The sequence below is a fragment of the Micrasema longulum genome, unplaced genomic scaffold, assembly GCF_059751315.1.
Source record: "Micrasema longulum isolate JH-2025_06_02 unplaced genomic scaffold, ASM5975131v1 h1tg000378l, whole genome shotgun sequence".
NCBI classification, from domain to species: Eukaryota; Metazoa; Arthropoda; class Insecta; order Trichoptera; family Brachycentridae; genus Micrasema; species Micrasema longulum.
In genome coordinates, this window is record NW_028277579.1 from 168,241 (window position 1) to 222,955 (window position 54,715).

At 33.6% G+C, this 54,715-nt stretch overlaps 1 protein-coding gene across 2 annotated transcripts; it reads right to left on the reverse strand.

The window, feature by feature from the left end:
• Positions 1 to 17,136: 17,136 nt before the first annotated feature.
• Positions 17,137 to 51,420, reverse strand: LOC148282076 (uncharacterized). Of its 2 annotated transcripts, none has more exons than XM_088225658.1 (17): positions 50,776 to 51,420; positions 43,212 to 43,371; positions 40,705 to 40,886; positions 38,721 to 38,821; positions 36,469 to 36,540; positions 35,089 to 35,248; positions 33,940 to 34,031; positions 33,206 to 33,381; positions 32,325 to 32,382; positions 29,816 to 29,971; positions 27,966 to 28,075; positions 25,734 to 25,892; positions 24,254 to 24,416; positions 23,118 to 23,287; positions 22,336 to 22,484; positions 22,082 to 22,166; positions 17,137 to 17,171 (listed from the first exon to the last, which is right to left on the reverse strand). In XM_088225658.1, the coding sequence occupies exons 2-17, from the start codon at positions 43,353 to 43,355 to the stop codon at positions 17,169 to 17,171; spliced, it is 1,980 nt and encodes a 659-aa protein (XP_088081784.1). In that variant the 5' UTR covers positions 43,356 to 43,371; positions 50,776 to 51,420; the 3' UTR covers positions 17,137 to 17,168. The 2 variants fall into 2 exon arrangements, with proteins under 2 accessions (XP_088081784.1, XP_088081785.1); XM_088225659.1 differs by having other exon boundaries at positions 50,572 to 50,889.
• Between the last annotated feature and the right edge of the window lie 3,295 nt (positions 51,421 to 54,715).

The following is a 54,715-nucleotide window of genomic DNA, read 5'->3' on the forward strand; positions in this document are numbered from 1 at the left end:
TTTTTTCATACAAATAAGTATAATATATTTTGAATGTATTAACCCCAGTGCGGGATTTTTCTTCTAGATTAAACTTGCAGATTACACAAATTATTTGAAGATTCTTGATTTGGAAAACAGTATTTCAGACATCGTTTCATAAGGACTATTTTTATTTGAGATGGTACTTTTGACATAAGACCATAATTACTTTCATGCGTCATATTGCAGGACATATAGCTCTCCACGCGGCTGTTTTTAGCACTATTAATTACTAGAACAATTCGGCCAGTTGACATTTCATTTAAATACCTAATATCGACTGAATTCATAGTGGTATTTTTTTATTTTTTTTTAATGAATTATCTATATAATATAATATATCACGAAGTTACATCGTTTCAGTTGATTTCATGGATAAGAGTTGTTGTATCATACAGAACCACAGAAAATATCAATGTATAGTATATATTACTTACATGATATTATGTACCTTCTATGTAGGTAGAAATATTTGATATTTTTTATAGCTTATATATATATATATATTTGGATATTTTATATAGCGCCGTTTTTGTGAAAATCACCTCAAGGTAAATAAAATCACCATTCTTCACTGGTTATACAAGCTGAACGAGTACGAGAGTGCAAACGTTAAAAATTGCAAGAATGAAAAAGTTTTTAAAATTAACAAAATATATGTACCCAATACAGGTTAAAAAAATATCAAAAGCGCTTTAAAATTACATGAATTTTTTATTTAATTTTATTAGGTAATTCAACAAATACACATACTAGAAACATACAATTTGAAAGCATTCGTCGATACAAGTTTACATGCATATATATCTTCAATTATAGAGTTACACAAAATAGATTTATATATTAAGTTATAATACATATTTTTTTAATACAGGATACAATGCAATAAAAAATAAGTTGTACGTGTGTACTTATTGAATAAGATTTATTCCTAAGAGATTATTCGCAAAAGCTGAGAGAGTATCATAAAAAATGACAATTTTATTGTTTCGGCAGTATATATAATATTCCCGACCCATGCGGGCCATGGGTGTGTGGTATGTAGCATTATTTGAAAACAAAGGCAGTTTAAATATTTAGCGATGTCTGAGTGTTCTCAATCCCACATTTATTTGTATTTTATTAAGAGGTTAGTATCTACTTTGTAGTTCAATATTTTATACAGAAATTATATACTGAAAACAACGCGGCGTTTTATCAGAGAATTAAAATAAAAAAGAGTTAGAAGTTGCTCGTAATTTGAATTTGAACGTGGGTTAGAAATTTGGAACTTATACAAAAGGTACTTTAAGAACTTTTTTTGAACAGATTCTATTGAATTTATATGGTTTTGATATTGCGGACTCCATACGCATGAGGCATACTCAAGATTACTGAAAATCAAACTCATATAAACTCATATATACACATATGACAGTTTCCGGTTTTTTAAAGGGTTTGGTTACTCTCTTTAGGAACCCCATACATATACATAATACAAGCTAAAAAAGCATAAAAAATATTTCAATAGTATTGAAAATTACAAACGCAAACATTGTTAGAAGTAGAATATTACAACCTATTTAATGTTTCTGTGATTACAACCAAAATCATCCTCTTAAAAAAATACTATTCTATAAAAAAATATTTTTCAATAACTAAATTTTTTTAAAGTAGTACTGAAGGCATAAATTTACGTAGAAAAAAAGGAAAATTTCACAAGTATTTATGTGTTTTACAATGCTTGTATTTCTTTTCAAAAACAAATAAATAAGATTTTGTTTCAGCCATTTTAATCTTCAAATCATTTTAGAAAAACTAGTTCAATACTTAGTCTTTATATGAGAATCGTGATACCAAAGTTGAAAATAAATTTGAAATAGCGTAATCTGCCGGTCGAAAAGTAATTATATCATACTTTAGTTACATAAAACTTTCAAAACATTTAAGTAAAATTCTTGATTATATAATAATCTTAACTTTATTTAATTTAATAAGATAAATATAACTTTATTTAATTTACTTACATATAACTTTGAATTATCCATCCTTACCTCTGTTTTGTATAAATACATTTAACTCTTTAATAAAGATACCAGTCTCGAAGATGTCGCGAAAGCGATGAAACCGGTCACTGGATATTCCAAATTTGTGGATTAAAGTATCACTCGTTTTTTATTTATATAATAAAAATAATAAAAAAAACTTTCAAGTTTACATTTTAATGGAAATAAATACCTTTATAAAATATTTTTTTTTACATAAGTTTTTTTATATTTTTTACTGCGCAATTAAAAAAAAAAGTTCGTTTTAAAATGGCAAAATCGTATGATTTCCTCATTTTTCGAGCGTTTTACTCGACTACAGCCTTATCTCTTCTCCGGCTATTATTATGCAAAAAAGTATGTCAATCGGTCGAAGAAAAAACAAAAGAACACATTTTTCCATTTATAATATTAATACTGACAGTTCGATTGTAGAATAATCTATGGACTGATGTCAGAGACTCCTTTATTAACATACGATGCACTCTAGTCCAGCCGAACGTAATCCGACACTTCCCGACCGAATGTTTCGGCTCGTTTTTTAGGGAAACTGAAACTGCAACCGTAACGCGTTTTATCAGCCGAAACTGTGTTGTGCTGGTTGCCTAGGCATGGGCGTTTACAATATTTCGTGTGCGACCAAATATTTGTAGACAGGTATTAAATAGTCTGCCTTGTGGTCTAGTGGACAGTGTATTAGCGTACTTTGCACTATGTACGTCAAGATTACGATATTCAACGAGTTGACATGAAATATTTATTCATAAATGATTAAAAATGGTGGGATTTTAACAGATGGAAGAGCTGAGGAAATGTGGATGTTTAAACACAGGCAGAGTGGTAAATATTACACAAACCAGTCAATGACAGATAATAAGCCCGTTAAGAGGAAAGGCGTTCTCCCTTTTTTTCATATTTATTTATTTATTATATATACGGCCTAAGCCAATTACAACAGTTACATGAAGAAACATAAATGCAAGAAACTGAACAAAAAGAACATAAAACTATTTGGCAAAGACAAACAAGGGCAAAACAATAATTGTATACAATTTATTCAAAAAAACGAAAGACCCAAAACTTTGAGCTAAACCATGCCAATCCAACTTCATCCCACACTGTTTAGTCGCGAAGAGATCGACGAAAAGCCGGAAAATCTATCCCAAAGAATTCCAAGTCGTGTGATGAATTGACTAATCTACACATTCTGGACATTGGGGCATAAAAACCAAAGTAGCTCTTAGAAGATTTTATAAATAGCAGATTTTGACTTCTGGTGACACAGTTGGGAAAACATGAAAAGAAATTGATTGCAACAGAGATGGGACATCACTTAAAGCATTAAGTATTTTGAAAATGCATATAAGGTCCATCTCAGTTCTACGTCTCTCCAATGAAGACAGATTAAGAGATTGCTCTATTTCAAAATAGGAAAAATTACCCCTTTGTAATCCAAACAACCAAGCCACTTTTCTTAGAAAACGGTGTTGGACAGACTCGATATGGTCAATATGAGTCCTGTAGAATGGATACCAAATAGGAGAAGCGTATTCTAGATGGGGTCGAACTAGTGAGCAATAAAGAGTTTTGATGGTATTAATATTTTTGAAGTCTGCCGGACTCTATTGATAAAACCGAGAAGTTTGAGAGATTTGTTTACAATATTATCAATATGTTCACGATAGGAGAGTTTACTATCTAAAGTAATGCCGAGATCCTTTATTGACGAAACCATTGAAAGGGAAGTATTTTTTAGTTTGTAGTTGAATTGTATAGGTTTATAAACGTATTCTCGTAATTTCTCCCTGAATCATGGCACTAGAGCAGTGATTTCTTACAAATTAAATACGATTACCATTGGCATTCATTTTGTTTTTTTAATAAATTATTTCTAATTTCTTTTTTTTTTACATTTTTTCAGTTTTGAGGTGCGGAAAACGGGATGAAGAAACCTCGATTTTGTCGATTTCGTTACATTTTATTTTGTCGGCCTCGTAGTGTACTAATCAGCGCGTTAGCTTAACATGCAAGAGGTCTCGGGTTCGATTCGCGACATGGATGATATGAAACATTTATTCAAAAAGGTGTTTTTTTTACACTAGAATATTTCATAGTCCCTTGACTGGTACCTAAAGCGTAAGACCGATCACCTAACCTTCATGTAACAAAAAATGATCAAGATACGCTGAGATTGGTGTACTAATGCACTGCCCTATGCATCATTGGGTGCAGAAAGGGAATGATCATGATGATGATGTAATTAGGTATAATTAGTCCACCGTGCAGTGGCCTTTTTCGCAGAATATCGGACGCAGCAAACTCTTTTGTCAAAAATAAATAAAATCGTTTCCAACAAATATAACAGTCTTGATTTCTTTGATAACAAGTTGTCTTCTTTCAAACGATCACTGAATCAAATTAATTAATAAACACCCCTCTCCCACTTCCACTCCCACCAAGTCTACTATATACCATTGTGTCTTCCACTTTCCTTTATAATAATTTTCTATGTATTCAATTTTTTCAATTTCAATTTAATTTATTCATATATATGTACATAACAAAATGGAATATCTTAATTCATACATATGGAAATAATTAAGATGATAAGGTAAAATTATAGGTATATATAAAAATAACACATAAGTATACATAATATCCAGAGAATATATCCACACACCTATGGCCCGCATGTGTCGGGAATATAATATATACTGCCGAAACAATAAAATTAACATTTTTCATGATACTCTCTCAGCTTTTGCGAATAATCTTTTGGGAATAAATCTTATTTAATAAGTATACACGTATAACTTATTTTGCATTGTATCCTGCATAAAAAAATATTCTAAAATATATAGTACATCTAAATCTATAAATCTATTTTGTATACAATATTTGAATTTGTCCAAATGTTCGTAGACAAAAGACTGGATTTCACCCCCTCAGGAGTCATTAAGATTAACAAATTACAACAGGGATGGAGAATACCTAAAATAAGGGAATATGGTAGTCTGGGCATTTACAGGGCTTATGACCTGTCATTGGCTGGTTTAAGTGGCCACTTTACACACTGAGTAACATTCACCATTCTGCCTATTTTTGAACATCCACATTTCTTCAATTCTTCCATTTGTTGATTTTAGTGAAGTTAAAGAGCTGAAAACTTTATTGTTGTGAAGAGATTCATCTGAATGAATTCTTTCACATACAAGGCAACGCCTGAAAACAATTTTTCAAACCCCACTCTACCCCAACTTGATTTCCATTTTCTAATAGTGAGTTATTTACAACTCGTTGAAAATGGCCACCAAAATTGAAATATTTGTGTAAATTATTAGAACGCCAATATTTCTTTTTAGTAAAAAAAAAAAGATTTTAAGACTTATTTAAATTTGTTGCAAAAGAGAGGGAAAGCATTTTTGAGAAGGGAATATGGGAGTCTGTAAATGCTTAGACTCCCATATTCCTTCTCACAAATGTTTTCACTCTCTGTTGCAACATATTTAAATATGAACAACTCCCTAGGGAGAAAATCCAGCCAGTCTGAAAGCATTTGGATATACTCAAAACATTGTTGAATTAACTACCTGGTAAAAGAAGAAGTATAAAAAATTCGAAAATAGTTTTCAATGCGTTGCCTAGTGGGTGAATTGGCTCAGCCGGATGAATCTCACCCACATGATAAACGTTTCAGCTCATTTACTTCACAAAAGTCAACAGATGGTAGAGTTGAGGAAATGCGGATGTTCAAACATAGGCAGAATGGTGAACGTTACACAATGTGTATATTGGCCACTTAAACATGCACTATCCTGGATTCAAACTAAAGATATGAACCCTTTTTTTCTATGATTTATTTTGTTGCCCTTTAATTATAAGGAATATTTTTGTGTTTTTTTAAAATATTTTTTTAAACTTTTTTAATTACTATGAAAAAAAATGCCATATTATCATTCACATAATATTTTACATTTTCTTTCTTTTGTTACACAAAAATTATAACTGTCCATTATTTATTATAGGAGAAAAAATTCATTAACATTTTCTTACATTGTGTACCCACAAACAGGCCATGCCTTTGTGGGATTTTTTTGTTTACTATATTTACTATTAATATGTATTTTATTGTAATGTGATTAAGTTAAGTTACTTTTTGAATACTCTGTTTAATCAATTATGTTTATTGTAAAAAAACAAAAAAAAAAAACTTTTTTGAAAAACCATCCATGTAAATGCCTAGACTCCCATATTCCCTTCTCAAAAATGTTTTCTCTCTCTGTTGCAACAAATTTGAATATAAACAAATCCCTAGGGAGAAAATCCAGCCAGTCTGCAAGCATTTGGACATACTCAAAACATTGTTCGATTTTAAGACTGTTTAGATTAAGTGTTAAATATACTAATTAATGCCAATCTGTTAGGGCTTACATAAGCCATTGGCTTTAAAATAAATATTTAAAAAATTAAAAACTCAGGAGCGGACACGGAAAATTGCTAGTTAAATTATTTTTTTAAGTATGCACAAATTTTGCTTTTAACCAGTCTTTTTTTGTTTGACTGGAAAATATTGCTTTTAGCAATAAGACCGACAAAGTAGACATTTTTATATTTTTTATATCTTATGTTTTAAATAAATAAACTCTAAGCTCAGTCATATCACTCCACTACTTCGGGAATTGCACTGGGTACGTTTTCCACAGAAGGTGGAATACAAACTCTGTTGGCTTATGTATAAGTCACTGGACAACTCCGCTCGAGAATTAAGTGAACTCTGCATTCCAGATGAACTATCTGACAGACGTCTTACGCTTAGATCAGCTACATCTACTTCGAAAGGAAAAGTTATCATACCTCTATGCAAACAGCGCACTTAATTCGGCGAACATGCATTTGCGGTCTGAATGGAATGGAACTGGAATGCTCTCCCAGCAGAAGTCCGAAACTGTGAGAGTGAAGTGATGTTTCGGAAGAAACTTAAAACCCACTTGTTCACGAAATCATTTGAATAAATTCTTAGCATGTGGTGACAAATTACATTATTTTTCTTAAATTAAAAAGTTAAAATTAAATTTATATCTCTATATAATTACTTTGTAAAGCGCCCTTGAGGTATTATATTACGAAAATAGCGCTATATAAGTTATCCATATTTATTATTATTAAAAGGGTGCGAACAACCCACGGCATAGTAACCCAAGTAATAACGTTGTGTAATCCAAGTACGGTGGCCTTCTTTCAGAATAAAGTATATTTGAAGCAGTCGTACAGAGCATATTTTTCAAATATTGTGTAATAATTGCGCAATCGATGACACGTGTAGAATTCAACAATAAACTTCTTAAAATAATGTAATAATTCATTAAATTAACTTACATGAATCAAAATACTCGTATTTTGTGTAAAAATATCATTTAAATAGCGCATTACACTTGAAATTTGACGTTCGGAAAATATGCAGGAACTCCATCGCGAAAAACGATGAAAAATGTCTAAAAACGTGGCGTATTTGCGAATTTCACATCGTCATTTCGTAATCAGTTACATAAAATATCGAATTATTTATAATGAGATGTATGAAAATGCAACCTCTGACATTTACGCAAGGAGATGGCAGCAAACGATTCATATCTAAACGAGAATATTTCTACGGATTCACAGGTCAAAATTACAGAATTAAAATGGATAAATTGTACAGATTGAAAGCCATTTTTATAAGTGTGTTCTTACCTCATTATCCGCATGTTATTTCCAGAATTCAGGCACACAATTACACTCTGTTTGAACTCGCGAATGACAGATGAAACGGGGACTCGATTTTAAGGTTACACGTTGATGGGTTTAAAATGCGACTGCGCGGAAAATGCAGGGGTTGGTTTTCATTTGTTTTCGTGGCTGTTTAATTTTCGAGTCGTCTCTACCCACGCCGCAGCTGGGCAAGAACTTTTATTTGTGAATTTAATTAATAATTTATTAATTTACAATATTACCGACATTAACTTAATAGTTATAACCTCAGAGTAATAATACGCCAAGCTATAGAGGAGCCCAAACGTATGAAAACCATTATTTAACTATTGCGTAATAAGTTAGCTACAGTTCGCAGCAAAACAATAGGCCGTACTCAAGTCGAGAATTTCCAAATGAACCAAAGTCCTGTGTTGAGTTTGTTTGTTTGTCCGTCACATCTCCAAAACGGCGAGTCGTAGCGGCCTAAAATTTGGACACGTCATTTTAGATGCGATTTCAAGGTTAACATTGCCATTTTCGAATAAAATTTTAATCGACCTCTACTCAATATTAACTCAAACTTTATATGAATGCCTAGTGCGGCCCTGACATATTGCCCATAATCAACTGTCATTATATACAGTTAACATACTTTAATTCACAAATTTAATTAAAAATAGTATGAAGTAAATATGTTGATATAAGGAAAGTTTTTGAGCAACAAAATACACGTGTCGGGACAATAAATGCCAAAAATTAATGTAAATCTTGGGAAAATATTCGAAATCAATTACCTGTGAAAACTGACTCCTTCAACACTTTTGACGCTCTACTGCTGCAACCAAACATACTGCAATTCACCATAGTCGATTTTTATTTATTACATCGTAAATATCCAAGTTATTTACAAACAAAGCCAAGCACAGCAACAAAAGCATCCGGTCGAACCGTTGTGTTTATGTTGTCAAACAAAACAAAATGGCCACCCATTGGTTGGCAATAGGACTTCTCTATAGGTTCACGCTTTATTACTCTGAGAGTATAACACTATATTAACAACGAAAATGAAAACAATGTTTGAGTATGTTCAAATGCTTGCAGACTGGCTGGATTTTCTCCCTAGGGAGTTATTCATATTTGAATTCATTTTAACAAAGAGGGAAAACATTTTTAAGAAAGGGAATATGGAAGTCTAGGCATTTACAGGGCTTATAATCTGTCATTGACTGGTTTAAGTGGCCACGTGATAAAGGTTTCAGCTCTTTTACTTCACAAAAGTCAAAAGATGAAAGAGTTGAGGAAATGTGGATGTTTAAACATGGGCAGAATGGTGAATGTTACACAGTGTGAAAAGTGGTCACTTAAACTAGCCGATGACAGATCATAAGCCCTGTAAATGCCTAGACTTTCATATTCCCTTCTCAAAAATGTTTTCCCTCTCTGTTGAAATAAATTTAAACCAATATGAATTATTTATCCAAAACTAGCGGATCCAACAGACGTTGTCAGCTGGTTCAGCAAACGGTTATTCGATATTTCATTTTTTTTTAACTATATAGCATAATAGTCCAGAAACCGTGTACCTACATCAAACGGAAGCCGACAAAACTACTCATAAATGAATAATTTTACGTTTTGGCCATTAGTTACTCTGTGACGTCGCTTAGTACGCTACTGCCGATTTAAATTCAGTTACGTCGCGTTGTGTCGTTTTTAAGTATCAAAATACTGCTGGGATTGAAAAGGGATAGGGTGGGATCACATTTCGCATAAAAGTAGTGAATTCACAAATAATTTGATTTTTACATTCGATTATTTTACCGTCTGTCAGATTGTCAAATAAAACAAGGCGGACATTTTGTCAGTATTACTAGAGTAATAAAAAATTTTACCTGGTTTTTATAAAAAATGCCTTAGTATAATATTAAACTGTTTGAATTTGACTTAATTACTAAATTATTAATCATCATCATCATTTCCTTTCCGCACCTAATGGCGCAAAGGCTTACAAAATACTTCTGCAAAAAATAATAATAACGTATCCCTAACTCTATGAGGTCAAGAGCCCTGTGTTGAGTTGGGATACAGCATAATGAAATGTGGAAGCATGCATATTAGAGCAATCTCATAATCTCTCTTCATTGGAGAGACGTAGAACTGAGATGGACCTCATATGCATTTTCAAAATACTTCATGCTTTAGATGTCCCATCTCTGTTGCAATCAATTTATTTTCATGTTCCCAACCGTGTCACCAGAAGTCAAAATCTGCTATTTATAAAATCTTCTAAGAGCAACTTTGGTTTTTATGCCCCAATGTCCAGAATGTGTAGATTAGTCAATTCATCACACGACTTGAATTCTTTGTGATAGATCTTCCGGCTTTTCGTAGATCTCTTTGCGACTAAACAGTGTGGGATGAAGTGGGTTTGGCATGGTTTAGCTCAAAGTTTTAGGTCTTTCGTTTTTTTGAATATATCGTGTACAATTATTGTTTTGCCCTTCTTTGTCTTTGCTAAATAGTTTAATCGTAAATGTCATAAACTATGACATTATTCAAAAATAATTATTCATAAATAAGGTTGCTGGATCCAGATCTTATTTGTAAACGATTTTGAAAAAAATGTAAATGGGCTAAGTTTCATACCGTCCACGCGCTCTGTAGCGGCAAGACATGCTGTAATATAGCTATCTGTTATCAAATTAAATAATAATTGAAAACGGGGAGCTAGAACTTCAGCCGTCCATGCGCTATGTACTGCAAGACGTGTTAGAATATTTATTATGCGGTGCCCTTGATGTAATGGCGCTATATAAATTATCCACAACAATAACAATAACATGAATTAGATATAATATGTTAATATAACCCCAGATACACAAATTCCTCTATATTTACTGGGGATGAAATGACTGAGAAAGATATTGAAAGGAGGGTGAGTGCTGGGAACAGAGTGAACGGTGCACTGGCTAATAAATGTTTGTCGCAAGAGGAAAAATTAGTAGTTCACAGTGGAGTCCTGGTCCTGACCCTGATGTATGGGAGCGAAGTATAGACATAGAAAAGCAGCGATTAAAGTAGGCTGAATGTTGTCGAAATGCGTTATCTCGGGCAAATGTGTGGTAAAACTATGTACGATAGATGCACAAATGTCGAGATCCGTACATTATGTAAGGCTGAGATAAGCATTATCGACAAAATCAAGAAAGGAGCTCTGCGCTGGTTCGGACATGTGGAGCGGATGGCCAGCGAAAGAACGGCTAAGAATATTTACACTGCGAACGTTGATGGATGCAGGAAACGAGGAAGACCGAGAAAGACGGGGAATTACCAAATCCAAGAAATACTTAAAGATGGAAAAGTCGGAATAATCGGCGCGCGTGCATGAGAAGACGTGTAAATGTAAAGGAAACGAGATCTGTATGCAAATATAGACAAATGTGGCGTTCTATCCTATCTGCCTAACCTTACGGGGAAACGGCGTGACGGTTTGTTATAATATAACCCCAACGGGTTTTAATAAAATTACAAAAGATTTTTTAAATTTACAAATTGTGGATGTAACATAGTATTCAAAATGGTCACTTACATACGCTAGTGACTTCCATATTTCCGTATCTAAAATTCTCTCCATCACTGTTGTAACATGACGATTTTTCACACTTACTCTTTGACAGATTATTGCCTACTTTAAGGTGTTTGAGATATTAGAACTTTGCCTATATCCAGGAGTGATTTTGTTGAGCATATTGCCTACTCTTTGGAGTCTCTCGAATTCACTGCAAAACTTTTGAACGATGACGTCATTGAAGTGTTTCAGGACAATCACCTTGACAAACGCATGCTCAATTGGCCTGACTAATTCATGCAATTACTTATTGCAACTTTAAGATATTTAATATAGAATTAAGAATAGTCCAGAAACCGCATACGCGCATCAAACAGAAGGCGACTAAACTATTCTTAAATAAGTAGTTTTACGTTTTGACCCATTAGTTTCTTTGTAGACTTCTTCAACGAATTCAACTATGCTGTGTTGAGTCGTTTTAAAGTGTAGAAATACTGCTGGGATCAAAAAGAAACAGGACGGGATCACATTTCATGTGGAAGTGGCAAATGCATGTGTAAGTAGCAAATGTATTACTTAAAAATTTAATTATTTTTCCATCTGTCAGATTGTCAAAGAAAGCAAAATAAAATTTTTTTTTAGTGTTGCCAGGGGAGTCAAATTTTTTACGCCCTTTTATTCATATTATATTATTTAACATGACATAAAAATATCCGCTTTGGGTAAAATAAAATTTATTACATTTTTAAAGTTCAAAGATCATTAATTAAATTACTCTTACTAAATGACCCTTTACTTATCTACTCTGTTGTGTCATCAATGTTACAAAATTTTATATTAGTTATAATTATATGTTTTGCGATCTGGCAACATTACGCGGTGACTTCACGCATGCGCGCGGTGAAAGGGGGGGATTTTCGGACACAGTCTGATGTATTCAAATATGATTCTACGCTCCTTCTGGACTATTCTTAATTCTATGAGTTTGTGTACCTTGGAAGCAGGATCATCTGGGATGGTACAACTAAAAAACGAAGTTTACTGCTACATACATTAAGCGAGGCTTACTTTCGAGTCATCAACATTAACCTAAACTCCACAAGCAACTTGCCAAGACTTCTATGGAGCATATTCATGTACGGTTGTGAGACACGGTGCCTTACCGAAGGAGATAAAAAAAGACTAGAGGCCTTTGAGGTGTGGTGGTACAGAAAAAAATTAGGAATTTCCTGGAGAGCATCAATAATGAAGACGTTCTCAGTAGAATCGAAGAAGGGAGGCACCTAATCAAAACCATCTCAGAGAGGCGAGCCGAACGGATCAGCCGCGTTATGCGCCATAAGAGTCTTCTGCCTGACATAATAGGGGGAATAGTTAAGGGGACAATTCACTGAGGGCGCCCCCGAGGGGAGGATTTGAACGGCACCTCATATGTTGAGCTGAAGAGGGCTGCAGAAAATAGAGAGTAGTGGAGTACGAGATGCAGGACTTTGCTGCAAACAAATCCTTAGGATTCAGACTGCGAAGACGAAGGTACGTTAAAAATATATATTTTTTTTACTTCAAATATAATTAATTTAAGCAATTGCCTATGAATGTTCCATTTTTCAGATTTTAAATCCCTTATTTTTGTATGCGGCCTCGCGGTGTAGTGGTCAGCGCATTTGCCTACCACGCAAGAGGTCTCGGGTTCGATTCCCGACATGTTTGACTTGAAATATTTATTTAAAAAGGTGTCTTTGCACTAGAATATTTCATAGTCTCTGTACTGGCCTGGATTGGACTGGATCATCTTTACCTAATTCTTAACTTTTAATTACTTTTACAAATTTTCACTATACTCACTACAAACTACAAACTTTAAAATAACTTTTTTTTTACTCAAATTTAAATTTTTAAACATCTTCTAAGAAACTTTACTGGTCCATTAGAGTTAAGTCTAACTGTGTAAAATATTGAACTTTGTAACTGTACTGTATGTTTCTCAAATAAAAGAAAATAAAAAAATATAAAAAAATAACAAAAATGATTAAGATATGCTGCGATTTACCAATGCAATACCCTATGCACCATTAGGTGCGGAAAAGGAATGATAATGATATTTTTGTATACATATGTATGTACTACACAGTCCCGGAACACAGTAAGGGAAAGGATAAATAAATAAAAAAGGACTTTCACATCTTAAATCAACTTTATTTACTTGCTATTGTAAAACATAAAATTACAGTTGATAATATATAATATACAAAACACCAAATTCATATAGTTCAAAATAAAAATATGACAACATAATATTAGAAAATTTTGCAACATCATAAAATATAACAAAAACACTTTGATTAACAATTATTTCATAATTATAAAATTACTTGATACACATTATTCATCTTCAAACGCAGTAATGTTTAAATTTTGCAGTAGAGTAAATTCGAAGATTTTTAAAAATAAACAATGACATGACAATGTAGGTAAGAAAGGTGTCATGTGAAACTATTGACTATGCTGGATAAATAAGTTCAGTCGAAATCGAATGAGGTATCACTAGATTGAATAAACACCCTGCTAGAATGAACCTTTCTGAAAGTTCTAGATGTAGGTTCCGCAGTGCAGACGATGAAAGACCTATAGACATTATATGTGAATGTGATGCTTTATATCCCAAAAGAAGCCGCATCCTCGGTGCACCACCGGACCCCTACCTAATAGCTTGATCCTTGATGGATCTGGGCTTGAGGGGGGAGATTGAGCAAAATGAGAACTCTCGCCTTCCACACATCAGCCAGGCTCCTTAAAGACTCGGGCTCGAAGGGCGAGAATTAATTCTCTGGGGTCCGTCACAATAGATCTTCACAGGACACAGTGACATCTGGAGCTTATTTAGAACTAATCCGCATTTCAAAGACAAAAAATGTAGGATTAATCTAGTCCAATTGTATGGGATATAAATCAATTGATTTTATGAATGTCAAACAAGAAGGTCTTTGATGTAAATCCAAAATTTATGTCTGGTATTCATGAGTGTTGGCTCATACGATGCAGCTTGAAATTCAGAAAAAATAAATTTGATTTCGACTATAGCAGTTCATTAGTCTCTTAGTTTTTTTACCGTAAATATGAATATAAAACGCAATACATTTTTTTTTACCATACAACTAGTTAGAAATAAATCTTCCCATTATATAACTGGAAACGTAATGTTCCTCTCCAAGCAAATTCAAGTATGATTCCTTGTCCGGGCAGACGGAGAATACAGTTAATCTGCGTGTGAAATAGAACCCGAATCCTGAACGAGTGCTTTCGACTCGATGAGTACTCTCGGGTTAAGCTTAAAAAATTAAATCGAGGAGAAAAGTCTGCCTCATAGAGTAGTTGATGGCGCGTTTGTCCAACATGTTTTGAGTCCTGGGTCTAATTGCCGGCAAGGTGAATTAAACTCAAAATAGTTATGATAATAATCTAATCATTATTTAAAATGCATTTCATAAAATTATTAAAAATGCTTGAAAAAGAAATTTAAAAAAAATCTTAATTCAATTTCTACATAAATATATATTTTCGGCCTTGTGGTGTAATGGCCAGCGCGTTTGCCTACATTGCAAGAGGTCTCGGGTTCGATTCCCGACATGGTTGATATGAAATATTTATTTAAAAGGGTGTTTTTACACTAGAATATTTCATAGTCCCTGGACTGGTTCCTGAAGCGTAAGACTGATCACCTTGCCTTCATGTAACAAAATTGATCGAGATATGCTGAGATTGGTGTACCAATCCAGTCCCCTATGCACTATTAGGTGCGGAAAGGGAATAATGATGATGATAAATGAAAAAAATAACTAAAATCGTATTTTGAAATTCAAATTATATTCTAGAACTATAAAAACTTTATTGACATTTAAAACATTTTTTAAATACCTGTCGAAATTGTGAAAGTTAGAATTTTCTTTTAAAATGTACATATTAAAGATACAATGGTACCTGGACCGCGATTACAAACGGTTCATCGGTACATATCGAGACAGTACAAAGTAAAATCGATATTAATGTACAAAAATGTGTATATTTGCATGAAAATATTTTTGTCGATTACCTGTAATTGAACATGTTTAGAAAAAAAATTATATTCAAAGCAAACTTATAAATCTCCATTGAAGGAGTTTACTGAGATCTTTGCAAAAAACTTTAAAAAAAGAATTGTGAGATTTGTAATTATGCTTCACCAACTCAATGGAGAATGCTTAGTTTGCGTTGTCAAGTAGTATATTTGAAATCTGTTTGCAAGATTTAGAGACGGGTTTGAATTACGCTATAATTTAAGTAGGTAGGTATAGTTTGTTTTGGCATCAATGACTAATTTTCCGTTTTTGGTGAAGATTTCTAAATTTGCTGCTAATTCCCTCATATATTATATTTTTCATACAGAAAACTTGATTTTACTTTGTAGATAAAATTGAAGGTAAATTTTAACCCGTACGACAAAGGGGTGTTAACAGAGTTATCTTCGACTGTCTATATAGAAAAACCGATAATTGTGTACGAAAATGAGTATATTTGCATGAAAATTTAAAGTATCTTCGTCTGTAACCTATAATTGAACATAAAGAAGAAAAAAAATGTAAACATATTCTGCTTTTCATACAGAAAACTTAATTTGAAGAAAAATGATAACTTTATTGTAACCCTGGTTCATTGTTCCAATATTTTTATTAACTTTATTTATCCAACAAAACTATTTATATTTTCTTAAATTTTATATAGCATTTAGAACATATCTTTTTTTTGTTGACCCAAATTAGAATAGACTAGATACAAATCTTTGGTAAAAATTTATACATATTTAAAAAAATGCTTCATGCATATTTATTTGAACTCAATTTAATAACATCGTTCATAACAATTATTGAAACAACCTCATTACTTAAGATTACAATCTTGTAATTAAATTTTTTTATACGTAAATGAAAATTTTATATGCTGTAAACAGGTCGTTGAATTTTAAAAAAATCACTATTGATTAGTTTTGCAAAACAGTGATAAAAAACAAGTTGAAAAAAACAATAAAAAATGCTTTTCAACTTTGGGACAGGAGAGCAAAAAGAAAAGTCAACTATCGCATACACCAAGCAAGGCTTGCGTTTAGCAAAAAATCAAAGATTTTTGAGTCAAATGCTATATTTATTTATTTTATGTTTGAAGCACTTACTTTGTGGAATATTATTATTTAATATATTGAAATAAAAATGAATTAAATGAAATCTTCTCCACCTTGGAGAAGATTTTCATACATGAACAATAAATTATTCAAATAAAATTTTAAAAGATTTACCAGATGACATAAAACCAGCATTTTACACAACCAATAATATAGGAAGTATACTAAAAAACACTAAACAAAGAACTGATAAATTAGATCGATCAGGCATTTACAAGTTGATGTGCCATGACAGCAAGTCATTTTATACAAGAAAAACATCAAGTACTTTTAAAACTAGAGTTAAAGAACATATGGGAACACAAGACCACAGACGAGCCATGCCTGGAATCAGGCGTAATCACCATCTTCAGACATGAGGCAAAGATTGAAGAGAGAGTCTCTCAAAAAACAGGCTATAATTTGATACGATTCTGGTTAGGTGACCATCTCAAAACAAAGCTATTAATTGGTTATGCGCATCGCTAAATATATACATATTATATAAGATTGAAAAACTGATCCGTTTTCTAGGCTTAGTATTAATAAGGAGTATAAAAGGTTTATTAAGTATAATTTTGTGTTTCTTTTCAGACTTTTCGTTTATTGACTGGTGCTGAAGATCTTTGCATGGTTACTGAAAAAAAAGTAAATAAATAAATTAGTTAACATTATTAGATTTAGGAGTTGTTTTGGACTACAAACTGACGTACAACGAGCATATAGATTACACAGTAAATAAATCACTGAAATTACTTGGCTTCATTAACAGAATATCCTCTGATTTTACTAATGTCCGTACAATCAAAACTCTTTATTGCTCAACTGTTCGCCCTCTTCTTGAATATGCCTCAGTGGTCTGGTCTCCATTCTATGTCAATCGCATAAATCACATTGAATCAGTCCAACATCGCTTGCTTCGAAAAATAGCGTCGATGCTTGGACTAAAGAGAGGTAATTATTCTTATGCTGATATAGAGTCAATGTTCAATATTTCTAGTCTACAAAAACGTAGAACTGATATTGATTCCATAGATATGTTTGGCATACTAAATGGTATAATCGATGTTCCATCATTACTGGGACAAGTGAAATTCCATATTCCGACTCGTAGGTTGATAAATAATGAAGTACTGTTCATCGATCAGAATAAAACAAACTATGGCCTTAATTCTCCAATGATCCGTCTTTGTCATATTGTTAACCCAAGACAAGATCTGGACTTTTTTGGTTTAAGTTTACAGCGATTTAAACGAGCACCAAATAAATAGTCCAGATCTTGTCTCGATGTCCCTTATGTTTGTCAATGCTTCTTTTTTTTTTTTTTTTAATAGTTTTAACTATTCTTTTGTTGTAATATTAAAACCCTATAAATGGACAGTGTCCGTTAATAAATAAATAAATAACAATTACTCAGGCAACTCTAAAAGCCTTGAGGTCAGCTGAGATTGATTCTAAATTAACCTTCAGTCGCTTAATTGTGTCGGTGAGTGTAACAGTATCAAATAGATTTAGATACCTGGACACTGGATATACAAACATTGACGGTAACGAGGTAGCTGATGAATTGGCAAGGCTGGAAGCTAAGACATATTGATAAGACCCAAAGCCTTACTGTGGCTTGCCCCAAATGTGCTCTTCATAGTAAAATTAGGTCACAAGCCCGGAAGTAGAGCATAATGCTCTGTCCAGCAGCTTGCGAAGGTTATTACTAGAACCTTTACAAGGCACTGCACATTAAATAAACACTTTGCTAGAATTAATCTTTCCGAAACATCTAGATGTAGGGTTCTACAGTGCAAATGATGAAATACATATACAAATTCTATGTGAATGTGATGCTTTATGATCAAACAAATAATCATTGCACAAAAAGGTTTGGTAAAAATTATCTTAAGAGTCCCAATCAGAACTAGCTCCCTCGGTATATTCGTAAATCTTAATGTAACATCTGTAAAACAACTTTATGTAAAAGCTCTGTTACTTTAGGCACACAAACATTATTCTCTACCTTCCATAACTCATGACACAATTACAAGCGTTACTAGATATTCCGCCCAGATGCTGCAAAATCAACTTACTACTACTTCTATTGTCCATAAGGACAATTAGTAAGTACTCTCAGTATAAAATAGCTATTTGGAAATGGATAGTGGCAGTGGATTGCGCACGGATCGATGAGCTGATCAACCCAAATAGGTAAAAATTGTTTCCTGATTATGAAATTTTGTCTGCAAGTTTATATGAATTTATTATGTTTTTTATGATTGTTTTAGTTTATTTTGCTTATTATGTTTACGATGATAATTAGTTGAGTTTTTCTACTGACATTTCTTGGTGGAACTGCATTTTAATTATAATTATAAAAATACTTTGTAGTTTTATTCCACTTTTATTTATAATTGTAAATAAAAGTGGAATAAAACTATAAAGTATTTTTATTATTATGATGATAATTAGGTTAATTAGTGTTATGTTAAATAACTAATGTAAGGTGTGTTTCATTCTACTTATTGTAAAATGTTTCCCTCGACACGGGACACCCCAGTGAGGGAACATTATTCTGTTTAAAAAATAACGATACAAAATTGTAGAAGTATAAATAAATATCGCGAAAGAAGCCGCATCCTTAGGGGACCACTGGTTAAACCTGAGGATGTGAGATCACTCGCCCCCTACCTGACTCGCCCATTACTTTAAGAACTTGGGCTTGGAGGAGGAGATTTAACAATATGAGAGCACTCGCCGTCCACTCAACAAGGCCAAGACGGCTCCCGTGATGTTCTGAGTTCGATTGCCGATGAGAACACAAAAATTTAAGGAATTTTTTCTCAAGCATGGGTGTTTTGGGCTGTAATTCACCACGGTAATTGGGCCTCCTGGCCTGTTGTGGTGCTAGAAGACCTAAACTTGGAGAACGAGCACAAACTTATGGGGACTCTTCACATGAACATGCGTAGCAGTGACATCAGGAGCTTATTTTGCACTGATCATCATAAACAAGAATAAAAATGTGTCTGTTTAATTTTATGTCATTAATGATAATATTTTTTTAAAAAGCTATGAAAAGAAAACAGGTCATATTTTTCTCATTCCATAAACACAGATTTCTTATTTTAGAAATTATGAATGCAGCAAAGCAAAATAAACGTTCATTAATAAATAATAATCATTAATTGATTGATTGGTGGTGTGACTTAATCAATAAAATGATAGAATCTTGATAATTTTGACTGACGATTTTGTTTAAAATGTCACAAAGGTATTTTTATTTGTGTCACTGAAGTTTTGACTCACAAAGCAATTGAAAAAGACAACAAAAATGACCTGTATAAATATTTCGCCATAAACAAACATCGAACAAAATAAAAGGTCTGATTTTTTAATTCAACAGCAGTGTCTTCCCTGGAATCAAACCTAAATCCTCCGTGTATGCTCTATTTCAGACGATTGGCGTTTTCTCTTAGGTGTGGGTGGGGAGGATAGAACGCCAAATCACTCTTTGTCTTGGATACGGTCCTGGCTTCCTTTAAAGTGATCTTTCATTTAGTCATACTTTCATTGCTTCTAGAAACCATCGATTTTCATCAGCAAATGGCTCCCTTTGCATACATTGTAGACTTTTGTTACCAAGAATTGCAGTTCCTCTTTGTTGCTAGCAAGAACCACGACATCCAAGCATACAAGAGGCAATTGATAGTCAAATCATTCATTTTTGCTCCCATTTTTAAACCCTTTTAAGACATTTATTACCACAGTTGATGTGTCAATGAGGAAATTCAGTGGTCATAAGCCCTGTAGATGCCTAGACATCTATATTGCCTTCTTTAAAATGTTCTTCATCTCTGTTGTAACATGTTAATTAACAATAATAACAACAGAGATGAAGAACATTTAAGAGAAGGTAATATAAAAGTCTAGGCATCTACAGGGCTTATGGCCACTTTACACACTGTGTAACATTCACCATTCTGCCCATATTTGAACATCTATATTACTTCAACTCTTTCATCTGTTGATGTTTGTGAAGTTAAAGAGCTGAAACCTTTATTTATGCGGGTGAGATTCATCTAATTAAATTATTTCACCTACATACTAGGCAACACCTGAAATTTATATTTTTTCAATTTCTATACTTCTTCATGGACCAGGTGGATTTATCAACAAATATTTTGAGTTAGTCCAAATTTTTGTAGACAAGGACTGGATTCAACTCCCTGGGGAGCTGATAACATTAACTTATTACAACAGAGATGAAGAACATTTTAAAGAAGGCAATATAGATGTCTAGGCATTTACAGGGCTTATGACTTGTCATTGGCTGGTTTAAGTGGCCACTTTACACACTGTGTAACATTCTGTGTAACTGTGTAACTTTACACACTGTGTAACTGTGTAATATTGGTCATAAGCCCTGTAGATGCCTAGACATCTATTTTGCCTTCTTCAAAATGTTCTTCATCTCTGTTGTAATATATGAATGTAAACAGCTTCCCAAGGAGTTGAATCCAGTCCTTGTCTACAAAATTTGGACAAACTCAAAATATTGTTAAAAAAACGACTACTCGAAAACCGGAAATCGGAACTTGTGACGTGTTTCAAAGTACATAGTTCATTTTTATTAATTTTTTCATAAATTTTAAAAAAACTTGGTAATACATAGTATTAAGAATAGTCCAGAAGGAGCGCAGAATCATATTTGAATACGAAAATTACCCCACTTAGACACACTTTCGCCGGGCGCATACGTTAAGTCGCCAGATAATGTTGCTTGATGGAAAAAAATATTCATAACACAAATGTATGGTAAAAAAAAGCAATCTGTTAATTTCTCTACATTTTATTGTGCACGCGGAAACATTGATTGACACAACAGAGTAGATAAATAAAGAGTCATTTAATAAGACTAATTGAATTTATGAACTTTGAACTTAAAATATAAAACAAATTTTATTTTACATTTTTATATCATGCTAAATAGTATTTGATGTTTTAAAAATAATGTGGTTCAAATGTCCCCCACGGCGTTGTTTAATCCGAGGTCTAATTTTCATTAGTTATTTTATTGAATGAGCAAAGTAGGGTAAAAAACCATTTTACCCTGGCAACGCTAGCGAAATTTCCATTTTGTTTCTTCGACAATCTGACAGATGGAAAAATAATTCAATTTTTAAGTAATTCATTTGCTATTTAAACATCGTTTGTGAAATGTGATTGCATCCTGTTTCTTTAAGATCCTAGCAGTATTTCTACACTTTAAAAGGACACAACACGGCATAGTTGAATTCAAATCAGGAGTTGCGTACTGACTAACGTCTACAAAGAAACTAATGGGGCAAAACGTAAACCTACTAATTTATGAGTAGTGAGTCGCCTTTTGTTTGATGTGCGTATGCGGTTTCTGGACTATTCTTAATTCTATGTGGTAATACAATTAAATGCTTTAATTTTTGCCGCATATAAGAAAATATTGTTTAAATCCATTAGCCACAGCATTAAACTTTCTTATTGGGTACCTTAGAATATTTATTGGGTAAATTTACTTACAACAAATCGATTGACTTTAGCTTGTGTGAGGTTTTTGACAACGTTGCTGGTTGTCGAACGCATCGATTCAAACTTGTTCCGAAGGCTGGAATATAAAACATAAGTTGATTAATAATATTTCAATTTATTGCAACAGAGAGGGAAAACATTTTCGATTATATAACTGACTGCACTGTATTACATCAAATATTTTCAATCTAATTTAAGTAGGATTGATCTTCATTGCTCAAACTGCTTAGCGAATGAATGTTTACCTCTTAGCAGATTCAATTTGTGACTGATCATCCTGCCCGTTGGACTGGTGTTCAAAGATCACGGAAGAAGACTGGCTGACTTTGGGCTCGTGGTCCGCCCAGTTCTCGAATCTGCCGCGAAGGTTTTTGGCTCTGGCTGCTGCATGAGCCTGGAAACAGAAAAAATATCCAATAATTCATTATTTGTTAATGCCACACAGAAAATCATCGTAGTTTTTAAAAAATATATATAATTGGACCCCTGTATTTAGTAGCCTTACGTGTCATGTACAAGGCTAAGGTACTCGGAAAAAATCGTTATTGTTTATCTTGGAAATGGGATGTTTGATCACTGATTTTGGTTTATTATCCTTGTAGGGTCCGTAGTCTATAGTCGATGACACACACGTGTTAAATTAGTTCACCTAAAATAGACTAATGACCGACGATGCAATGTCGTCAGTGCCACGACCCACAACCTGCATAGAACGTGAAGGCGACTATGTGGAAAAATAAGTAATATAATATATGCAAACAATGTACTGTAAATTCTGTTTAAATTGTTTTTTTTTTTTTAATACAAAAATTTAGTACTCCTACTTTCTGGATATGCCTCGTACATAGCCATGTATAAAAAATGAGCCTCGTCGCCGAAGACGATTTTCTGTCCGAAACGTACCTCGAACTGAGCACTCATTTTGATAGTAAAGTTTAATGATTTACACGTGTTGTTCAACACTGTAAGTTTCCATGTTAATAAATAAATACAATAATGAGTAAAAATATTGATGATAAATTATTACCTGCTTCAACACTTCATCCTCAGTGCTGTACCTTCTCGGCTGTTCTTCTTCTTCTTCCTCATCAGAGTACTCCTCGCCGCTGGTGTAGTCCTGTTCTCCCTCGGATGATGATGGAGCGTGATAGTCTGCTCCCGGCGGTGGCGGTGTGAAGCATTTGAGAGGCTTGGGGCCTAATGAAATACAAAATAAAAATTGATTTAGTATGACTCGTGCTTATATTACTAGGTATGTTCAGGAACTAAGTTTGTTGTTGACACTTGTTGATATTTATCCACATAATCGCCATCCCGTTTAATGCAAGTGGTGAGCCGTGGCAAAAGCTCTTTAGTGACCTCCTCAAAGAACTCTCCTGCCAGCTTCCTTTCCTACTTCAAAACCTCTATCTGCACCTGCTCGCCACCTTCAGGGAGGTGAAAAGATGACAAAATGAATGACCAGAATCTGATACGAACATCGAATGTTAAGGATCTGCGCGTTAGATTTGTGAGCACTCTAACATTTCATGAACACACAGAGACAACCAGTGGTAATGCATTGAAGATGTTAGGATTTGTTCTGCGTTCTGCCAGGGTTTTTGAAAATACCCGCGTACTGAGAACTCTTTACAACTCCTCGGTGCGAAGTAGACTCGAGAGTGGCTTGATGATTTGGGGGCCACATGAACTGAAGTACTCTCTTATGATAGAGAAAATTCAAAAGAAATTTCTGAGATATCTCTACATGAGAGTGTGCGGGTATTATCCTTGGCTTTATCCGACCGAGTTTTTCCATGATATGCTTGGCTACAACAGTTAAGAGACTAGAAGGAATGTGTATTTAACTACACATTTTTATCGATTATAGCGCGGTGTGGTCGATAATCCTGAGATTATGATGAGCATTGGTGTGTATGTTCCTGATAATTACCTAAGACAGCGTCAGCATAGATTGTTTCATATTCTGATGTACAGCACCAACCTGCCTGTTGGAAGGGCTATCGCTATGCTGAACAACATCGATCTGGATGTTGATCTGTTCGGACTCTTATAGCAGAAGTCCATAGATCGAACCTCACTCTACTACAACAGAGAGGGAAAATATTTTTGAATAGGGAACATGGAAGATCTGTCTCTCTTTCTTTAAAAAAATGAGCTAACCTTGGTTATGTTCTTTCTGCGACTCTTCTTCCATCTGCTTGAAGACGGAGATCATACGCGAGGCCGTGTGGCGGTCCCGGGCTACGGTAGCATCCAGCCCGGTATCGTCTTCCTCCCGCACGATGGTCGGGTCGCGGTACACCTCCAACTCTGGCGAATCTCGCTGTTAACAAACACACACGTGAATTTGATAAGGCCGACCGGTTTAAGAATATCACTGTTACTTTATATCACTAAATATTTTTAATATTACCAAAGCTAACACCAAATAACAAATAGATCCCTCAAATACATCTGCTAACAATATGTGTTCGTTGTTTTACATCCAAGCTAAAGATTCTGAGAAATAGAATGAGGTAGGAGGTATTTATTTATTGAATCACAGAATAATTTAGTCGATAGAGTATTATGATTAAAATAAAATAGACCCGAAAAAATTCAAGCTAGGTCAAAAAAAATAACGACTTCAAGACAAAATCTTCACCGAGAATTGCACTAGCTACGTTTTCCACAGAGGGTAAAATACAAACTCTGTTGGCTTATGTATAAGTCACTGCACAACTCTGCTCCAGAATATCTAAAAGAACTCTGCATTCCAGATGAACTAGCTGACAGACGTCTTACGTTTAGATCAGCTACATCTACGTCGAAAAGAAAAGTTATTATACCTCTAAGCAAACAGCGCACTAAATTCAGCGAACGTGCATTTGCGGTCGCAGGCCCTACGGCATGGAATGCTCTCCCAGCAGAAGTCTGAAACTGTGAGAGTGAAGTGATGTTTCGGAAGAAAAGTAAAACCCACTTGTTCTCTAATTCATTTGAATAAATTCTTAGCATGTGGTGACAAAGTACATTATTTTTCTTAAATTAAAAGTTAAAAAATCACTTTGTAAAGCGCCCTTGAGGTATTATATTAGGAAAATGGCGCTATATAAGTTATCCATATTTATTATTATTAAAAGAGTGCGAACAACCCACGACATATTAACCCAAGTAATAGCATTGTGTCATCCAAGTACGGTGGCCTTCTTTCAGAATAAAATATATTTGAAGCAGTCGTACAGAGCATATTTTTCAAATATTGTGTAATAATTGCGCAATCGATGACACATGTAGAATTCAACGATAAACTTCTTAAAATAATGTAATAATTTATAATATATATTAACTTACATGAATCAAAATACTCACTATGTGGTGACAAAGTACATTATTTTTCTTAAATTAAAAGTTAAAATTAAATTTATATCTTTATATAATCACTTTGTTAAGCGCCCCTGAGGTATTATATTACGAAAATGGCGCTATATAAGTTATCCATAATAATTATTATTATTATTATCTGGTCTATTTTACTTATGGTTTAAATCTAGAAAGATTTGAAAACTTATCTAAGCATATTAAATTTGTTTCAGTAATTGTACTAAGAGACCTTGGAAATGATTGCCAACAGATTTTTGAACAGGATAAACATTGTTACCTTATCGGTGGAGCGCGGTGGAGTCATGCGGAACTGCTTCTTCTCTTCCTTGGGCTTGTAAGTCTCGAAGAACTTAAACTTGTTGGAAATATCGTTGGTCTCAATCTTTACATCGTCAACCCGATCTGCTGAGCGGACAATATCCTTAGGAACAAACGGCTGAAACAAATAATAGCTTATTTATTGTGTATGCAGACAATTGGAAGAATTCCATATTTAATTTGGTAATGAATCCAAAATAAAACAAGTTTATTGGATTAAAATTCTACTTTATTTTTTATAAAATATACAAAGGGTATATTACACATAGAAAATAAAGGCTACAGATTCAATTTGTTAAAACAGCTAGAAATAATAAAAAATGACAATAACCCAGCTTATATACTTATAAATGAACAGTTAAACCTAGTTAATTCACATTTACTTAATATTTTCAAAAAATAAAAACAATTTTTTAAATAATTGTAATCTTGTAATTGTAAATTTGTTATTCCATATTATGTACGAGCATAATAGACTTTTTATTGTATACCTACTAAATATATAAAAACTTTTCATGTTCCCAATAAATTAAATTAAAATGAAATGATATTATAAATGTGAATGTATTTTTACCTTAGTTGACACTAATCATTGATAAAACCTGTGTAAAACACCAATGCAGAGTTACAACAATAATTTTCAAAACAAACCTGCATGAATGAAATCAATATTTTGTAATTATTATATTAATTTTAAAGTCATACCCTTACAAATATTTTTTTATAATGGAAGGTTTTTCCCCAATATAACCAAAATATTCCTCTAATATACTCAGCATATCCTAATTGAATTTTAATTATGTCTAAATGCTTGCAGGCTGGCTGGATTTCCTCCCTAGGGAGTTGTTCATATTTAAATTTATTTCAACAGAGAATGTTACACAGTGTGTAAAGTGGCCACTTAAACCAGCCAACGACAGGTCATAAGCCCTGTAAATGCCTAGTCTTCCATATTCCATTCTCAAAAATGTTTTCCCTCTCTGTTGAAATAAATTTTAATTTTAATTACTCTACTTATTTTGGCTTGTATAGAAATCCACAAACATAAAATAGCAATTATTTTTAGTATATAAGGAAACTTTGTAAATATTTAAGTTAGTTTGTTTGAAATGTCCTAACAAGACGAAACGCGTCACAATATACCCTTTGTATATTTTATAAAAAATAAAGTAGAATTATAATCCAATGAACTTGTTTTATTTTGGATGCACTATCAAAAAAACAAATAATAGCATTTAAATATACATAAATGAAATTATTTGGGTAAATTATTTAGTAATCAAATTGGGCACATCCTCCATTCAATTCAGAACTATTCTAAACACTTATTATTTAAAACGCTTTTTTTTACAGAACATGACACTTTCTTTTTGTATAAGTCTAAATGCCAAACATGCAATATTTTTTGAGTTATTCAATCATTTCTGTTTATCCTAAACGCTAGACACTAGAAATAATCCATCCAAACTATCCTAAGCCCCTAGGATAACTCTTGAAAGGCAGATTCTTCGCAGGGTTTTATCGCTTTCACACAACTATAACAATATTCTGGAACGTACTGTTTGCAAAGTCGAAAAAACCACTATCCTGCACATTATGTTTCGACATTTAGAATAGTTTGGATAGTAGGAAATTTTAGAACTAACGTATGATTCTTTGCTAAGGATCCTCAGAACGATTAGCGAAATCACTTTAAATACCACTGTCGATGTGTTCCTACAGCAAAGGCAAGCATACAAGAAGCAAGCGGCGTTATCGCTCCTAGATTGAAGATGACAAATTTAGCATGTCTGCTTAGATCATTTTTTTTTTTTTTTGTAAAAAAGAAATATTTGCGTTTTTATGATTTACCCAAATATTTAATTTTGAGGGCCATTTTCAACTAGTTGTAAATAACTCACTATTAGAAAATGGAATCAAGTTAGGGTAGAGTGGGATTCGAACCACGGACCTTTGGTCCGTGAGTCCGAGACACTAGCCACGGGACCACAACCCGACCAAAATGCTATTACAATAGCTCCTTTAAATTTAATTAGTTTCTGAGGTTGTTTAGGATAAGTCCAGACAATTTACATATGTAAATCTTTAATGCCAATCCATACGGCGATTTGTAGCTTGTCAATTGGGCATACCAGCTGACAGGTGCCTGCCCATCAGTCAATAATAATAATATAAAATAAATTAATCTCACCTTTTCTTTGCGTTTCGGTTCAATGTTTTTGGGTGGTGCAGATTGCGTTCCAGCATTCATAATGTTGGCGTCGATCTCCTCAAATATAGATCGAGACTGTTTGCTTATTCCTGCCAACGAATTGAATCAAACCATTAATAATACTTTTATTATATTCAAATTATTTTTTTATCTAAAACTAGCGGACTCGACAGACGTTGTCCTGCCCGAACGTTGGCTTTCCTGCTATAAGCTGGTTGAACAAACATTTTTTCGTAAATAAGGACACACATTATTAATTTATTTTGGACTGAGCTATTTATATATATTCGTAAGAAGGGTTAATTTTTAGTTTTATCTCCTCATATGATTGGCTAAAAGTCTTCGTCATGCTCAAATCAAAATTGTGCAAAAATCACTACTCTAGTGCCACAATCCACGGAGAAAATACTGGAATACGTGTGAAAATAACGTGAATACATATGAAAACAGTGAATATATGAAGAAAAGCCAGATTTACCCAGAGCCCTCTAAAATTATGACACTCAAACCATGCCAAATGCGAATTTAGTCATTCTTTAATCACCAGCCGTGTTTTGACATGAACTTGACATTTAATTCTAAATCAAAATAAATGAAAAGTAAAATGCCTGATTATGTCGTAAAAGTGTGCAAACACTGTTTGGATAAAAGGAAAGAGACTTTTCATTGATTAGTATGTACCTAGGTACATGTTTATGATTGACTCCCAAAACTATTTTTTTTTAATATTCCTAAACGATGGCTTGCATGCTATAAGCTGTTTCAGCAAACGTTTTTTCGTAAATAAGGACACATGTTATTTACATTTGCTTATTTTGAGCTATTTATAAATTCGTAATAAGGGTTAGTTTTTTCTTTTATCTCGTGTGATTGGCTAAGAGGCCTCGTCGCGCTTAAATCAAAATCGTGCAATCCATGGAGAAAATACGGGAATGCGTGGTAATGAAGAAAAGTCAGAGCGCGTTTCACCCTGAGCATTCTAAAATTATGACACTGAAGTCATGCTCAACGTGAATTTAGTCATTTTTTAACCGCCAGTCGGGTTTTGGCGTGACCTTGACATTTAATTTTAAACCAAAAGAAAAGAAAAATGACTGTCGTGAAAGCGTGCAAAAACTGTCTAGATAAACGGAAAAAGACTTTTCATTGATGAGTAAATAATTAAAAAACAGAAAATAATTGAAATTTCAAATATATAATTATTTTTGCAAATGTCAAACCATGCGCTACTTACTAACAGTGGTATCAGGTTTTGGTGGGTTTTTCTGTTAGTGCTTATTTCAATTTATGTTGAAATTTTTGTTTGTTTATGTTTATTTTTACAATTAATATTTTGATGTTATTCTTGTACTTATATTTTTGTTGTCTATAGTTTGTATCTATATTGTTATTCCTTTGTGTTTATGTTGTTCTTTTGTTTATTATAAATTAATGTAACTTGTTTTTGGCCCTAATAAAGGAAAAAACAAAAAAACAGGGATGCATTTTGTGTAAGAATCCGTTTTTCAAAAATGTATCAAATGCCAGTTAAAATAATTTAAGCATTACTAAAACCCATTAAAAATAAGTTAATATGTAGAAATTAAGAAATTGTAAGGAAATTAGTAAATTCCGTATCCACTGAAAATAATTGATGTTTGTAAACATTCAAATACATTTTTTTTCCCACTAATTGTTTTTCGCTCTCCAAGCCCAGGACTAATAAATAAATCAATCAGATCACGGTTTCTTTTTCCTGTAGCGGTTGCACATTCCTTAAGATTGGATCCCGTCATATCGTCTGTCAGGGGATCGCGATGATTTGGGGTATATTGTTGAGCGCTGCGTACCTGCATTAAACAAAGACTCATCGTGTATGTCCCTGGATTTCTGAGTTCCATCGTCTTCTCTGAAGATCTTCCCGTTCTCAAACTTCTCCTTGATAGAGCTGGCCTTCTCGCTATCCGTCTGCACCTCTTTGGCAATCTTCTCTGCAGAAGTAACACCTATAAAGACAATTCAGACTGTGACAAATATGTAAGAATAACATATACGTTGAACTTGGTTATTACGAGTAACACGGGACCGACTAAATTGGCTCGTTATAAGCATTGCTTATTATTATTATTATTTTTTATTTTTATTTATTTTATTTTACAATACGCCCACGGGGCATTTACAAATATTAAACAGGTAAGTACAAACATAGTAATTAATCATTTAAAAAATAAATAACACTTTTTGTATACATGTAGAAACAATAAAAATCATACTAAATCATATTCAAAATTGTAAATTCAATATGGGATTGCCCTGAACTATTATCTCTCATCAACTTCAGGGTGCCTGGAAGAATGACTAGACAGGTGCCACCGTTTTGTAGCAACGATTCACGGACAGTGTATACTTGTAATGCCGTATTAAACAGACATCATGAACTCGGCAATAGTTATTTCCACGTATCTGATATATTTAGTGTAGGGTATTGTTCCTATAGAACAAACCTTTTGAACATTTTCAAAGATGGTGAATGGTAATTATATTTATTTATTCATGCATTTCATATTATATATATTTACAGTTTTTTGTTCACTGTACCTAGCTGTGTGAAACAGTACTTATGATTTTCTTGTTGTTTTACTGTAGAATGTTTTATTATTTAAACTTTCTACTGAATATGCTTTATAATTATTAGGTTAATTTTTTTAATATAAATCTTGTATAATTTATGGTTTAATTTTTTTTTTTAATCTTGGGTATAATAAGGTAATTCATGTTTAAAAAAAATATATATATTAAGCCAAATATGTTAATATTACAAATGTTTGTAAAAGGCAGATTTGCCGTTTATGTTTATAAAATAAATAAATACTGAAATGCAAAATAAAAAGGGAAACTTTGGATAGTAAAAAATAAAAAAATATGGATATAAGAAAAAATGTTAGAATCAAAAGTGAATTGTAAAGAATTTAAACAAAAAAATATGCATGTATACGTATAAAAAAATGGTATTAACAAATTAATGTTACAAACAAATAGTCCTCCTAGCTGACAGCGAAGAGGAACTGCAATCCTTGGTTACAAAGGTTTACGAAGTGTGCAAGGAGAGTGATTTGCTAATGAATGTGCAAAAGTCGAACGTCATGGTCTTTGAAAGAAATGTAACTATGACTGAATGTAAGATTGTAGTAAATGGAGATAGTTTGAAACAGGTCGAAGAATTTGTATATCTGGGTAGTATGTTTACTAGAGATGGAAATATGGACAAGGATATTGAAAGGAGGGTTAGTGCCGGTAACAGAGTTAATGGTGCCTTAAAGTCTGTCGTAGCAAATAAGTGTCTATCGCAAGAGGCTAAATTAGCAGTTCATAATGGAGTTCTGGTACCAACCCTAATGTATGGAAGCGAAGCATGGAGTTGGAAAAAAAGGGACGAAAGTAGACTGAATGCTGTTGAAATGCGATCCCTCAGGCGAATGTGCGGAAAAACAATGTATGATAGGTGCCCTAATGTCGAAATTAGAGCAGAATGCAAGGCTGAGTTAAGCATTATCGACAAAATTAAGAAAGGTCTTTTGCGATGGTTCGGTCATGTGGAGCGAATGAATGATGAAAGAACGGCTAAAAAGATTTATGATGCGAATGTGTCTGGTTGTAGAAGTCGAGGAAGGCCGAGAAAGACATGGCATGATCAAGTACAACAAATTCTTGAAAGTGGTCATGTGAAAAGTCGGAATAATCGACGTGCGTGCATGAGAAGATGTATGAGTGTGAAGGAAGCAAAGGAAGTGTGCCAGGACAGAGTGGTGTGGCGTTCTATCCTCTCTGCCTACCCCTCTGGGGAAATGGCGTGATGGTTAGTTAGTTAGTTAGTTAACAAATAATAAAAATTAGTTAACAGTAAGTACAATCATTTCGGGTAACATTGGACCATTTTTATCATACTTTGTCAATGCTGTCAGCAAAAACAGCAGTATAATGATACTATAAAAATAAAAATAAATTTTAAAAAAGTAATATTATATGTAAATAATAAAAAATATTTAAAAAGTAAGATTTAACAAAATATTGAAAAAAAAACATAATTTTACCGAAGACACAAAAAAAAATGTTTTAAACTCTTTCCTCTAAAGTGGTCAAATTTGAGTTACACAGTGATGGATTGCCGTCAACGATATGTAGGTATAAATTTATGATATTTTTTTGTAGCTTACATATAAATAAAGCATCGCTTGCCACTGATTTCTAGTGTTGTGATTCAGTTCGTGAATACTGATTTAGAATATATCTAAGCATGCACATGCACACTATATGGCCAGAAGGAATCACCACCATTTAAAAAAACATTGTTTGACTTACTCTGTTCGCTTTGTGCCACCGACTGCTGGTACATTTCTTTGATCTTAGCTTGTTTTCCCTAGAAAGATACGAATAAAGTTTAATTCACTAGAGAGGCAACATTATTATATGGTTTGAGCCTTATTTAAAACTATTTATTTAGAATGAATGTGCCATTAATTCTGTAAGGAGTGTGCTAACAAAATTAGCCCATTCCAATACACATTAGGCCCATTCCAATACACATACGAAAATTAGGTATTCAAAATCTGAAGAATGGAACATTCATAGGCAATCTCCAATTAACTATATTTGAAGTCAATATTTGAAATACATATAATTGCTAAAGACATGAAAAAATCATTTGCTAATGCTCGTTGCACAAGCAAATGGACCACCCTTAGTGGAGCTCCGAGAGCAACTGGTTTTTTGTGGCAGTAGCACAAGCTGGTCTGCGTTTAACATTAAATTGTCTCTCTCTCTCGTGAATCTATAGCACCAAGAGTGAGACTTAAAGAGTGTTTGAGACAATCATATATTCGGTACTCTTTATGTATGCTCAAATGTTTGTAGACAGGCTGGATTTCCTCCCTGAGGAGTTATTTAGATGCAAATTTGTTGCAACAAAGAAGGAAAACATTTTACAGAAGGGAATATAGGAGTCTATGTATTTACAGAGCTTATGACCTGTCGTTGGCTGGTTTAAGTGACCACTTTACAAGCTGTGTGTAATTCACCGTTCTGCCCATGTTTAAACATCCAGATTTTCTCAACCCTTCCATGAACCATTTCACTTACTAGGCAACGCCTGAAAACAATTAAGCCACTTAAACCAGCTTAATTAAATTAACTTAATTTTTCGGTTAATATTACGTGAGAACAAATGTGTAAGAACAGCTTACCATGAAAAGTCGGCTCCTAATAGACTGTATCTCCTGCTTCCTTTCACTGTTTCTGTCCTTCTGCAGATCTCCAGACTCGAACTTGCCGAGAATCTCCGACATGTTGCAGAAGGAAACCGGCTGCTCCCTTTGGGCTGTCGCTTTCTGGGCTTTGCGAAGAGTTGCATCGCCATCCTCTAAAAAATAAACAGTACGTTTGAAAAATATGTAGTGAGTAACATTCCACACTTAGATGTCCAAAATCACTTAAAATCATCAGACCAAGTTGTCAACGGGGTCGAGAGTTTTAAAAACGAAGACTACTGCCAACAGACCGGTTTCTCCTGAAGAGTTTTAAGTGGTTTCCTCTCCACATGAGCAAATGCTGAGAAGTTCCTGATTGGCTCACATAAGTATATCCCTCCTGATCCCAACAGTTTATTTAAATTTAAAGAAATTTAATTGCAGAAAAATCCACTTTTTCAAAATATAAACCTTGTATATTAGAAGCAAGGTTAAAAAAATAAATAATAATAATAAGCACTCTCGCCTTCTCCCGGGTCAATCCCGCGTGCTTTAGTTCTGCTGAATAAAACTGGAAGATCGTCATTAATGGTCTCCCAGAACAGCGGGAGTCCACAGGTGTGAAGAACAGGCAGCTTGGGTTAAGGCTCGCCCAAGCAAGCCAGGCTATATTAAGCCATGCTATGATTTGTATATTGTTAATGATAATAATAAATAAACATGTGTCATACCATCATCTTCACCCTCGCTTGAGCTGGGTTCAATAGGAATTCCATTCAGATATTCATCCGTCACTCCAATATCCATTCCCTTGGCTTTGAACCTGAAATCATAATAATATGTATGGGAAAATGCCCAAAAGGAAGACACTTCTTAATTTTATTCTTTTATAAAATTATTATATTCACAACTAAAATCTTCTAAGGGCAACTTTGGTTTTTATGCCCCAATGTCCAGAATGTGTAGATTAGTCAATTTATCACACGACTTGGAATTTTTTGGGATAGATCTTCCGGCTTTTCGTAGATCTCTTCGCGACTAAACAGTGTGGGATGAAGTTGGTTTGGCATGGTTTAGCTCAAAGTTTTAGGTCTTTCGTTTTTTTTATATATTGTATACAATTATTGTTTTACCCTTGTTTGTCTTTGCTAAATAGTTTTATGTTCTTTTTGTTCAGTTTCTTGCATTTATGTTTCTTCATGTAACTGTTGTAATTGGCTTAGGCCGTATATATATAATAAATAAATAAATATGTATCGTCTTTTTTAAGTGATCCCGTTATAGGTTAGACTCATTCTGACATTTAAATTATCTTTGTACGGGCCATCTTCGAGGTAAACAATGTGTTGTGTAAAAAAATATTTGATTATTAATGTTTATTTCATCAAGGAATTTAAATTACTAATGGTCTCACAACGCTGCAGGAACGGCGAGAAAGGAGTGATCTGATAGAGACATACAAGACTCAACAGTCACTATAGCTGCCCAAATTTGGATCCCATGCTCGAGCTTAAGCAAGATGGTCGTCTTCGAGGCCACAGTCTCACGCTGGAGAAAACGAGATTCAATCTAAGTCCACGGAAGCATTTCCTGAGCAATAGGGTTGTTGGTGGTTGGAATAAGCTGCCACAAGAGCTGAGCTCAATGTGTAGTCTCAATGGGTTCAAAAATGGACTAGATTTGTATCGGAAAAGTTTAAGTGCGCCAACAACTAATTTTTTTAAAAATAGATTTAAGCCTATCAGCTTTAAGCTCCTCGCTGAAAATTATTAATAATAAATAATAATAATATTTTAATGATAATGTTTCAACATTAGTTGTAGGCAATTCAAATGTCTATATGGAGTGTTCGCCTCAGTGTGTCTATATGTTATCCTTACTTGGCAAGCTTAGACAGAAGTGTGGAGCTTTTGTCTCTGGACAGGGGATGCTCAAGGGGCTTCAGTTCGGGCTCGGGGCGCCCCTGCTCAAACATCTGGAAGCGCGACTTAACATCCAGAGAGGCCAGCTCTTCCAGACCCAAGTCAGGCTTTTCAGAAGCTGAAATAGTAATACAATCTCAGAACATTTGATTTTTTTATTTGTCATGTTGAGTGCGGAGCGTCAAGCCTCCGAGAACTATTATGAGAAGTTGAAGAAAAAATGACATCGCCAGACACCTCCAGAAGACCCTATCGCTAGCCAGCACTCTCGCCTTCTCATGAAACCGAAAACTCGTCATCAGTTGCTTTCCAGGACGACAGATGTAAAGAAGAGGCGACTCAGGTTAATCATCTTCTAAGGCATTAAATTTCGTAACTAACATTAATATTATTATTGAGATTTTGGTTTAGCTGATCTGTTGCCGACTTGGCGGAGAGAGACCGATAGAGCGGGCGTATGTGCTCGCTATCTCTTTCGCCGCGTGATTGGTCAACCTAGTACCGCCCGCTATTGGCCTAGCATCGCCGCCGCACGGTAAAATATATTGTATATATAGCCCCGCTGGGCAAATAATAAATCAGTTAAATCGTCACACTACTAAGGGCTTTTACTCTCCACCTCGTCTCCCTGCCACGCTTCAAACCGGACCTCATCGCCACCTGGAATATTCGACCGCCGCTATCCCTGGACTTGGAACTCGGATACTCTTTGGATTGGATTTTGAACCCCGGATAATTTGGACCCTTGGCTACTTCCCCGGAACACACCCCGCCGTTCCCGCCGACGGAGAGGTACCGGCCTTACAACCCGGTTGCCTGCTTCAGGATTGCGGCCGCCAGTGCTGCTCACTAGCGACCCCGCAAGGGATCTCTAGGCAGCGATACCTCCCCCGGAGCTTATCGTTCGTCGGCCGACGCCTACGCCCGGCCACTCAGTTCTCAGTCGTTCAGTATACAGTTCTTGTGACTGGCGCGATTGCTACGGAAGCCAGTGATCCGCCGCGTCTGTTACATGATCATTCAACGTTTTTCTTGATCATTCTTGTCCTATGTTACCATTCATTCTCGCCATACATATCTGATTTATCATTCTTTGTCATACATTCGTTCTGTATGATCAAACCAATTAAGTGACCCATCCTTAATATTACCAATAAATTTGAGAACAAAATAATTTCTGGCGAGCGGTAAAAATTAAAGCATTAAATTGTACCGCAAAGTTTCTTGACAATGAATGAAAAAAATAATCAAAAATATTTAACATATTTTTCTACTCTTCCTAATCTTGGCTTCCCGGGTACACGAATAGGCGGTTAAAATAATAATGAATGATTTTACCTCTTGCTACATCTGGAGGAAGTTCCTTGGGACTGCTTTCACAAATTATCATCTGATGCTTCTTTGGTCTCCCTAAGAAAACAATAAATTTAAAAATGCACTAACAGTACTCAGATAAATTTAGAACTTGATACAGGTAAACGTCCTTATACGCCGGGGTTCTATTCCGAGAGACACTGGCGCAAAAAAAAATGCGTAAAATGATCACAAATATAATGGAATATTTAAGGTTAGGTTCTGTGTCAAAATTCTAAGAACAATCCAACATGTTTATTTAATAATTATTAAAAAATTGAAAAAAATAGGAATAAAAGGAAAAACTATAAAATGGTTTGAAGAGTACCTTGGCGATAGATACCAAATAACGAAGGTGAATGATGAAATTTCCGAGCCCCTCAAAATTTCATTGGGAGTACCACAAGGATCGGTTCTCGGACCGGTTTTGTTTATTATATACATAAATGATATTGTCGAAATATTAAAATATTCAAAAATAAGGCTCTTTGCAGACGATGCCTTAATATATATATCGGGAGAAAATTATAAAACAATTATGGACAGACTAAATCATGATCTTAATAGTGTATCACTGTGGCTAAAAATTAATTAATTAAAATTAAATGTTAACAAAACTAAATATATGAATATAGGAAACAAAATAATAGAAATTACACCATCAATTGTAATAGAAAATGAAAAACTTAATGAAGTCACTGAAATTAAATATTTAGGTGTAATGTTGGATTCAAAACTTACATTTCACCAAAACGCTAAGATGGTAATAAATAAGATTGCAAAAGAAATATCAATTTTGGGAAGGATCAGAAGATTTATTGATAAGGACTCCTGCAAAACTATTTACAAAGCAATTATTGAACCACACGTTAACTACTGTAGTAGCATTTTATTTTTATCAAACAAAGAAAACATAGATAAACTAACTGTATTACAAAATAAAGCCTTTAGAATCATTTTGAAAAAAAACAGATATACGAGGGTAAAGTCGATGGTAAATGAAATGAAATTATTAACATATAAACAAAGAATATTTTACAATACAATGATATTTGTTCATAAAATTATAAACTCTAATAAAAAAACAGAATTTTGGAAAAAAATTGATCGGAACCAGCATGAACACGATCACAATACTAGAGAAAAGAACAAAATTAGACTTCCATTTAGGAAAAAGGCAAAGTAACAAAATTCAATTTTATTTAAAGCAATTAAAAAGTATTACGAAATGGAAAAAAATATTTATGAAGAAAAAAACATATCAAAATTTAAAATAATGGTCAAAACATATGTGATAAACAATTTATAAATTAAATATATTTGCAATGTTATTATTAGAACACACATAACAATATGTATGATATGTGTGCCCTACTTTAAGATTTAAATAAATAAATAAATACATATCCCATATCTCTTGAGATGAATATTTATTTTTTATAATAAATACTAACTCACCAGTTCGTCGGTACTAAAATAAATTCTCACACTTTTTTTTAAAAAGCCTCCAATTTCATTTGCTTTGATTGTTGCTTCCTTTCTTGCAGAATCATAGCATAATACAAATATTTGAATATTCTTTTAATTTTAATAATAATAAAATAAAAAATATAGTCAAACCTCTTTATTTTTCTTAAAAACAAAACAAAAACTAACTCAGAAACAATTTCACATACACAATAGGCAGCTCGCGTACACGGTAATAGAATAAAACAATGTGTAAAAGTGTGTCTGCTATTAGAATCGCAGCGCCTTCTGTCATCCGGTGTCGGCCGAACCGGGGAATCCCACGCTGGCGCCAGCCGAGGTAGTTGTAAATTGGCGTAAATCGAACCGGCGCAAAATGACGTTTACCTGTACTTGTAAAATTTTAAGATGCACTCATGTAAATGCTTACATAGGTAATGATAATACACGGCTATCTAATGAGACACCACTGGTTTGTGCAAATAAGCTGAAATAATGTCAGTGGCCATCCCTCTAAATATGCATGTTGTGTTCCAAACTTCTCTATAAAAGAGTGGCAAATTCCCCAAAAAAAAATTTAATTTTGTAAATTCTCAAGATCGACTGTACAGGTGTTTATTATTATTAATAATAATAATACACTAGCAGTTATTTAGCAGATGCCTTTATATCTGATGATTTCGGGGAATACCAACACTACCGCAAAACACTGAATTAAGCAGAGTCTTTATGCATATTATGTTGTGTTGTAAAGTGTAATAGATACTAACTTTTTTCCTGTTCGTCTTCCTCCACAGCTTTGGGAGCGAAGAGGAGCTTGAAGTGAGCTTTGCAGTACAAGTTGCTCATGTGACTCTGGAAAGTCTCCACGCTAAAAATAACGTTAGAAAATATTTCAATATATCAAAAGCTTTGAGCTCGGTGGATATTAGTTGTAAATCAACCTCGCAATGTCTACAAGCCTTTTTATTGGGTCGGTGAATGCAATATCATAATACTGATTTGGGTACCAGGGCCCATGTATGGGAAGTTGTCATTTATCTTTAATTTTATCTACAAAGTAAATTAAGTTTTCTGAATAAAAAATAAAATATGCATACATTCTTTTTTTTAAACTAGTTCAATTACAGGTTACTGGCGTAGATACCTTAAATTTTCCTATGAATATATAAAACTACACTATGGCAGCCCGTTGTGGGTTCTGACCACCTTCAGAATCTGTCTCCATTGCTCCCTGCACCCAGCGACTCTTCTCAAGTTTGACAGGCCAATTGCTCTAATGTCACTTTCCACATTATCCAGCCATCTTAATTTTGGTCTGCCTTCCGGAGTGGTATAGAGAATCTTTTTTAGGGTTCGATTATCATTCGATTTTACTTTATACCGTCTCGATATGTGCCGATGAAGGGTTTGTAATCGCGGCTCTGGACACTTAAATATCGACAATAACAAGGCAGCTGACGAATTGGTAAGGCTGGGAGCTGAGACAGCTCCAATAAGCCCAGAGACCAGTGCAAAGGAACTACTATAGGAGTACTCACAAAGGTTTGCATTCAACCTATTAAAACTTAGCCGAAACCAAGTGAGGGTTAACACCTAACTAAAATGAACCTTTCTGAAACTTCTAGATAAAGGTTCTGCAGTGCAGATTATAAAATACCTAAATATAATACGCATTCTATGTGAATATGATGCTCTATATCATACCATAAGCCGCAACCTCACAGGGCCACTGGTTAAACCTGAGGATGATAGAACGCTTCCCTTTATCTATTAGCCCAATACGTTAAGGATCTGGGCTTAGAGGGGGAGATTTAGCAATATGAGAACACTCCCCCCCTATTCAGTAGCTAGATTCTCTAAATACCTGAGCTTGGAGGGCGAGAACTAATTTACGGGGACCCGTCACAATAAATCTACCCAGATCGTAGTGACGTCAGCAGCTTATACACTGACCCCCATTTTTCAGAGCAAGAATGATTGAATGAGCAAGTAACTACACTTATGTAAAAATGGAGTCAATGTTAAAAATCTCAAGTCGATATACCATCGTTACTGGAACAAGTGGCATTCAACGTTCCAATCCGCTGGTTGTGAAATAATAATGTGCTGTTCCTTGATCAACACAGCACAAACTATGGCTTGCATGGACCAATGTCCTGATCGTGTCGTATTGTAAACTCGAGACAAGATCTGGACTTTTTTGGTGTAAGCCTTTATATATTAAAAAATCACTAAGATAGACCGGATCTTGTCTTAAGGTAGTAATTATTTTTTTGTCCTAGCTTTAATTTTATTTAGTTGTATTTTATTTGATTAGTACCTGTATTTATTATAAGAAATTGTATTTACCATTGTTAGAATGGACTGCATAAGTCCGTCAATAATTATATAAATAAATATGTTTACACACTGCCCAGTTCATTGGTCAGGCATATCTAAAAAAACTAATAAAGATTCAGAAAAGTCTGATTCACAAATCAAACATTTATTAAATGCCACCAAAAAAATAATCATGCTGAAAAACTAGAACTAAATTATAATATTGCATGATTCTATTTAAAAACTACTTATAAAGCACACATTTTGCTAATGTGTCCAATAACTAAACATCTTTTGTTAAAGACTAGGCCTGATAAAATAATCTTAATTACCTTTATAAAATAATCGAGGTAAGCTGCATTATTTGGTGGACCAACGGAGTGAGGATTAAATAAAGGTGTAATGAATGTATCAATCATTTATTGTACGAACCTGAGCGGTTTGTTGCACTCCGTACAGCGGAAGCAGTCTCGATGCCAGGACAACTTCTCAGCCTTGACGCGTTCCATGTGGTACACTGGCTTACCACACGACTGGCAGTTCGGGTTGCTGTCGTTGCTCATCGTACCCTCGTTCTTTATCATCTTCTTCTGGACCTTCTCCGTACTTGATTTCTGTATTTTATTAAACATGTTTGTTTAGAAAGCAGATGGATACAGAAAACGAAGAACAAAAAAGACAAATTCTGTTCAAGTAATACTTAAAGATGGACATCTCCAATGTCGGAATAAGTGGCTTGTATGAATAGCGCTGGGTCTAAGGGACGTTAGCGACTCATCACTTAATGGAAAGGGATGGGAATATACAGGTTTGTAAATTAATATGGGCATATTATTCTTCCTTCCCTTGTAAGCAAGTGGCTGGTTCTTTGTGCCCACTGAACCTGTGGTAGGTTCGGCTCTGTGTACGAATGTAGAAAAAGTGAGGTGTGTATGTAAAGATAGAGTGGTGTGCCATTCTATCTATATATCATAACCTCCGAATACACATGGTGGGATGCTACTTGGCATCTGTCCTCCTGTGCGGAATGGAGGCATCGACCCAAGGCAAAAGAGCGTAAAAAATTTGGAACCTTTGAAATGTGGTTGTATAGAAGGATCCTTAAAATTCGATGGACAGATAGAGTCCGAAATGAAGAAGTGACGAGTAGTATGTGTAAAGATATAGGACTTATAAAAACGTTTAAAATCCAAAAGTTGCAGTATTTCAATACATCAAAGGACACCAGAGAAATAAATCATTGTGCAAGGCAAAGTTGCAAGCAGAAGGGGTCCCGAGAAGAGAAGAACTTCCTGGCTGAAGAACTTGCGGCAGTGGTAAGCCAAGTCTTCAGTGGAGTTTTTCCGGGCAGCCATAAATAAAACAATGTTGGTCAATATGATCGCAGACGTCCAATAATGGACAACGCCACCTTTATCTCCGCTGGATGAATCTCACCCACGTGATAAAGGTTTCAGCTCTTTTACTTCACAAAAGTCAGCAGACGGAAGAGTTGAGGAAATGTGGATGTTCAAACATGGGCAGAATGGTGAATGTTACACAGTGTGTAAAGTGGCCACTTAAACCAGCCAACGACAGGTCATAAGCCCTGTAAATGCCTAGACTCCCATATTCCCTTCTCAAAAATGTTTTCCCTCTCTGCTGAAATAAATCTAAATATAAATAACTCACTAGGGAGGAAATCTAGCCAGTCTGCAAGCATTTGGACATACTCAAACATTTTTAAATATCTTTCCATTAACTAAACTAAATTTGATACCCATTTTTGCCCCAGTTATTCAAAACTAGCCAAATGGCCCAAAATGGGAATATTTGGATAAACCCTACTTGGGGGGTATGTGTACTTACTTACTGTAAATTTTATTCATATAACAAATTAAAGTTAACTTTCATTAAGAATTTTCACTCACAAACTTGAGCTGTAAGTCCCCGTTAAGTGTCATATTTATATTAGTCCAATTTTGACAAATATTAAGGTTGTAGTCTAGAATTTGAATTGGGTAACTTTTTCTTTCATATAATGGGTATTGCATGTTGGTGTAATTACTGTCCTGACAAAGAGATGAGTATATTTGAAAACCGAAAGACAGAAAAGTCATACAAAGTGATTTTGAGTATTATTCCATTAAAATCTATAACCTAATTCCACTATCTACTAAAACAATTAGTAACGAGAAAATGTTCAAAGAGGCTATAAAAAATGGATAGTGGAGCTAGGTAGAAGTAAATTGGATTGTCTCATTTGCCCAAACCCATATTGAATCAACTGCTCCACAAGCGTATAGCTTATTTTAGGTTTTTGTTCTTTCATTGTGCGTTTTGTAATATAAATAATACAGATGTACATAAATGAATTATAAACGTATATATGAAGTATTTAAAACTTAAAACTGTATGAACATTTTGTTAATTATCTCTGTTTATTAAGTAAGTCTTCTTTGCTTATTTTCAATTGTAGTTTTAAAAAAGTATATTGTTAAGTGTCGTCGGCATGGGTAACTCCAGTGAGGTCACATTCTTTTTATTATTTATAGTTTGTAAGAGAAAAAATATGAATAAATAAAATAAATAAATGTACAATTATTTGATGATGTAATAACTTATATTTACATATAAGTAATTAATTAATAAATACTTGACTAATTAGCGATTTCACCCTCTAAATATTTATTATAATTACTTTTTATGAATATTACTGGTATTACTTTTTATGTGTCTGTGTCATATAATTGCTCGTCCCATCTCAACACAGGACTTTTAGTCCCATGGAGTTGGGACTTATTGTCTCAAATAATGTACAATAACCTTATGTATGTAAATAAATGGGCATCTTCAGACAGAAATAATTAAAATAAACATTCAATTATTTACCAAAAAGTACCAGCTGCGTAAAATACTACAATTTCAAGATAAAGCATGAAAAAAACTAAATGACTTACAACGGAGATGTTTTTCTCATCTTTCTTGGACTTCTTTCGGTGCAGGGAGTGTGACTTTTTCACCGACATGGATGAAGTGGTCTTCACCTCGGTAAAGGTCTCCGTCCTCATGGCCGATGTCTCCATTATCTGAGTAGACTCCATTTCTAACTCTTCGATGCTGTAAACCGTTTACACAAACATAACTGATTAGCGCTTTGAGTTTGCACTCCCAAGTGTATAAGGATTAACTTAATTATGTATAAATCTATTCAAAAGGGTTATTTAATTAGGGAGTTTTAGAGATTTTACACAACAATAAGTAGAAATATGTTCTCAATACTAGAGCCAATTTAAAATACCCACTGTTAACCTAATAATATGTAAGGAGAGAATTTACATCATTGTGTATGCGCGTCATTTTTTTCACGTGTGGGTATGTGCGTATGTGAATGTGTGTGTATGTGCGTATATAAATGTGTGTGTATGTGCATGTGTGAATGTGTATGTGAGAGTGCATAAGTAAGAAAAAAGGATGTATTTTTAAAGAGAAGAGGGCATAGGAGTAGGATTGGTAATAATTTATTTGCAATTTTTTTTTTATCATATATATACCTTGTAAGATAACTAGAAACCAGATTTATTTTATAAAATAATACAGTAAATAAATCACTGAAATTACTTGGCTTCATTAACAGAATATCCTCTGATTTTACTAATGTCCGTACAATCAAATCTCTATTGCTCAACCGTTCACCCTCTTCTATAATATGCCTCCTAGATTAGGGGTCTGGTCTCCATTCTATGTGAATGGCATAAATCACATTGAATCAGTCCAGCATCGTTTGCTTCGAAAAATAGCGTCAATGCTTGGACTAGAAAGAGGTTATTAATCTTATGCTGATATTAGAGTCAATGTTCAATATTTCTAGTCTACAAAAACGTAGAGCTAATATTGATTCCAAATATATGTATGTTCGGCATACTAAATGGTAAAATCGATGTTCCATCATTACTGGGATAAGTAAAATTCCATATTCTGACTCGTAGGTCGAGAAACAATGAAGTACTGTTCATCGATCAGAATAAAACAAACAATGGCCTTAATTCTCCAATGACCCTCTTTGTCGTATTGTTATTGTAATATTAAAACCCTATAAATTGTATAAATGGACAATGTCCATTACTAAATAAATAAATATTTTAATTTACTTTTGAAAATAAGAAAAAAAAGTAGCAGAAGAACCTGATAAAATTTATTAAAAAAATAATAAACTTTAAAGTCGATACCAACCAGAGTTGAAAATTTTTTAATGATTTTGTGAATATTAAGTTCATTCAATTTGGTTGACCCACGTTTTACTAGAAAGATTGCTGTGTATATTATAATTTGAATTTACCTCCTAAACTCTAATAGAAATGTAGCAACTGCACTATAGGGTGACAATGTCCTTTTCTATGACAATACCTACCTACTGACCATCTCCACAAGTGCTTGCAATTGTGGGTCAACTTTTCAAAACACGATATTTGCTCCACATTGCGATTTTGTTTTTTTTATATTTAAAGCCAGTATCGAGACGCATCGATTACCTGAAAGAAAAACTCACCAAAAAATGTCAAAAACTGGCTCTAAAAAATATCAGTCTTATTGTTTTTTTTCAAAACACTAAATTTTATCTCTAATTTCAATGATTTATATAGGGTGCCAATAAAATATTCAAGAAAATTATAAACTATACATTACCTTCAGGCTGAGTCCATCTACTATTGTTGACTATTAATATTTATTTTTTCTCTTATTGATCCGTTTGATTGCAACAAATTAACATTTAAAATGCGCGTTTTAAAACAAACTTTTTTGTCTTGTACTTAGTTTCTATAGTAAAATCTTATATTATCTCTAATTCTTTATATTTTTGACACTTGTGCAATAATATTTACACACATGTCCACCCTCATTCCATTAAAATACAAACTCTGTTGGCTTATGTATAAGTCACTGCACAACTTTGCTGCAGAATATCTAAGGGAACTCTGCATTCCAGATGAACTAGCTGACAGACGTCTTACGCTATGATCAGCTACATCTACGTCGAAAGGAAAAGTTATTATACCTCTACGCAAACAGCGCACTAGATTCGGCGAACGCGCATTTGCGGTCGCAGGCCCTACAGCATGGAATGCTCTCCCAGCAGAGGTCCAAAACTGTGAGAGTGAAGTGATGTTTCGGAAGAAACTTAAAACCCACTTGTTTTCTAAATCATTTGAATAAATCCTTAGCATGTGGTGAGAAAGTACATTACATTTCTTAAATCAAACAGTTATTATTAAATTTATATCGCGTAATCGTCGTATGACAGATAAAATGATGGTAGTTCTGTAACTTTTTTATCCTTATAGATTAAAAGGTAAAATTGAAATATTTATATGATTGGAGATTGCCAAGGAGTCAGTAGTCAACTAACACGCAGAACTCCCGAGTAAGCGAAAAATTTGCAGGTATTGCCCCGCCGAAAACGTCGCATGATGAAATACTTCAGCAATGGCGAAAGACCCATCTATGGCAAACACTCTGTTTCTTTGTGCAGTAGCTGTACCATGTAGGTTGATTCCAAAAATATTTCAACTATTTGATGGCCTGAAAATTAAGATTGTACTTAAGGTAATTTGTTATAAAAAATAAAAGTGATCAAATTAATATTGATGTTCTGTTTTGTTGTCTGACAGATGAAAGGTTAGTTACATCGTTACTCGAATATAAGGTTAGTGAGCTAGGGTTAAATAGGTAAACAATATTTTATGTCTATCATGTCGGGGATTTGACCCGAGGCATTTTGCATGGTAGGCAAACGCACTAACTATTAAACCACAAGGCGTGCAATTTATAAAAGATATTAAAACATTGTTATTGTTCCCCAAGTCTTTTTTTAATAAAAAATTATCTAAATTTTATTATAAGATTTTGCTTATGTTGTATTTTGTGTGATCCTTAAGGAAATAAGTTTTTTTTGGATACATACATATTGTGTTATTTTACTGTAATCTGTAACATCTTTTGGTCAGTATTGTGATGTTTTGGTAGAAGTCCTTAATAAAGGAAAATATAAATATACCAGAACCCTTTTAGAAAACATTGCAATATATCAACACATTTTATTTTTTTTGTTGGCAACACCATTATGTTGTCATTGGAATATTTCAACTCTCTAATGGCTCGTCTTTGTCATATTATTGACTCTAGACAACTACTACTACTACTACTGCTACCATCACGCCATTTCTCTTTAGGGGTAGGCAGAGAGAATGGCCTGCCACACATGTCTATCCTGGCATATATTCCTAGCTTCTTCCACATTAATACATCTTGTCACACATGCCCTTCGGTTCTGCCTGCTTTTGACATGACCAGACTTAAAATTTTGGTTTATCTGATCATGCCACGTGTTCCTCGGTCATCCTCGTCTCACATTAACATTCATTTTTGCCATATATACTTGTTTTACCATTCTTTCGTCGTCTGAGACAAGTCTGAACTTTTTTGGTTTAAGTTTACGAGGATTTAAAAGAGCTCTAAATAGTCCAGATCTTGTCTCGGAGTCCTTTAAGTTTGTCAATGCTTCTTTTCTTATTTTTTAATGTTTTTAACTGTTCTTGTAATATTTATCCCTATGAATTGTATAAATAGACAATGTCTGTAAATAAATTGTAATTATAATGGTGCACCAGTCACTCAACATTTTTACTGCCGATAACATATTTCTTTTCATATAACTATTCCCTTATTTCTACACATTGTTTTATTGTTATTTATTATTGAATACCTTAATTTATAAGTATGGAAGTTTTAATTATTTGTTTTATTATAATCCTTCACATATTTTCTACATTTTAGAACAGGGACAGATTGCAAGACACTAGTGAAATAAAATAAAAATATATATGGTCGAACTTGGTTATAACGATCACAGAAATAGTGAGATCTCGGATATAATGAAGAAATATTAGTTGATATTTTAGTTTGTGGTTTTCTCCATTCATTTATTCACTTTTATAACGAGCTTCTTCTCGAACATACTGAACAAAAATGTTGTCAACAGTTGAGCAAAAACTCTTCAATTGTTTAAAAACATCATTTTTTAAATAAGAACCTAAGTAATAAATTCCAAATGGGGGATTAACTTATTACCGATGCTGCTGGGCGTTGGTATCGGTTTACGTTGATGATACTATGTAAGTACCTAATTGGTGTCTTGCCGACAGCATTGACTAAGTATCACACATATGGTTGAGATTGCGTGTAAAAAAATCCAAGCTTTGTGAACTTAGTAAGCACAGGCTCGGCTCCTCATTACAATTTATAACTTATTTTGTAGTTTATGAATTTAAAGATTCTTTAAAGATTCTTCTCATTGTTTCTTTGAATCTCTTAAAATATGTATGTGTATATTTGTTTTTCCTTTTTAAAAATGTTATTATTATTTTATTTTTACATCTGAGCATGTTTTTCATTCACTATTTTAATTCTTAACATATAATTACTTTTACAAATTTTCTTCATTTTTTTACTCTCATTTTAATTTTTAAACAACTTCTATTTATGTTTTTTTTCCTTCTCTTTTTTGTACTTTAATTAATAACCTTACATATAATTACTTTATAATATGGAAACTTCACTGGTCCATTAGAGTTAAGTCTAACTGTGTAACTGTACTGTATGTTTCCTAAATAAAAGAAAATAAAAACAAAATAAAATCCTTGTTTCGGGGGTTTTACAATGTTTTTTTTTAGATATCCTATGGTCAATGGATAATGAACATTACAAGTGGGTGATGTCAGACAAATTAAAAGCTTACCCTTGAATTGTAAACATGACTACTAACAGAAGTGTTTAAATTTGCGAAAAAGTGGCAATTATTTGTAAAATAGAATGTGGCACGAAATATGTTAAAGTGTGTAAAAAGTTTTCTCTATCACATTGTTGATATTGTGAACAAATACGAAAGTTTATTTATCTGAATTTAAAATTTAGAAACTGGTATGTTTGTAAGCATTTATTATAATTTTCAATAGTGACAATATCATAATAAGTAATATAACATCGATGTCTTTAACATGAGTCTTGTAAATTTTAAATATCAATGTATATGTTCCATATCAAAGAGAACTTAATATTCTGTTCATATTGTATTTTATAACATTATGTACCTAGCTGCTTTAAACCTTTAACTGCATTTCACAGTTCTATATTTTATCACTTTATATTGTATTTTTTAAAATTTATGTTGTTTATATACTCATCTTCCTTTTTTTCCAACTTCCAACTTTACTTCTAAACACTGTTCTATCTTTTGTTGCTTTATATTATATTTTTAAAATTTAATATTGTTTATATACTCATATTTCATATAACTTTCATGTATGTAAAAGCCTTATGGGCGTGAAAAATTAATAAAATAAATATGCAATGGCGATTGGATTTTAAAAACCTTTCTCTGGTATAATGAGTTGTGCTTATAACGAGCAAATTCAATCTGTCTCGTCTTCCTCGTAATAACCAAGTTCGAGTGTATATGTACATACGTGTCGTAGAATGCCGATACCCTTAAAAACCGAAAATAGAAACAAAAGGATTGAAAGTAATTTTACAGATAAAAATAATACTTTCAATTTGTTTCGGTAATTTTTTTCATAATCCACTTTAAATTTAAGAGAAAACAGTTTAAGTTGGGTGCTAAATCCCTCTTATTGACATGTTTTTTGTGATTTTTGGGTTTTGTTGAAAATCAAGATTTGGAGGTGAACGACTCGTGTATATAAAATAAAAAAAATCAACCTGATAAAATAGTTCATAACAAAAAAGCAGAATTTCCAGGAGTGCCCTAAAACTAAAATAATATATTGTATTTTTTGATTGTGACTTTTGGATTAGAATTTTATCTGGGGAACACATATATGAGGGTATTGGAAGCAAACTTCCAGAAATCTCCACCAAAAATGGAAAATTAGTTATTGATGCCAAAATAAAGTATACATACAAATCTACCCACTTCTATCACAACACGGACTATCTCTTTGTTCTAGTAACGAGAGAACCCTTTTAATACCCTTTCATCGCTCTAATTTTCTTGCTTCCTCTTTCACAATAGTAGCTGCTCGATTGTGGAATAATCTACCCATTAATGTTAGAGACGCCCCTTCTTTATTTACATTTAAGTAAAGATTGAAATGTCACCATCTAATATTTAAGTTGTTTCTTTATCCTTCTTATTTCCTTCCTATCGCCTCTCCTCTCTTCATAATATAGTGTTAATTTTTCATATTTTTTATTTTGTTAATATTTGTTTTTAATTTAGTATAAAATCGTAAGATTCAATATGTATATGTACTTGTAATTTTCTCAAACTGAATGGTTTGGGTAGGTAGGAAGAAATTGCCTTAAGGCAATATGCCCGCCCTTATGTGTTTATAAATTGTACATGTATATAAAGTGTTAAATAAATAATAGAGTAATTCAAAACCGTCTCTAAATCTTGCAAAAACAGATTTCAATTAAACTACTTGACACCGCAAACTTATCATTCTCCATTGAAGCATAATTAGTAATCTCAGTTACTCCTTCAATGGAGATTTTAAGGTTGCTTCTAATACCCACACTTCTGTGTTCTCTCAACCTGTAGCGAGTAAGCGGTTTCTTCGGCTCCCATACCACAGCACCACTCTTCAGAATGCTACGCACTACAGGCACGTACAAGCATTTGGACATACTCAGTTTCACTTACAACAGATATGGCCACATTTGTTTTTTAACATCACATAAATAATTATGTGAAATTCTTTCGATTGTACGATAGGCCGTATTAATTTAATAAACAAACAAACATTTTTAATGGGGAAATAAAAATGACATTTCACATTTTATATTATCGTTGCAAAAACAACATTGAAAACCATGCTTAGTTAGTAATTCATTACAGCAGTCTTAATTTACTGTGGATAATGTGTAACCAACAAAAATTAAACACAAGATTTCTACACAAAGCTTTATTTTCTATAAACAGGTAAGTATAAATAATCACAAAACATTCATAGATTCAGTTAGCGAGTTAGTATTCCTGTATTGTGCGACTGTTTCCATAATATTATGTTTATTTTCCGAATCGGTACATAACCCACTCGTAACAAATGTATTTAAAGATGACATATTCATAAGTTGGGAACATTCCAAGGATGACTTATCAGCGTTCCCGTGTGAAAATAAAATAAAAACTAAATTAATTTATGGACGCACTCCGAGTTATTTTAACATTCAACAAATATGCACAAAATGATTTAAAATATGGCCATGCATTTACATTTTAGGGACAAAAATATCACTCACGGTAAATAAATTATGGGATTTTCATAACAATTTAAAATAGGCTAAAAGGAATACGCGACGAAGCCGGAAAATTTAAAAGGAAAGCGGTCTATATTTAACAATCCGGAAAAGTTCGAGCGTGTCGCGCTGCAAAAAAACTTTTCGCGTAAGGCGGTTAGTAGAGCAATGCAAAATTTACACTATTATTCCATGATTGTGACTTACTATTTTTTTATAAATACACTCGGTTGAAACGCGAATTTTAACGAAATTTAAGTTAAATTCCACCGCTAACCGCAGGTCATTCGCGTCGGGTTTGTCAAAATAAATTGGGGAAAAGTAAAGCGTTGCCAGCGAGAAAAAACATCACAAAAATGGCCAATGTTCCAAAACTAAATAACAGCTTTAAAATATGTATTTTAGAGTTTAATCTTTATTGTAATGAAATTTGAAGAATTTTAATCATTAAACATCATTAAGATGGTTTGATAAGTTTTGTTTTTAATTTTTTCCTTTCTTTTTTTACATCCGCTCCGAAGTGGAGCATAAGCACAACTCCAGGTGAACTTATCAACAGCCAGCACTCTCGCCTTCTTTCACGTCAATGCTGCGTCCCTTAGTTTCACCCATTAAAGCCGAAAGATTGTCATCGACGGCCTTCAAGGAATGCGGGAGCCCGCAGATGTGAAAAGAGGCAACTTGGTTTAAGGTTCTCTAGGGGCATGCGCAGCAAATGTCCAAGCAAAAAAAGGTTCACGCCCGTGTTTTCATAACGCTCGTTATCTGCTGAGTCCAATTTTTAAAATTAATGTCCGAAAGTTAAATAAATTTGTTGCACAGTGTTGCCAGTTTGAAACTTTGTTACTGAGTGTTGGAGCTCAATTCTCGCTGTGACATTCTCCCGGCATTCCATTTGTAAGGAAGGTTCATGTTTCACGTTACCTTTCCAATTATTATTAGGTGGAACTCTATAAATAGGTCAAATATTCACCGGTCGTCATTGGAGCGAGTCACGGCTGAAATCTTTGCGGCCATAATACTTGTCTTTATTACATGCACTCCTCAAAATGGACTAGCGGAAAATTCTCGCCGATAATTAAAATTCTCATCTTAATTCGTGAGAATACCTCTTTCCACGTCGTTGAAAAGGTGTGTTTATATGCGGTGAGCTGTGCCAAAAACATCGACGCGTGATGAGGAATGCGAAAAATAAATAATCGGCGCTTTATTTAATTGTTTTTGGACTGAACTTTTCCCCCCGCTTCTCAAATTACACCACGCGAATGCAGACGTTGAATTTTTCAATTCTGCAATCAATTTCAGCCCAACGGGAAATATGATTAAAAAAAAGTTTTCTTACGCGCGGTAAAAATTAGAGAAAATGTACAGAAAAAAAAGAGAAAAATATTTCAATGAGAACAAACTACTTTGAACGACGTCACTAGTTCGAATGAATCAACCATGGAATTAAGAATATATATTTTTATTTTATTTATTTAACTTTTTGTAAATAATGTTATTTGTACATTGGCGGGCTTATTGCCAAATGGCAATTTCTTCCAACCAACCAATAAAATAAAAGTTTTATTTTTATAATTTAAGTCACAGTACATATTCAATAGAAAAAAAAATTAAAAACCTAAAGATATATATAAAAATAGAAATAAACGTATTTGTTTATAAATTACCTTAAATCAAAACTATTACTCAATGGGAAAAGGGAATAAAGAGGAAAGAGGAAAGAGGAAAGGAGGAGGAAGAGAAAGGAGATGTTTCTTCAGACGTGATTTAAACAAAGATAATGTAGTAACAACTTTGATGGTGGATGGGAGATGATTCCACTGTCGAGCCGCATGGACACTATATGAGTTAGAGAAGAAAAAGAAATTGTGGATGGGTATTAAGAGAGTGTCTTGGGAATTAAAACGAAGAGGTAAACCATGAACTGATAAGCGTTGAAATTTTTCACGAAAGGATATAGGAGCGTTAGGACTATGAAGTACATTGAACAGAAGTGAGAGGGAGTGATAGTCTCCAAGAATAGTTCAGAAGAACCTCATATTTGAATTCATCGCACTGTGTCCAAAAAACCTCCCACTTTGCCCTACTTTGCCCCACTTTTGCCACGCGCATGCGCGAAGTCACCGCGTAATGTTGCCTGATCGTGAAAAATATAAGCATAACACAAATGTATTATGTATATTTTTTAAAAAAGTAATTCGTTAATTTCTCTAAAATTTTATTGTACACGCGGAAACATTGATTGACTCAACAGAGTAGATAGGTAAAGGGTCATCTAATGAGAGTAATTATTGATGAAAACAGATTTTATTTGGCATAACACGGATATTTTTATGTCATGTAAAATGATATATGATGTTTTAAAAGATAATGTCTATCAAATGTCCACCACATCCGAAAGGTCCAATTTACATTAGTTCTCTCATTGGATGAGCAAATTAGCGTACAAAATTTGACTACCCTGGCAAAACGAACAAAATGACAGTTTTTTTTTCTTTGCGAATCTGACGGATGGAAAAATAATTAAATTTTTATATTATGCATTCGCTACTTACACATGCATTTGCTACTTACACATGAAATGTGATCTCATCCTCTTTTTTTTTTTATCCCAGCAGCATTTCTACACTTTAAAACGATACAACACGGCTCCAAAACTTCCAGCTACAGAGCGCATAGACAATAAGAAATCTAGCCCCTATTTACATTTTTTATTTGATAAAGTTTAGAGATTTCGTGATATTTAAAAAATAGAAGTTAAATAACAACAAGTCTTGCAGCTACTGAGCGCATGGACGGTTGGAATTCTAGACCTCACTTACTAAATTTGGATATTTGATAGTTGATAACATTTACCTATTGAAGCTATATTACTAATCGTCTTGCAGCTACAAAGTGCATGGACGAGTGAAATTCAGGCAAATTAAAATTATCTATAAATTTACAAAAACAAACATTGAGCATAATAGTAAATTTGCAAAGTGTTAATGCTAAAATAAAGGATGGTATTTAAAGGGAGAAGTCAGACTACTGACTGCATAATAAATGTAAACAACGAATGTCTTAAACAAGTAGAAGAATTTGTGTATCTGGGAAGTATGTTTTCAAGAGATGGAAGAGTAGAAAAAAATGTTGAAAGGAGAGTGAGTGCGTGCAACAAAATGAACGGCTTACTGATCACAGTAATTGCTAATAAATATATGGCAAAGCTAAACTGGCAGTGCACAACGGAGTTTTAGTCCCAACACTTATGAAACATGGAACTGGCAGAGAAAGGATGAAAGCCGAGTGCACGCGGTTGAAATGCGATCTTTTCGACGAATGTGTGGGAAATCAATGTAAGATAGGGTGACGAATGATGAAATCAGGCGAGAGTGCAAATCTGAGTCAAGTATAACTGATAAGATTAAAAAAAGGTCTCTGAGATGGTTTGGTTATGTAGAACGAATGGACGACGAAAGAATGGTAAAACAAGTATATATGGCGAAAATGAACGGCAACGAGAGACAAGGGAAAACAAAGAAGACGTGGCATGATCAGATGAACCAAAATCTTAAGTCTGGTCATGTCAAAAGCAGACAGAACCGAAGGGCATGAAAGAAAAAATGTATGAATGTGGAAGAAGCTAGGAATATATGCCAGGATAGACGTATGTGGCGGTCCCTTCTCTCTGCCTACCCATACGGGGAAATGGCATAATGGTAGTAGTAGTAGTAGTAGTAGTAGAAACATAGGCTTCATACATTATATTTTTTTTGGCTTTTAGAACAAATTTTTATATTTAAAAAAAAGACTCGATAATGTCGCCACTTTGATAATTAAATTGTTGATATGAATGAGGAACTTCAGCCCTACGGGAAATTGGATACAAAAAATATCTTCTTGCGCGGGGTAAAAATAAGAGCATTAAATTGTACTTCAAAGTTTCTTGAAAATGTACGGAAAAAATAATAAAAAATATTTCAATAAAAACGCACTACTTAGAATGACGTCACTGGTTCATACGAATCAACCTATGATCTGAGAACTATGGAAGATTTCCGGTCTGTTTGTCACTTCTGGACCAATGGGAAGAACTGAATCAGAATAAGCGGAAATGAACCTCAGACGTCACACGCGGAGTTATTTCAGATTTACAAAATTT

Bases quoted from the DNA above. Each gene is read 5' to 3' on its own strand.
- LOC148282076 (XM_088225658.1), bottom strand. From the start codon at position 43,355: ATGGAGTCTACTCAGATAATGGAGACATCGGCCATGAGGACGGAGACC. The intron at 40,887-43,211 runs GTAAGTCATTTA...AATAAAATACAG, and splicing joins ATGAGAAAAACATCTCCGTT to AAATCAAGTACGGAGAAGGT. The intron at 34,032-35,088 runs GTAAGGATAACA...TTATGATTTCAG, and splicing joins CTTCTGTCTAAGCTTGCCAA to GTTCAAAGCCAAGGGAATGG.